The sequence below is a fragment of the Somniosus microcephalus genome, chromosome 12 (genome assembly GCF_052327205.1).
Source record: "Somniosus microcephalus isolate GS21.2 chromosome 12, FLI_Smic_1.0, whole genome shotgun sequence".
Taxonomy (NCBI): Eukaryota; Metazoa; Chordata; class Chondrichthyes; order Squaliformes; family Somniosidae; genus Somniosus; species Somniosus microcephalus.
The window spans coordinates 192,025,206-192,084,185 of record NC_140998.1 but is presented as its reverse complement, the minus strand read 5'-3'; the positions used below and the strand labels follow the sequence as shown (position 1 = coordinate 192,084,185).

The 58,980-nt window shown below is 49.2% G+C and overlaps 1 protein-coding gene across 1 annotated transcript; it reads right to left on the bottom strand.

Annotated features, from left to right (window-relative positions):
* Positions 1 to 6,139: 6,139 nt before the first annotated feature.
* On the bottom strand, positions 6,140 to 34,743 carry LOC147109807 (uncharacterized). Its single transcript, XM_086003890.1, has 6 exons — positions 34,692 to 34,743; positions 25,114 to 25,470; positions 14,848 to 15,153; positions 13,363 to 13,485; positions 9,988 to 10,004; positions 6,140 to 6,765 (listed from the first exon to the last, which is right to left on the bottom strand). The coding sequence occupies exons 1-6, from the start codon at positions 34,741 to 34,743 to the stop codon at positions 6,649 to 6,651; spliced, it is 972 nt and encodes a 323-aa protein (XP_085860016.1). The 3' UTR covers positions 6,140 to 6,648.
* Positions 34,744 to 58,980: the final 24,237 nt, after the last annotated feature.

Here is a 58,980-nt window from a genome sequence, read left to right as displayed (position 1 = left end):
TTTCCGAAACTCTTCGGACACAAACTGTGGTCCGTTATCAGAGCAAATCTGCTCTGGCAAGCCGTTCCTGGCAAATATGGTCCGTAGGACTGCAATCGTTTTCTCCGTGGTGGTGGAGGACATTTTGATCACCTCAGGCCATTTCGAGTGCGCATCCACGGCTATTAAAAACATCGAGTCCATAAAGGGACCAGCAAAATCAATGTGCACCCTTTGCCATGGAGATGAAGGCTACTCCCATGGATGTAGAGGGGCTTGTGGTGGGGCGTTTTGGACCTTCTGGCATCCTGTACAGCTCTTGGTCATCTCTTCGATTTCTCTATCGATTCCCGGCCACCACACAAATGCTCTGGCTAAGTTCTTCATTTTTACCCCTCCCAGATGACCCTCATGAAGCTCATTGAGCACTCTATCCTTCAATTTGGGTGGAATTACTACTCTGGATCCACACATCAAGGTTCCTCTGCACACTGACAGCTGTTCTCTTCTTGGCGAGAATGCTGGCAGCAGTGGTTCGCCATGTGCTGGCCATCCCTTCACCATTAAATCATAGACCCAGGAGAGTGTCGGGTCATTTTGTGTTTCCTTTTCTATGTTTGCATTCGTCACAGGGAGACATTCGACTATAGTCGAGTGGAATAACTCCACTGGATCCACTGCCAGTTCTTCTTCCACCGTCGGCAACGGTAAGCGCGACAATCCATCAGCATTCCCATGCTGTTTAGTTCCTTTGTACTCGATGTCATATTGGTGTGCCCCTAGGAAAAGGGACCACCTCTGTAGCCGTTGTGCCGTCATTATCGGTACGCCCTTCTGAGGGTTGAAAATGGAGACGAGAGGTTGATGATCAGTTAGTAGAGTAAATTTCTGACCGTGCAGGTAGTGATTGAACTTCTTCACCCCCCACACCAGGCTGAGGGCCTCTCTGTCAATCTGGGCGTAGTTACGCTCGGCTGCAGTTAACGAGCGTGACGCAAAAGCTATCGGCCTCTCTGAACTATCAAGGAATTTATGTGACAGTACCGCCCCAATGCCATAGGGAGACACATCACACGCCAGTCTTATCGGTAGTGATGGGTTGTAGTGAGCCAATACTTCTCTTGAAGTGATTAGGTCCTTACTCTTCTGAAAGGCCCGCTTACATTCATCGCTCCATTTCCATGCTACTCCCGTTCGTAGTAGGGCATTCAGTGGGTGCAGAATTGTGGACAAATTCGGCAAAAACTTATGGTAGTAATTCACCAATCCGAGGAATGACCTCAGTTGCGACACATTTTCAGGCGCTGGAGCCTTAACTACCGCTTCAATTTTGTCAGGGGACTTATGCAACCCCTCTTCATCAATCACGTGCCCACAATATGATATCTGTTTCTTAAAAAACCCGCACTTGGGGCGATTGGCTCGTAGCCCATGTTCACGTAGTCTAGTGAGCACCTGCTCTAGGTTGGCAAGGTGTTCACTGTCATCTTCAGCTGTCACTAGGATGTCGTCCAAGTAACACTGAGTCCCCGGAATCCCTTGCAGGACTTGTTCCATCGCTCTTTGCCATATTGCCGGAGCTGATGCTACTCCGAATACCAGTCGATTATACTGGTAGAGACCTTTGTGAGTGTTTATCGTGAGATACTTCCTGAAGGATTCTTCAACCTCCATCTGCAAATATGCTTGTGCTAGGTCAATTTTTGTAAAACGCTTCCCTGCAGATAGTGAGGTGAAAATATCTTCTATCTTTGGAAGAGGATATTGTACTGTGTGAAGGACTGGGTTCACTGTCACCTTGAAGGCCACACAGATGCGAACCTTCCTTGGCTCCTCAGACTTATTGTTTAATGTTTTCTTCATGACAGGAACGATGGGTGTCGCCCACTCGCTCCAGTCTACCTTAGATAACATGCCTGCATTCTCCAGATTCTCCAGCTCTGCCTCGGTGGCTGGGCGAATTGCATATGGTACCGGTCTTGCTTTGAAAAACTTGGGAATTGCATTCTCCTCTATTTTTATCGAGGCGGTTACACCTTTAAGAGTGCCCAGTTCTTGTTGAAATACCTCTTTGGCATCAGCTAAGATTGTTGACAATCATCCAGGAGTGACATCGTCATCCTTTTTACCAGCCACCGTCAGTGCCTGAATGGAGTGCCAGTCTAAACTTATCTTTCTGATCCATTCACGTCCCAATAACGGTGGTCCACCATCTTGCAGAATGTAGAGATACATTTTCCGTATTTTCTTGCCGTTGTATTCGACAGGCACCCTTATTTTTCCTCTGGGGTATACTTTTTGCCCCGTATACGTCCTCAAGACAATGGATGTCTCTCTCAAGGGTATGTGTGAGAATAGCCGCTCGTAGTCTCGTCGATTCATGATGGTTAGAGCTGATCCTGTATCCAATTCCATTTTGACTTGGGACCCTGCTATCGTGAGGGTGACCCAAATGGTTCGGTGATCCTCTTTTGCGATTATGTTGTGAAGTTTGAGACAGCTGAGTCTCTTGTTCCCGGATTCACTATCGCTCATCTGGTCTTCGGAACTACTGTCCGTCATCTTTTGTACTTTCCTGTATGGTTCCTTAGTAGCCTTTTTGTTGTCATTGGTCTTCTTCCCAGACCTGCAAACTTGTGCAATGAGTCCCATCTTTCCGCATTGCCTGCATATTTTGTCCTTGGACCAGCAGTCCTTCTGGTCATGGTTTGTTCTGCCGCAGCGATAACATTTTGCAAATCCCCGTGTCATTTCGTGGGTGCTGTATTCCTGTGGCTTTTGTTGTATTTCCGCAGCTCCCCTTGCTGCTGCTTTGTACGATACTGCCACGCTGAAAGCCTTATCTAGCATCAGCTCTTTCTCTGAGAGTAACCTCTTCTGGGTTCCTTCACTCAGGAGTCCACAGACAAATTTTGGGTCGGAGCGATCATAATATGATCGAATTCTTCATTAAGATGGAGAATGAAGTAGTTGACTCGGAGACTAGGGTCCTCAATTTAAATAAAGGAAACTATGATGGTCTGAGGAGCGAGTTGGGTAGGATTGATTGGGGAATGGCACTCAAAGGGTTGACGGTGGATAGGCAATGGCAAACATTCAAAGACCGAATGGATGAGCTACAGAATTTGTTCATCCCAGTTTGGCATAAAAATAAAACAAAAAAGGTGACCCAACCGTGGCTAACAAGGGAAATTAGGGATAGCATAAGGTCCAAGGAGAGGGCATATAAATTGGCCAGAAAAAGCAATAATCCTGAGGATTGGGAGCAGTTTAGGATTCAACAAAGGAGGACAAAGGGGTTAATTAAGAAAGGGAAAATAGAATATGAGAGTAAGCTTGCAGAGAACATAAAAACTGACTATAAAAGCTTTTATAGATATGTGAAGAGAAAAAGATTGGTGAAGTCAAGCGTAGGTCCCTTGCAGTCAGAATCGGGGGAATTTATAATGGGGAACAAAGAAATTGCTGACCAACTAAATACATATTTTGGTTCTGTCTTCACAAAGGAGGACACAAATAACTTCCCAGAGATGCCGGGGAACATAGGGTCTGATGAAAGGGTGGAACTGAAAGAAATCAGTATTTGTAGGGAAATGGTGTTAGGAAAATTGATGGGACTGAAGGCCGATAAATCCCCAGGGCCTGATAATCTACATCCCAGGGTATTTAAGGAAGTGGCCCTAGAAATAGTAGATGCATTACTGGTCATCTTCCAGAACTTGATAGACTCTGGAACGGTACCCATGGATTGGCGGGTAGCTAATGTTACCCCACTATTCAAAAAAGGTGGTAGTGGGGAAAATGCTAGAGTCCATTATAAAAGATGTAATAGCAGAGCACTTGGAAAGCAGTGACTGGATCGGACAAAGTCAACATGGATTTACAAAAGGTAAATCATGCTTGACTAATCGACTGGAATTTTTTGAGGATGTAACTGGTAAAATAGATAAGGGAGAACCAGTGGATGTGGTGTATTTGGACTTTCAGAAGGCTTTCGATAAGGTCCCGCATAAGAGATTAGCGTGCAAAATTAAGGCACATGGGATTGGGGGCAAGGTATTGACTTGGATAGAGAACTGGTTGGCGGACAGAAAGCAAAGAGTTGGAATAAATGGGTCATTTTCTGAGTGGCAGGCAGTGACTAGTGGGGTACCGCAAGGATCAGTCCTAGGATCCCAGCTGTTCACAATATATATTAATGATCTGGATGAGGGAATTGGATGTAATATCTCCAAATTTGCAGACGACACAAAGCTGGGGGGGAGGATATGCTGTGAGGAGGATGTCGTGAAACTCCAGCACGATTTGGACAGGTTGGGTGATTGGGCAGAAACATGGCAAATGCACTATAATGTGGATAAATGTGAGGTTATCCACTTTGGTGACAAAAACAGGAAGGCAGATTATTATTTGAATGGTAATACATTGGGAGAAGGGGAAGTGCAAAGAGACCTGGGTGTTCTTGTACACCAGTCGCTGAAGGTAAGCATGCAGTGCAGCAGACGGTTAAGAAGGCAAATGGTATGTTGGCCTTCGTAGCAAGAGGGTTCGAGTACAAGAACAAGGGTGTCTTGCTGCAGTTGTACAGGGCCTTGGTGAGACCACACCTTGAGTATTGTGTGCAGTTTTGGTCGCCTTACCTGAGGAAGGACATTCTTGCCATGGAAGGAGTGCAGCGAAGATTCACCAGGTTGATACCTGGGATGGCAGGAATGACGTATGAGGAGAGATTGTGTCGATTGGGCTTATACTCACTGGAGTTTAGAAGATTGAGAGGGGATCTCATCGAAACCTATAAAATTCTGTCAGGCCTGGACAGACTAGATGCAGGAAGGATGTTTCTGGTGGCCGGGGAGTCCAGAACCAGGGGTCATAGTCTAAGGATAAGGGGTAAGCCATTTAGGACTGAAATGAGGAGGAATTTCTTCACCCAGAGAGTGGTGAACCTGTGGAATTCTCTGCCACAGAGGGCGGTGGAGGCCAGTTCATTAAGTATATTCAAGAAAGAGTTGGATATATTTCTTAAGCCTAAAGGGATCAAGGGATATGGGGAGAAGGCAGGGACCGGGTACTGAATTTGGATGATCAGCCATGACCTCATTGAATGGCGGAGCAGGCTCGAAGGGCCCAATGGCCTACTCCTGCTCCTATCTTCTATGTATCTATGTAAATTTGTCCCGTAAGGTATCTGCCAGTCCTGCTCCGAACTGGCAGTGCTTTGATAGCTTGCATAGTTCCGTAAGGTAATCAGCATTGCTCTCATTTTTATGCTGATTTCTCCTGTGGAATTTAAATCTTTCTGCTGTCAGCAGCGGTGTAGGATTTAGGTGTTCCTGTAGGACAGCAACAATTTCGTTAAAACTCTTCGCCTTCGGTTTGGCTGGAGTAATCAGGTCCCACAATAGGCCGTACATTCTTGCGCCCATTAAATTTAGCAATACCGATGCCTTTTTCTCATCGGCTATTTCGTTTGCCTCACAATATACCTCGACTCTTTCCACATACGTGGTCCAGTCTTCTATTGCATTATCGAAGGCAGTGATAGCGCCAGTCTTTGGCATCTTGAAAATCTAAGATGGCGCCTCCCGCGCTTTGCCTTCGTTCCTGATGGATCAAAATGGCGCCTCCCGCGCTTTTCCTTCTTCCCCGCCGAGTTAAGATGGCGCCTCCCGCGCTTTCCCGCCACTACCGCAGCTGCCAACGCTGTTGCTGGCGATTATATTTATTTTACTATCCTGTAATGGCGACGCCCTATGGTCTTCGCGCCTCCCCGATCGCTGCTGCCAAAGCCGCTCTCCGCGGTATTTTTATTTTTCTATCGCGCTTCAATATTTGCTCCATTAATTGAAGAACCGTTCCCGTCGTGGAGCGGACCCTCTGGGACACTTCCCTCCCTCTTCTTAGGTCCGAACGCTGCCCGGCTTCAAAGCACCGGCCGCACCCTGTGTGCTCCACCCTCTCTCTCTCTCTTTGCTTCCCGACTCGCTGCCCAGCCCCGTTGCAGAGCCACCCGATCGAGCTCTAGCCCGCCGCAGCCCAGGAAGGATCAGTGCACTACCTGCCACCAGCCTGATTAGCTGGGAAATCACAGACTGGAGAATCAAGCCAGGCTCTCGACAGTCCCTCCTGCACTTTTCAATTCGATGATTTGGAGGGCGGTTGTCCACGGTCGACGCCCGTTTCTCGAGTTAATTTGGATTATTTTTTTTTTCTTTCTTCTGGCTTCGACCTTCAATAACGTCATCTGAGGTGCTGCCGAGTTGCAGGTAAGTTCGTTTCTTACTCGTCGCCAGTATTATGTCCGTGTATAATTGAGACACGGACTGCAGGAGTTGATTATAACAAGTCTTTACTGAATGGAGACAACCTGGAAACTGAAAACTACAGAAGCCTGCTAGGGCCTTTTATACAGGGGTGGTCACTGCCGGTACTGCAGTCTGAGACCAGCTATTCCCTTAAAGGTACATACACAACAGGTTGTATGTAGCAAAATCGTAATGTCTTCATTAGAAACACGTTTCTCACTTTGCAACACCCAGTGTCCACTCAGCAATGACTCTGCCCATTTTACAGTAAAGCAGCGTTAATTCTAACTGGCAATAACTCTGAGAGATTCTCAACCCGGAGCCGTGCAAACAGTGACAGGCATTAATCCATGGCAACATCTGACTAGTTTGGTTTAACCTCGGCGTAGACGGTGGCTTCTGCTGATCGGGTGGCACCTTTTCCGGGTTTGCCGAGTGCATCCAGGTTAATTGTTGCATAATTGTCCTCATTATTCTGCACCTGAAGAGCAGGAAGGTGGGTTGAATATTTGGGTCATCCGCAAATTCAAGTGAAACTTTCTCATTTAAGTGGAACTCATTTTTATTTCAAACTTTTAGCTAAATTTTTCTAAGATTACCAATGGAGCGGCAACAAAGCAATTGGAACATTTCAAGGGCCCTGATGTACTGTCAGATTATTGTGGAAGTTAAAACAGCAACTTGATATCATAGAATCATGGAATGATACTACACAGAAGGCTATTCGGCCCATCGTGCTTGTGCCGGCTTCACATTCGCCTTCAAATATTTATCCAATTCCCTTCTGAATGTTATTATTGAATCTGCTTCCACCATCCTTTCAGGTAACGCATTCCAGATCATAATAACTCAATCCAGATAATAATAACTCAATCCAGATCACAATAACGCATTTCAGATCATAATAACTCAATCCAGATAATAATAACTCAATCCAGATCATAATAACTCAATCCAGATCATAATAACTCAATCCAGATCACAATAACTCAATCCAGATAATAATAACTCAATCCAGATCATAATAACTCAATCCAGATCACAATAACTCAATCCAGATAATAATAACTCAATCCAGATCATAATAACTCAATCCAGATCACAATAACTCAATCCAGATCACAATAACTCAATCCAGATCATAATAACTCAATCCAGATCACAATAACTCAATCCAGATAATAATAACTCAATCCAGATCATAATAACTCAATCCAGATCACAATAACTCAATCCAGATAATAATAACTCAATCCAAATCATAATAACTCAATCCAGATCACAATAACTCAATCCAGATCACAATAACTCAATCCAGATAATAATAACTCAATCCAGATCATAATAACTCAATCCAGATCATAATAACTCGATCCAGATCACAATAACTCAATCCAGATCATAATAACTCAATCCAGATCACAATAACTCAATCCAGATCATAATAACTCAATCCAGATAATAATAACTCAATCCAGATCATAATAACTCAATCCAGATCACAATAACTCAATCCAGATAATAATAACTCAATCCAGATCATAATAACTCAATCCAGATCACAATAACTCAATCCAGATCATAATAACTCAATCCAGATAATAATAACTCAATCCAGATCATAATAACTCAATCCAGATCACAATAACTCAATCCAGATCATAATAACTCAATCCAGATCACAATAACTCAATCCAGATAATAATAACTCAATCCAGATCATAATAACTCAATCCAGATCACAATAACTCAATCCAGATCATAATAACTCAATCCAGATCACAATAACTCAATCCAGATCATAATAACTCAATCCAGGTCACAATAACTCAATCCAGATCACAATAACTCAATCCAGATCATAATAACTCAATCCAGATCATAATAACTCAATCCAGATCACAATAACTAAATCCAGATCACAATAACTTAATCCAGATCATAATAACTCAATCCAGATCATAATAACTCAATCCAGATCACAATAACTCAATCCAGATCACAATAACTCACTGCGTAAGAAAAGAACTATTTTCATCTTGCCTCTGGTTCTTTTAGAAATTACCTTAAAGCTGCCACTTCTGCCACTGGAAACAGTTTTTCCTTGTTTATTCTATCAAAATCCTGCATGATTTTCAACACCCCTTTAAATCTCCCCTTAGCCTTCTCTGCTCTGAGGATAACAACCCCAGCTTCTCTAGTCTCTCCACGTAACTGAAGGCCCTCATTCCTGTTACCATTCTGGTAAATATCCTCTGCACCCTCTCCAAGACACTGACAACCCCAGCTTCTCTAGTCTCTCCACGTAACTGAAGGCCCTCATTCCCGGTACCATTCTGGTAAATATCCTCTGCACCCTCTCCAAGGCACTGACACCCTTCCTGCAGTGTGGTGCCTGGAATGGGCCACAATGCTCCAGCTGAGGCCTAACCAATGTTTTACAAACGTTCAGCATAACCTCCTTGCTTTTGTATTCCTCTATTAATAAAGCCAAGGGTCCCATGTGCTTTTTTAACAGCCTTTTCAACTTGTCCTGCCACCTTCAAAGGTTTGTGTACACACAGCCCCAGGTCTCATTTGATGCACTGCGCGTCCCTTCTTAGAAAACCCGCAGCCGGTCTCAGTGAAATCCTAATCAGTTTTCTCACGACTTTGCTGAAATAGTGAAACTAGATCTTCACAACGCCATTGATCACATCCATACGCATAGTGAGGAGCGGAATTCTTAACCGACAATATCCCAGTGAAAATACTCTTCTGTCAGTCGAATGCTTTATCATGAAAATTATTGATTTAAAACTGGGCTTCGAATTGAGACAAAGGGATTGCTGGCGCAGGAACACGCCCCAAACAGGATAAACACAGCCTGACAATCATTATTACCAAATAAACCACTGGATAACCCACATCAGCACAGTTACACCGCTGGTATACACACTGATCACATTGAAATTGCGATTCTATGTACGTATGGGGGTTTGTGGAGTGGATGACAGGAGGCAGATTTGACCTAATTCAGATTTCCACACTGAAGGAGATATTAGGGTTGAAGCTGCCGAACTTGGAGTGAGAGACTTTTCTACAATTGAGTGTTAATGTGTAGCGCAGTGGCTGTTTATGGTAAGTTCTCTGAGTGTTAATATAAGTACTGTCATTAGGTAGGGGAGACTGGGGATAGCGACTGTAGAATGAGTCTGCTCTAACTCGGAGATTGGTGCCTTATTGTATATAGTTATCAGCAGTTTAGACTTTCATCTTGTTTACTACAGCTTGTTTTTCAAAAATATTACGTAATACACTTTAAACAGGGGTTAAAAGGGTCACCACCGGATATGAAATGCCCTGGATGGAAATTAGAATCTTCTTCCAAACTTTTCATAAAATATTCAGGTTGAGGGTCTGTGTGATGAGCTTTATGGTTTGTGAATGGTGAGTGGTTGCTGGGATATTATCGTGAACTCTGTAGGGTACATCCATGACCAGTTAGTGCTGGCTTAACTCAACTTTTACAGAGTTAATTCTTGCTTTAGAAGGTGGATGGGTTGACTGGATCCATCCAACACTATCTGAAATTCCTTATTTCCAAGGTCCATTCATTTCCCCTGCTTTTCTCTCTCACCCCACCCCCACTTTCACCATTGATAATCAGCAAGTTTTATTACAGTAATTATATATATATATAAATAAATGGAAAAAAACTTACCGGAGCCGAATTTTGATCTGTTGTCACAAAAAGAAGAGAGACAATAAATATTGGTCAATATATTGGAACCCAGCACAGAACAAATCTACAGTTTGATATTGCACCGTGTCTAAGTCTAAACAGATATACCACTAACAGAGCTTTGGGTTCATTGCTAGAGGAATAGAATTGAAAAGCATAGAGGCTTTGTAAAAATTGTATAGAACCTTGCTTACACCAAACTTGGAGCACTGTGCACATTTTTGGTCTCCATATTATAAAAGGCACTGGGGAACGTAAAGAACATAGATTTACAAGGGTGATCCCAGAACTGAGAGGCAATAACTATATGGAAAGACATAACAGGCTCGGGATCCTTTCTCCAGAATAGAGAAAGCTGATGGGTGACCTGATACAGGTCTTTAAAGTTATGCAAGAGCTTTGATAGGGTAGATGTAGAAAATAGGTTCTCACTTGTGGGGGAGATCAAAATCCAGGGCCATAAATATAAGATAGGCACCAAAAATTCCAATGGGGAATTGAGGGGAGGCATTTTTACCCAGAGAGTGGGGAGAATATGGAACTCCCTACCACATGGAGTAGTTGAGGCGAATAGCACAGATGTATTTCGGGGTAATGTGGATGTGTACATGAGGAAGAAAGAATTGCAAGAATGTGACGATAGGGTTCGATCAAGTAGGGTGGGATGTGGCTCGTGAGCAGCATAAAGATTGGCATAGACCTGTTAGACCAAATGGCCTGTTTGTGTGCTGGACACTCCACGTAATATCATCGTTCATTCTTAAAACTCTAACAATATTTTCAGTTTCTGTGTTCTTGTACATATTGGGATTACATTCTAATGCTATATATAATATCATTGACACAGAGGGACTGAAGGACACATAAATCTGTAAATATTGCTGTTCACCTGATTTATAATGCATGGTCCTGTTGCTTGTTAGCTGTGATTTAAATGTCTATAGTTTTAAGGAGATACAGGAATCATCCACATTGAGAGTAGACACAATCATAAATTTCTGTTTGTGTTTCAGCAAGTTAGCGCCCAACTGTGCTAATCCGCAGGTAAGATCACAGTCAAGCGCAGTTCTTGATGCGGTCAGTGTGTGAGTTCCTGTTCTCATCCTTGCTACCGTGGGAAAGTATTGATCCAGTGTTAACCACCTCAGCCAAAGAAAGTGAAAGATAGACGATGAGTCAACGCAGTGGTTATGGTCAGATCTCCCTTTCCATCAGCAAGATGAGCAAATGCCTGGAGATGTGGGTAGTATTAACTTGGGCTGATGGTCCGAAATGGGAAATAGCGAATTAGCCACCCATTATACACCACACCCGATTTTCCTGTCAGTTGAGGCCAATGGACAGGGAAATCTAGCTGGGTGTATCATTGGCGGCCAATTCCATATCGCCCATTTTACACTCTGGGCTAGAGCTGAAATACTTGCAGGCAATGCAGCTATTGGGCTGCCTTATTTAGAGGAACTAGTTCGGGTACAGTCAAGATTCTTTCCCACTAGGGTGAAAGGTAGGGTAACTAAAGTCAGAGCTCCCTGGATAATGAAAGAGATAGAGAGTAAGGTGAAGCAGAAAAAGAGTGCGTATGACAGATGTTAGAATACATCTGAGAATCAGGCTAAATATAGAAAGTTCAGAGGAGAAGTGAAAAAGAAAATAAGAGGGGCAAAGAGAGGGTATGAGAATAAAATGGCACTAACATAAAAGGTAATCCAAAAGTCTTCTATAGGCATATAAATAGTAAATGGGCAGTAAGAGGACGGGTGGGGCTGATTAGGGACCTACGCATGGAGGCAGAGGGTATGGCTGAGGTACTAAATGACTACATTCCATCTGTCTTCACCAAGGAAGAGGATGCTGCCATAGACATAGTGAAGGAGGAGGTAGAGGAGATACTGGATGGGATAAAAATTGATAAAGACGGGGTACTAGAAAGGCTGGCTGTACTTAAAGTAGATAAGTCACCAGGACCGGATGGGATGCATCCTAGGACGCTGAGTGAAGTGAAGGAAGAAATTGCGGAGGTACTGGCCATAATCTTCCAATCCTCCTTAGAAACGGGGGTGGTGCCAGAGGAAACTGGAGAACTGCAATGTTACACCATTGTTCAAAAAAGTGTGTAAAGATAAACCCAGCATCTACAGGCCCGTCAGTTTAACCTGGGTAGTGGGGATGCTTTTAGAAACAATAATCAGGGACAAAATTAACAGTGACTTGGACAAGTGTAGATTAATTAAGGAAAGCCAGCACAGATTTGTTAAAGGCAAATCGTGTTTAACCAACTTGATCGAGTTTTTTGATGAGGTAACAGAGAGTGTTGATGAGGGCAATGCGGTTGATGTCCACTGATTTTCTTGATATGTGTTAATGACTTGGACGTGGGTGTACAGGGCACAATTTCAAAATTTGCAGATGACACAAAACTTGAAGTACAGTGAACAGTGAGAAGGATAGTGATAGACTTCAAGAGGATATAGACAGGCTGGTGGAATGGGGGACACGTGGCAGATGAAATTTAATGCAGAAAAGTGTGAAGTGATACATTTTGGTAGAAAGAATGAGGCGAGTTAATATAAACTATAAGGTACAATCTTAAAGGGGTTGCATGAACAGGGAGACCTGGGGGTATATGTGCACAAATTGTTGAAGGTGGCAGGGCAGGTTGAGAAAGCAGTTAGTAAACCTTACGGGAACCTGGGCTTCATGAATAGAGGTATAGAATACAAAAGCGTGGAAATTATGATGAACCTGTATAAAACACTGGTTCGGCCCCAACTGGAGTATTGTGTCCAATTCTGGGCAACGCACTTTAGGAAGGATGTGAAGGCCTTAGAGAGGGTGCAGAAAAGATTTACAAGAATGGTTCCAGGGATGAGTGACTTCAGTTACGTGGATAGGCTGGAGAAGCTGGGATTGTTCTCCTTAGAGCAGAGAAGATTGAGAGGAGATTTAATAAAGGAGTTCAAAATCATGAGGGGTCTGGACAGAGTAGATAGAGAGAAACTCTTCCCATTGGCGGAAGGGACAAGAACCAGAAGACACAGATTTAAGGTGATTGGCAGAAGAACCAAAGGTGACATGAGGAAAACTGTTTTACACAGCGAGTGGTTAGGATCTGGAATTCACTGCCTGAAAGGGTGGTGGAGGCAGATTCAATCGTGGCTTTCAAAAGGGAGTTGGATAAATACCTGAAAGATAAAAATTTGAAGGGCTACAGGGAAAGAGCGGGGGAGTGGGACTAGCTGAAGTGCTCTTGCAAAGAGCCAGCACGGGTTCGACAGGCCGAATGGCCTTCTTCCGTGCTGTAACCGTTCTATGATTCTATGGTTGTACTTATATATTACGTTTTGCAATATTTACCTGCTGCTTTGTATGTTTTCTTAATCAGTAAACCTATGAGAATCGTGGCAAGAACAACCACCGCCACTCCGACTACCGCACCTGCGATGACTGTTACGTTACTCTTTAAATTCTGGGGTGGATCTGCGAAAACAGTATCAGTGAGAAAAATGCACAAGTCCAACTAATTATCCATATATAATATTGCATGTGTATAATATGTGTACATGCGCACTTTAATATTTAATAATACTTTAATAAGTGCATTTCATGTCTATTAGTTTTAGCAGTTTTGTCACGGTTTTTGGTCCTGATTTTCATGTCAACATTGAACATTGAAGATGTCTGTGTGACCAGTGATAATGAGAATTCCCTGCAGTAGATGTTAGTCTTGACCGTTTTTGGGTCCCGACTTGGCCCTGCCCGAGAGGCTCGTGACCAAACAGAGCGGCTTGAGGTCAGCCTGAAATTGGGCCTCCATCACGTAATTATTCCAGGCGTGCTGCGGTTAAATGTGAGCGATGGTGTAAAACGGGCACTATTGAATGATTTTCTTTACCATTGAAAGAAAAGTTTCACCTGATGTTCCTGTAGGCACATTCTCTGTAGTGAGAGAGGTTGGTGAAGTTCCTACAAAAGATAGGAAAACGAGAGTAAACCAATTTGAACAAAATAGACACCGGGGTTCAAAATTGACACAAAACTGAACAAAACTCTCTCTATGTGATGAAACCCAAATGATTGACTCATGTCCTTCAGGGAGGGTCCCGGCCTACATGTGACTGCAGTCCCAGACTATGTGGTTGAATCTTACTGCCCTTGGGGCAACTAGGAATGGAGAATGAACACGGTCTTACCAGCAGCATCTGCATCTCAAGAACAAACTAAAACAAATACACAAACATTGGTTTCTGGAGATAGGGATTGGAATCTTTGGATCTGGAGCTTTTTTAAAGCAAACTTCTAAGGTGTCCAATAGAGTTTAGAAGGTGCTCAGGCTATACTATCTCAGAGAACACTTTGACACAAAACAGCGCATGTTATATTACAGACCCGAAACTCATTAATTGATATTACTGTCAAATAATTAAACTGAGATGTTGACCAATTGAAATGGAACAAGAGAATGACCATCGCCTCCCCGTGACCTTTAACAGCACCACCATTTCCCAGCCGTCTGGTAGCATCCTGCGAGTCATCACTGACCAGAAGCTTAAACAGACCACTGTGGATCCAGGAGGAGGGCAGAGGCTGGGTATTGTGTGGTATTTTGGATCACCTCCTGACTCCTCAAAGCTGTTTCTCCCTCCTCATTGCTCAAGTGCGGAGTGCAATGGAATACTCACCAGGCGGCCGGATGTGTGCAGCCACAACACCACTCGGGCAGCTCAGCACCACCCAGGACAGAGCCGGCTGCCAACTCCACTATTCTAACCGTGGAACTGGGGAGTTATTGATACCAATCATCACGGGCAAATGGAAGTATTGTTTGAGATGCGGACTAACTTGATATCTCCAAGAGACGGCTATAAGAGCAAAACTTTCCATTCTTCAATTTTGCGGTATATGTGTAGCATCCCGCATCGGGGAGTTGAAAATCACTAATGTTTAAACTTCTGAAATCGAACTTGTGCCGCGTGTCTTCAGGAATCAGCGCGTTGTTCAGTTTCCATTGGATTTCAATCCCTTTCCCAGTTACTCGGGCATTTCCAATGCTCCAATCTATACTGTTGAAATAGGACAGCCCGGGCATCTCACAGGTCAGGTACACGGAGCTTCCATGAGGAATCGGGCCTGATGGGGTCACAGAAACTGTGGAAAGAAGATAACTGGTTGAACTGATAAAAGCCACCCTAGATTAAATCGTGGCACCACCTTAAATTCGTGCTCGAACCTCATTAAAATGATTCATGTGCAGCCAGTGCATCTCCCACTGTTCCGTGGCATTACTTCTGTTTTGTGATGGGGTGGAAAATCGGACATCTCTGATGCCCCTTAAAGGCAGTGACAAACTCTTAATGGGAAGATGCACTGCAGCTAAAGACAGCGAGAAATGATGTCAAAGAGATAACATTCATGCAAAAGATCCAGTCAGGGCACCAAGTTCCTCCAATATCACGTTAGGGGACACTGATGCAGGTGGTAGACAGGAGGAGGGACATCCTGTCCCCCTCAGGGGTAGAAGAACCTCCAGGCAGCAGCTCCACCGCCAGTGAGGAGAGGTCACTGAAGAGGTGAATACCTGAAACGTATTTTCCAGGACATGGCTGGAATGTTGAAAGAAGTTCAATGACCTCACCAGAGTTGTCAAGGTAACAATACTGATCTCGTTCTCTCTGCTGACACCTCCATCACTCAGAATACTCACAATAACCCCTCACGCGCTACCCCTCACACTACTACAATCACTGCACCAAACTTCACTCCACCTTCTTCTCTCACTCAGAGTCAACTTTATTGCAATCCTCACTTGACATCTTACACACTGCATACCAACGATTCTACCAAGATATGCACATTCGCTAGACACCTCGCAGGGCTGTCACTAACACACTCCCTTCATTTTTGGAGGAGTATTTCCTGCACAACCTGTTCCAGGAGGCTGCCATCGGAGAGCATGACCCCGGCTCCATACTTTTTGCCTGGGGAAGTAACCATGTTGGCCATCACGGGCAGGTGGGGAAGAGTCGTGGTTGTGGCGACAGGTAACACCGGAGGAAACGATGAGCTGAGTATTTTCCACATCTTATCCCCCTTTTCCCTTCTTACTTTTATCTCGCCCTATACATGCTGCATAACAAACTGCAGCAGTTTTCACCAGACATGTCTTCCTCTACTTTACCTTCACAGTAAATGTTAACTCTTGTGCTTCCCTTTCATTTTGGCTTCAGGAAAATTGGAGATACCTCTGTCACTTCAGGAAGAGGAGGGCAGCCATGAAGAGGCACCATCACTTGATCTGACCCTAGAAAGCAGCAGTTCAGATATGGACACTGTGCATACTTGAGAACAGGGCTAGAGGAGGGGTCGTCACATGGTGGATCACCGGGCACAAGTGCGCAGAGGCGAGGGCAGGAAGATAGGATGTCAGAGGTGCCAGCTCGCTAGAAGGCGAGATCAAAGGCTGGCTCTTCTGTAGAGGTCTGAAATGCTCGATTCGAGGGCCCAGGCCCCAAGGAGGGCTGATGGGAATGTTGCAGGACATGCTGGCTGCAATGGTTTGGCTACATTTGGAGCGTGGTATGCAATTGTAGGTGCCCCATTAGAGAAAGGGCCTAAAAGCCTCAAAGAGTAGACCACCTAGATTCACCAAGGAAAGTGAAAACTGTGAGGAGAGAAAAAGAAATATATTGAGATACTGGGGTTCACTTTTGTAGTGCATGTGCTTTAAGTCAGAACTACTTTTTACAGCTCCTGTATACTGTGGTACCGGCAATAACCACACCGGTATATAAGCTGTGAGCTTGCCTCTGTACTCCAGTCTAGAGATGACCCTCCTCCAGTAAAGACCTGTTGTTTGTTTATGTACAGCATCCGTGTAATTCTTTATCCACTGAACCACGGATCTAACAGTGGCGACGAGTGTTGATGCGAATCTACCTGCAACATTAAACAAAGAAAAAATAAATAAAAAAGTCAAGTCCAGGAACACGGGCGTCGACCGCGAGCAACGCCCAACAGTCAGGCAGAGATCCAACTTCGCTGGGGAGGCTGTGGAGAGCCGGGCTTGGTTCCCCAGCCACAATGAGCAGTAAGAGACCGACGACAGGTCCAGAGCAGACCCTTCCCGGGCAGCGGCGGCTGGAGCCAACCGACAGCAGAGAGAGAGAGCCGGGCAGCGTCGACGGGGTAAGAAAGAGGGTGAAGAGAGCAGGGCGCAGCCGGGGATTGATCACCGAGCGGCGTCGAGGAAAAATACTGCAAACCGGAGAGAGAGAGGGTAAGAAACAGCCGGGTTATAGACTGAGCGGCATCGACAAATATCAAGAGAAGAATGCGCAGAGAACAGCCAGGGATCACGGGCTGATCAGGGTCCGTGGGGCGAAGCAAGGGGAGACGCCATTGAGCCGCGGAGAAGCAGGGAGAGCGCGGGAGGCGCCATTGAGCCACGGAGAAGCAGGGAGAGCGCGGGAGGCGCCATTGAGCTGCGGAGAAGAAGGAAGAGCGCGGGAGACACCATTTTGCGAAGCTGCAGCGGAGAAGACGGGCGAGCGCGGGAAGGAAGGAAAGCGCGGGAGACGCCATTTTGTGCCAGCGGAGAAGAAGGGGAAGCGCGGGAAGCGCCATTGGGGATAGTTAACGCACAACCAAGGATGCCGAAGAGTGGCAGTATCTCTACGTTCGACAATGAAGTCGAAGATTGGGCGACATATGTGGAACGTATTGAGGTGTACTGCAGGGTGAATGAAGTGCCAGATGCTAATAAAGCACTGGTTCTGTTAAATTCCATGGGTGCAAAAACTTATGGGTTACTGCGAAATCTAATAACCCCAGAGAAGCCGGTAAACAAGGATTTTGGAAGCATAGTAGAAATCCTACAGGACCACTTAAGCCCCACACTGCGGCTGATAGCAGAACGATTTAAGTTCCATAAAAGGAACCAACACAAAGACGAAAGCAATGCTGAGTACCTAACGGAACTGCGCAAGCTATCGAAATACTGCCAGTTTGGAGCGGGACTAGCAGACACATTAAGGGACAAGTTTGTGTGTGGGCTACAAAGTGAAGGAACCCAGAAACGGCTTCTATCAGAAAAGGACCTTACGCTGGACAAAGCTTTCAATATGGCAGTATCACACGAAGCAGCCGCAAGGGGCGCTGCAGAGATACAACGGAGACCGCAAGAATACGGCACCAACAAAATGACCTATGGAACAGGGAAGTGCTATCGCTGTGGCAGAACAACACATGACCAGAAAGATTGTTGGTTCAAGGACCAAGTGTGCAGACAGTGTGGGAAAGCAGGACACATAGCAAGAGTCTGCAGGTCTGGGAAGAAAACCAACAGTAAGAAATCTCCACAGGAGAAGTACAAAAAGGTACACCAGGTGATGGACAGTGGTTCAGATGAACAGAAAAGTGACACAGACTCCGGAAGCAAGGAGCTGGGTTGTCTGAAACTACATAATGTAACCAAAATAGAGGATCACCAGACTATCTGGGTTACACTCAAGATAGACGGAGTCCAAGTGGAAATGGAATTGGACACAGGGTCAGCTCTAACAGTCATAAATCAAAGAGACTACAAGTGGCTATTTTCACACATACCCTTGAAAGCTACAGAGATTGTCTTGAAGACGTATACGGGGCAAAAAGTCTACCCCAAAAGAAAAATAAGGGTGAAAGTGACATATAAAGGTCAGGAAATACCTAAAATGGATATATATGTATTGCCAAATGGAGGACCACCACTGCTAGGACGTGAGTGGATCCAGAAGATACATTTAGATTGGCATTCCATACAGGCACTGAAGGTGGAGGCCAAAAAGGATGACGACGTCACACCTGGACGACTGTCAAAAATGCTAACTGACGCAAAAGAAGTGTTCCAGGAGGGACTAGGAACACCAAAAGGAATAACAGCAACAATTAAAATAGAGGATAATGCAAGCCCAAAGTTTCTGAAGGCCAGACCAGTGCCTTATGCGATCAGACCAGTGGTTGAAGCAGAGCTGGAAGGTTGGAACGTTCAGGAGTACTGTCCAAAGTGGACTGGAGCGAGTGGGCTACACCCATCGTCCCTGTAATGAAGAGGTCGTTGAGTAATACGCCTGGGGAACCAAAGAAGGTCCGCATCTGTGGGGATTTTAAGGTGACAGTGAACCCAGTCCTTCACACGGTGCAATATCCGCTTCCACGAATTGAGGATATCTTCGCCTCGCTATCTGGAGGAAAATGCTTCACCAAAATTGATCTAGCTCAGGCGTACTTGCAAATGGAGGTAGAAGAAGCTTCGAAACATTACCTTACGATCAACACTCATAAAGGTCTCTATCAATACAACCGGCTGGAGTTTGGAGTAGCCTCGGCTCCGGCTATCTGGCAAAGGGCAATGGATCAGGTCCTGCAAGGGATTCCAGGGACCCAGTGTTATTTGGACGACATCTTGGTCACGGGCGAAAATGACGGTGATCACCTCGCTAACTTGGAGAAGGTGCTCGCCAGATTAAAGGAATATGGGCTACGAGCTAATCGCCACAAGTGTGAGTTTTTCCAGAAACAGATCTCATATTGCGGCCACGTCATCGATGAAGAGGAGTTACATAAGTCCCCTGACAAGATTGAGGCAGTAGTCAAGGCTCCAGCACCAGAAAATGTGTCACAACTGAGGTCGTTCCTCGGGCTGGTAAACTATTACCACAAGTTCTTACCAAATTTGTCTACGGTACTACACCCGCTGAACACCCTACTGCAAACCGGGGTACCATGGGAGTGGGATGACGAACGTAGATGAGCTTTCCAGAAGTGTAAAGAATTGATCACATCAAAAGAGGTGTTGGCCCATTTCAACCCAGCACTACCAATTCGTTTGGCATGTGATGCATCACCCTACGGCATTGGAGCGGTGCTGTCGCACAAATTCCCAGACAGGTTGGAGAGGCCAGTGGCCTTTGCATCTCGGTCACTAACCTCAGCCGAGCGCAACTACGCCCAGATTGACAGGGAGGCCCTCAGCCTAGTATGGGGAGTAAAAAAATTCAACCATTATCTGTATGGGCAGAAGTTCACCTTGCTGACTGACCACCAACCACTTGTCTCCATCTTTAATCCTAAGAAGGGCGTTCCAGTAATGACTGCACAGCGGTTACAAAGATGGTCCCTGTTTCTAGGGGCGAATCAATATGAAATAGAATATAAAGGCATGAAACAGCATGGGAACGCTGATGGGCTATCGCACCTGCCACTGCCTACGGTGGAGGAAGCACCAGCAGTGGACCCTATCGAGATATTTTATTCGTCGATAATTGAACGATTGCCAGTCACAAACGCGGATATAGAGAAGGAGACCCGCAATGATCCGACGCTGTCACGGGTATATGAATTGACGGTGAGGGGATGGCCAACACATGGCGACTCACTGTTGCCAGCATTCTCATCCAGAAGAGAACAGCTGTCAGTGTGCCAGGGGACAGTGATGTGTGGATCCAGAGTGGTGATTCCACCCAAGTTAAGGGAGAGAGTGCTAAAGGAGCTACATGAAGGTCATCTGGGGGGAGTGAAAATGAAAAGCCTTGCTAGGGCTTATGTGTGGTGGCCGGGAATCGATCAACAAATCGAAGACCTAACTAAGAGCTGCTTAGGATGCCAGAAGGTCCAAAATGCACCTCCACATGCCCCTCTACACCCATGGGAGTGGCCCTCCTCTCCATGGCAACGGGTGCACATTGATTTCGCTGGTCCATTCATGGACTCAATGTTCTTAATAGCAGTGGATGCTCATTCAACGTGGCCTGAGGTGATAAAGATGTCTTCAACCACTACAGAGAAAACGATTGCAGACCTATGGACCATATTTGCCAGAAACGGTTTGCCAGAGCAGATCTGCTCTGATAATGGACCACAGTTTGTGTCCGACGAGTTCCAAAAATTCATTAAAAGGAATGGGGTGAGGCATTACACATCCGCCGCGTATCATCCAGCCACCAATGGATTGGCTGAGAGGTTCGTGCAAACCTTTAAGAAGGCGATAAAGGCCATGTGCGATGAGGAAATTCCACTACAGCATAAGATGGACAATTTCTTATTAGCCTACCGAAACGCGACACATGCAGTTACCAACCAGACCCCGGCCATGATGTTCTTTAATCGAAGGTTGAGATCTCGTCTGGACTTGCTCAGACCAAATGTGCGAAGAAATGTTGAGGACAAACAATTCCAGCACATCAATGAGAAGCCGACAAGGAGCTTCAATGTAGGGCAACCAGTCTTGGCCCGTGACTATCGAACAGAGAAGTGGCAACCCGGAACGATATGTACAAGGCAGGGGCCATTAATGTACACAGTGGATGTCGGGGAGAACATTGTGAGACGCCACGTCAATCAGATCTTAGCGTCACAGGAAGGCGTCAACCCCATGTCTCGAGTACCTGGGGATGAACCCGACATACCGGTAGCATCTACTTCAGACCCAGTTGCAGTGGAACCCGATGAACTACATGATGAAAAGGGGTCAGAATCGCCTCTGCACCAAGAACAAGAACCTCAGGAAAGGCGCTATCCCGAAAGGGTCAGGAAGCCGCCCCAAAGACTGAATCTATAAATGGACTTTTTGTTATTGAATGTACATGTAAAAATGTAATTGTTATTTGAATATTAAGGAGGTATTATTAATCTAAAAAGGGAGGAATTGTAGTGTATGTGCTTTAAGTCAGAACTACTTTTTACAGCCCCTGTATACTGTAGTACCGGCAGTAACCACACCGGTATATAAGATGTGCGCATGCCTCTGTACTCCAGTCTCGAGATGACCCTCCTCCAGTAAAGACCTGTTGCTTGTTTATGTACAGCATCCGTGTAATTCTTTATCCACTGAACCACGGATCTAACAACTTTTAATGCAGCAGGGAAAGTAAATATGATATTGAATAATCTTTTTAATTATGACACGTTTTATTGGGGTAAATGGGGTAAGACCACTTGTTCTGGTTGGAGAATTAGTGGCCAGGGGTCATAGGTCTAACATTGTAATTATCAGAATGTGGTGAGAGGGTACAAGAACTATCTTCAGGCAGAGAGTTGTTGGAGCAGCGAATGTTTTTCCATGGAGTGGTTGAGGCAGACATTATTGTTAAGGGAAAAGTGGATAACTATTGAAAGCCAGGGAAGATACAGGTCTACACGAAGAGAGCTGAGCAGTGGGATTAGTGTTGGATTGCAGTGGCAAAGAGCTGGCAGAAACAGAATTGGCCCAAATGGCCTCCCCGTGTGCTGGGAAGGATTCCGTTTCTTCAGCACATGGATCTGTCCCACCTAGCTTTGTATCATCAGCAAACTTGGATACATTACACTCGGTCCCTTCATCTAGGTCATTAATATAGATTGTAAATAGCTGAGGCCCCAACACTGAGCCTTGCGGCACCCCACTAGTTACAGCCTGCCAACCTGAAAAAGATCCATTTATCCCTACTCTCTGTTTTCTGTCCGTTAACCAATCCTCTATCCATGCTACTATATTACCCCAACCCCATGAGCCCTAATCTTGTGTAATAACCTTTTATGTGGCACCTTATCGAATGCGTTTTGGAAATCCAAATATACTACATCCACTGGTTCCCCTTTACCTATCCTGTTAGTTACATCCTCAAAAAACTCTAATAAATTTGTCAGACGCAATTTCCCTTTCAAAAAACCATGCTGACTCTTCCTAATCATGTTATGATTTTCTAAGTGACTGAATACCACTTCCTTAACAATGGATTCCAGCATTTTCCCCACGACTGATGTCAGGCTAACTGGCCTGTAGCTCCCTGTTTTTTCTCTCCTTTCTTGAATAACGGTATTATATTTGCGACCTTACAATCACAATCTGCTGGGATCATTCCAGACTCTAGGGAATTTTGGAAGATCAAAACCAATGCATCCACTATCTCTTCAGCCACCTCTTTTAGAACCCTAGGATGTAGGCCGTCAGGTCCAGGGGACTTGTCGGCTTTTAGTCCCATTAGTTTCTCTAGGACTTTTTCTCTACTTATATTAATTAAGTTAAGTTCCTCACCCTCATTAGACCCTTGGTTCCCCACCATTTTTGGTATACTTTTTGTGTCTTCTACTGTGAAGAGAGATACAAAATATTTGTTTAACATTTCTGCCATTTCCTTATTCCCCATAATAATTTCTCCTGTCTCAGCCTCTAAGGGACCAACGTTTACTTTTGCTACTCTTTTCCTTTTTACATACTTGTAGAAACTGTTACAATCTGCTTTTATATTTCTTGCTAGTTTTCTCTCATATTCTATTCTTTCCCTTTTTATCAATTTTTTTGGTCAACCTTTGCTGGTTTCTGAAACTCTCCCAATCCTCAGGTTTATTATTATTCTTTGTGACATTATAAAATTCTTCTTTCAATCTAATGCTATCTTTAACTTCTTCAGTTAGCCACAGTTGGATCACTTTTCCCATGGAGTTTTTGTTTCTCAATGGAATGTATTTTTGTTGAGAATTATGAAATATTTCCTTAAATGCTAGCCATTGCTTATCTACCGCCATACATTTTAATCTATTTTTCCAATCTACCTTAGCCAACTCGCCCCTCATACCTATGTAATTGGCTTTATTTAAGTTTAAGACTCTAGTTTCAGACTTGGGTAAGACACACTCAAAATTAATGTGAAATTCACTCTGCCCCAGAGGATCCTTTACTATGAGATTGCTAATTAACCCTGTCTCATTACTCAATACAAGATCTAAAATAACCTGTTCCCTGGTTGGTTCCATGACATATTATTCTAGGAAATTGTCCCGAATGCATTCCATGAACTCGTCCTCCAGACTACCTTTGCCAATTTGATTTGTCCAGTCTATAGGAAGATTAAAGTCCCCCAAGATTATTGCATTACCTTTGTTGCAAGCTCCTACTATTTCTTGATTAATATTCTGTCCAATGGTATAGCTACTGTTAGGCCTATATACTACCCCTACCAGTGTTTTCTGCCCCTTGTTATTCCTTATCTCCATCCATACTGATCCTATTTCATGATCTTCCGAGCCGAGATCCTTTCTCGCTACTGTCCTCATGTCATTCTTTATTATCAGGGCTACTCCCCTTCCTTTTCCATTCTGCCTGTCTTTTCGAAACGTCAAGTACCCTGGAACATTTAGTTCCCAACCTTGGCCACCTTGCAACCATGTCTCTGTAATGGCTATTAGATCAAACCCATTTATCTCTATTTGTGCCACTAGTTCATCTGGCTTATTAAATATACTTCGTGCATTCAGATAAAGAGCCTTTAATTTTTTTTACCATTATTCCCTGCTTTGACCTTATTCTCCGGTGCACTGCTACCATTAAACTCTCTGTCCCTTCCTGTCACACTCTGATTATTTTTATCCAAATTGCTACACTGCTCTATTGCCTTGACCTTTCTCTGTAGATTCCTAAATTTCCCCTCACCTGACCCCCTCCCCCTTTTTTTAGTTTAAAGCCAGAAGAAGGCCTCAAATTAGCAAATTCAAAGAGCCCAACGCCTGTTTCAGGCATGGGCAAGGGACTCCTCTAGTCTGTTCTTACCCAATATCTCAGGCAGCTAAATTCCAGTCGCAAATGTACACATGTTCCTTGCCCGCCATATTGGGACCTTACTAGACCGAGCCTGTGGGCTGGAAATTCATCTTAAACGACAGCGTAGAACGTGTGGTCATGTATTGTCCGCCTGTTACACCCACCGCCTGATATTCAGTTCCACTGAAGTCAGTTTCTACCCCAATGAGATTTGAGCAGAAGTGCTGAGGCACAGATCTGGAAATGGATCTGATCTTTACCGGTTGAGACTTTACTGCGGGATTTCCCATAAATTTCACAATAAAGATAAATAAATTGCTGAGAATTTACATTTACTGAACAAGAAATTGTTTGAGGCCTACAATAACCTGCCCAGCAAGAAAGCAACACTGTTTTAATGCTGCGTTTTTCCACATCACAAATTGTCAAGATGTTGGCATTTAAAGACACGGGATTTAACGGAACAGTGGCGGATATACGGAAAATGGTGAAACAGTTTGTGTGAGACTATCATACACATATAACGACAGCATAAACTGCTTCCAGTAACTCACCATTAATCACTATGAGGCGGATTAACATCTTCTTCCCCTTGTGTCCAGAATACAGCAAACAGTCATAATTTCCGGCATCTTCCATTGTCGCCGTGAAGAAAAGAGAATAATTCCCCGTCCTGAAACCCTCAGTCTCAGCCAGTGTTATATGTGGGAACCGCGGGGAGCTGCACTCAGTGTTGTTCTTATCAATTGCACAAAGTGCCATCCCATTGTCTCCTGAGGCAGGTTGAAATGTCCAGTGAATCTCATCAATTTGAGTCGGAGACCGGGAGAAACAAGGCAGCAAAACCGGGCTGGACCCGTTCGAAAGAACCAGTTCCAGAATATCTCCATCATCTCCATCCCCCGCGGTACCTGCACAGGGAGCAACGTGTGATATTAAACCAGACTGTATGAGATTGGATAAATATCCACCTTTACCCACAAACTCTGTTCCCTGGGCACCAACACCATCCCTCTCCCTGGCCACTGCCCGATAAATATCCACCTTTACCCACAAACTCTGTTCCCTGGGCACCAACACCATCCCTCTCCCAGGTCACTGCCCGATAAATATCCACCTTTACCCACAAACTCTGTTCCCTGGGCACCAACACCATCCCTCTCCCTGGCCACTGCCTGATAAATATCCACCTTTACCCACAAACTCTGTTCCCTGGGCACCAACACCATCCCTCTCCCTGGCCACTGCCCGATAAATATCCACCTTTACCCACAAACTCTGTGCCCTGGGCACCAACACCATCCCTCTCCTTGGCCACTGCCCGAGTCTGAAGCTGACTTTTCACAACCTTGGCGTCCTATTGGACCCTGAGCTGAGTTTCCTGCCCCATATTCTCACCATCGCCAAGGCCGCCAACACCAACCTCTGTAACATTACTCGACTGCGCCCTGCCTCACTGATATACCTATCAATTCATCCAATGAAAAGCGACGAGTTAAGATAGTAACTATAGGTTTTTATTGGCTAAATAACAGAGCCCACTCTCGTGGGTGATCGGATCCAACAAGGAGGAATACCAGCCAGTCGACCACCTTTATACCTGGGCAAGTAGGCGGAGCCATGGGCGGAGTCAGCAGTGGTCAGCCCAGGTATAACAGCGTGACAAGAGGCGACCTCGTGTAGTGATACAACAGTGTACACAGTGATAACCATAGTGTAACGATATAAACAGTGATAACCATAGTGTAACGATAGTGAATGATAAAAGTGGTTTACCACATTCACCCCTTGTTTAGATTTGAGTCCGGCGGGGTGAAGTGTACTACCAGTTCGGGTATGTCAGTCTGTCCGGAGGCCTCGTAAGTCTTTCTGATCGGCGCAGCAGCGGCGGCGGTGTTGCAGTATCCGGTGTTAATGCTGTTGTCTGCGTGGTCGGCGAAGGCTCATGGGGTTCCGGCATGCCGTCTACCTGGGCTGGATTTGGGGGGGTGGTGGGGGGTAACGGTGGTGTCACAGGGGTGCCCGAGGGTGCGAGGTCTCGTAAGGAGACTGTGTCCTCCCGCCCGTCTGGGTATGCCACATAGGCGTACTGGGGGTTGGCGTGCAGGAGGTCCACCCTCTCGACCAGGGGGTCCGTTTTATGGGCCCTCACGTGCTTTCGCAGCAAGACGGGCCCCGGAGAAGTCAGCCAAGTTGGTAGCGTGGTTCCCGTAGTCGACTTCCTGGGGAAAACAAACATTCGTTCATGGGGGGTGGCGTTAATGGCAGTGCAAAGCAGTGACCGGATGGAATGCAGCGCTGCAGGGAGGACTTCCTGCCAGCGAGAGGTTGGGAGGCCCTTAGACTTTAAGGCTAAGAGAACGGCCTTCCAGACAGTCGCGTTCTCTCTTTCCACCTGGCCGTTCCCTCGGGGGTTGTAGCTGGTGGTCCTGCTTGCAGCAATACCTCTCGCTAGTAGGAACTGGCAAAGTTCCTCGCTCATGAAGGAGGAGCCCCGGTCGCTATGTATATAGTTCGGGAACCCGAACAAGGTGAAGAGGTCGTTCAGGCATTTGATGACCGTGGTACTGGTCATGTCTGGGCAGGGGAAGGCAAAGGGGAAACGGGAGTACTCATCAATAATGTTGAGGAAGTACACATTACGGTCAGAGGGCGGGAGGGGCCCCTTAAAATCGATGCTCAAGCACTCGAAGGGGCGGGTGGCCTTGATCAGGCTTGCTCTGTCCGGCCTAAAGAAATGCGGTTTGCATTCGGCACAGGTTTGGCAGTTCCTGGTCATGGTCCTGACCTCCTCGATGGAGTAGGGCAGGTTGCGGGCCTTAATGAAGTGGTAAAGTCTGGTGACCCCGGGGTGGCAGAGGTCGTTGTGGAGGGTCTGCAGTCTATCAGTTTGCATGTTGGCGCATGTACTTTGTGATAGAGCATCTGGGGGTTCGTTCAGTTTACCAGGCCGGTACAAGATATCATAATCATAGGTGGAGAGCTCGATTCTCCACCTCAAGATCTTGTCGTTCTTGATTTTGCCCCTCAGCTTGTTATTAAACATAAAAGCGACCGAACGCTGGTCGGTGAGGAGGGTAAATCGTTTGCCTGCCAGGTAATGCCTCCAGTGTCGTACAGCCTCCACGATCGCCTGGGCCTCCTTCTCGACCGTAGAGTGTTGGATCTCAGGGCCCTGGAGGGTCCTTGAGAAGAAGGCCACCGGTCTCCCCTCCTGGTTGAGGGTTGCGGCTAGGGCGAAGTCGGATGCATCGCTCTCCACTTGGAAAGGGATAGACTCATCCACCGCGTGCATTGTGGCCTTAGCAATGTCTCCCTTAATGAGGGAGAAGGCTGCGCACGCTTCTGCCGTCAGGGGGAAGGAGGTGGACTTCATGAGGGGTCTGGCTTTGTCCGCATAATTGGGCACCCATTGGGCATAGTAGGCGAAGAGCCCCAGGGTTCTCTTCAGCGCCTTTGGACAGTGGGGGAGGGGAAGCTCCATGAGGGGGCGCATTCTTTCGGGGTCGGGGCCGATGACTCCGTTCTCTACTACGCAGCCGAGGATGGCAAGGCGCGAGGTGTTAAACACACATTTCTCCTTATTGTAGGTGAGGTTCAGCCGTTGGGCCGTACGGAGGAATCTTTCCAGATTAACATCATGGTCCTGCCGGTCGCGGCCGCAGATGGTGACGTTATCTAGATAGGGGAACGTGGCGTGCAGCCCGTTCTGGTCAACCATCCGGTCCATGTCCCTTTGGAAGACCGAAACCCCGTTGGTGACGCCGAAGGGAACCCTAAGGAAGTGGTAGAGGCGGCCATTCGCCTCGAAGGCGGTATACTGGCGGTCCTCAGGGCGGATAGGGAGTTGGTGGTAGGCCGACTTAAGGTCGATGGTAGAGAATACTCGGTACTGTGCGATCTGATTGATCATATCAGATATGCGGGGAAGGGGGTATGCGTCCAGCTGGGTGTACCGGTTTATGGTTTGGCTGTAGTCGATGACTAGGCGGTTTTTATCGCCGGCCTTAACGACTACGACCTGGGCACGCCAGGGGCTGTTGCTCCTCTCGATGATGCCCTCCTTCAGGAGACGCTGCACCTCAGAGCTAATAAAAGCTCTGTCCCCGGCGCTGTACCGCCTGCTCTTGGTAGCGACGGGTTTACAGTCGCGGGTGAGGTTGGCGAACAGGGAGGGGGGCGGAACCCTGAGGGTGGATAGGCCGCAGGTGGTACGCGGTGGGCGGTTTAAAGGCTGCTGGTTGTCGACTGTGAGTGGGGGGAGGGGTCCACCGTATGCCAAAGTGACACTTTGAAGGTGGGATTGGAAATCCAGCCCTAGTAGGACGGCAGCGCAGAGTTGGGGCAGGACGAGAATTTTAAAATTTTTATACTCCGTGCCCCTAACCGACAGGGTCACAACACAGTAGCCGCTGATGTCTGTAGAATGGGACCTCGACGCCATTGAGATCCGGTTGCGCGTTGGCCGGACAGTGAGGGAGTAGTGGCTCACCGTGTCTGGATGGATGAAACTCTCCGTGCTTCCGCTGTCGAGCAGGCAGGTCGTGGCGTGGCCGTTTAATTTGATGTCCATCATGGACTTGGACAGGTGATGCGGGCGAGCTTGGTCAAGTGTGACGGAGGCTAGTGTATGGTGGAGCGAGCTGCTGTAGTCTGTGGGTGAGGCGGTGGTCGGGTCTGGAGACAAGGTGGCGGTCGAGTGTGGTGAACAAAATGGCGGTGCCCACGACGTTGAATAAAATGGCGGAGAAGATGGCCGCCCCCACAACTCACATGAGGCACTGCCGGTGTCGGTTGCCTTGATCAAAGATGGCCGCCGCCACGACTCACACGAGGGGATACTGGCATCTGTGGCCTTGATGAAAGATGGCCGCCCCCGCAACTCGCATGAGGCACTGCTGGCGTCTGTGGCTTTCCCCCTGCAGGCCTTCGCGAAGTGGCCTTTCTTGTGGCAGTCGGAGCAGGTCGCGTTTCTTGCAGGGCAGCGCGCCCTCGGGTGTTTCGCCTGGCCACAGAAAAAGCAGCCGGCAGCCCGATCGCGGGGCTCCAATGTCGCAGCCGGTACCGGGGGTGGCGGTCCCGATCGGGTCCGGGACGCCGACGCTGAGGTAGGTCCCAGAGGCGGCGGTGCGAGGGGTATTGCGGTCGGGGTCGGGCCCGAGTCCCAGGGTCGCGCAGCACAGTACCTGGAGTGCGCCTCGAGGTCCCGATGGGCCACTTCCAGAGAGCGAGCGAGGGCTGCAGCTGTGTTCAGGTCGAGGTCCTTTGATTCGAGCAGTCTTTGCCGTGAGTAGTCGGACCGAAGGCCTTTCACGAAGGCATCGCGGATATTCCCTTCAGTATTTTCTGCAGCCGCTACAGCTTTAAAGTCACAGTCCCTGCCGAGTGTTTGTAGCGCCTGTAAAAATTCATCTACAGACTCTCCTGGCTGTTGCGAGCGGGATCTTAGGAGATGTCTGGCATACATAGAGTTTACCGGGCTCCGGTACTGCTCTTTCAGCAGGTTGATGGCGTCCTCGTATGTAGTGAGGTCCTGGATGAATGCAAATACTTTAGGGCTCACTTGGGCGGTCAGAACTCTTAGTTTGGATCCCGGAGGCACGCCGGATTCTCCCAGGTAGGATTCGAAACAGCTCAGCCAGTGGTTGAAGTCGAGGGCTGAGTTTGCTGCCTGTGGGTTTAGATCCAGGTACGGCGGTCGGAGGGCTCGCAGCCAGGCCGGCTGCTGTGGCTGTTGTAGCTGGCCGTCTGACTGGTCGTTTGGCTGCTCCGTTGAAGACATTTCAAAATTTAGCCAATAAAATTGATATACCTATCAATTCATCCAATGAAAAGCGACGAGTTAAGATAGTAACTATAGGTTTTTTTGGCTAAATAACAGAGCCCACCCTCGTGGGTGATCGGATCCAACAAGGAGGAATACCAGCCAGTCGACCACCTTTATACCTGGGCAAGTAGGCGGAGCCATGGGCGGAGTCAGCAGTGGTCAGCCCAGGTATAACAGCGTGACAAGAGGCGACCTGGTGTAGTGATACAACAGTGTACACAGTGATAACCATAGTGTAACGATATAAACAGTGATAACCATAGTGTAACGATAGTGAACGATAAAAGTGGTTTACCACACTCACCGCACCTGCTGCTGAAACCGTCAGCCAGGCCTTTGTTACCTCCAAACCCATTTATTCCACTTCTCCCCCGGCTGGCCTCTAACTCTCAGAAAACTGAATATGCTATAGTAGAGGCGCTCAGCTCATCGATGTGACATTACTCTGTCCAATAATTAAACCGAGCCTTTAAACCAATACAAAAACAAGGAGAAAAAGAGGTCAATGTTCAGTTAAAATAGTGGATGGATTAGCGCCAAACAAACAGGTAAACATGACGGTGTTAAATTTGATGCAATAATTTCCTGCTTTCAAATTTCCCGCTGCTTTCCCAGCCCCGGCCCTGCCTTCCAGAGGGGCCTTTGTTTTGTTGCTCTCACATATTTGGAGCAATGCGCCGCCCCGCCGGTGAAGTGCTGCCCTTTTGATGGAAGGATCCAAATTCCTGGGCAAATTTCGACTCGTTTGCACTGCCCCTATCCCGTCATCAACCCCCCTCCCACTGCCACCACACCCCCCTTCCCCCCAGCACCCCGCCCCACTACACCCCTCCCACACTCGCATCGAGCGGATCCTAGTGTCTCCTCATCCGGTTTATTTCTTTAGTCGTTGCTCATTCAACCATCTGTTACACTTTGTGCTTCACTGTGAGCCTTTCAGCTGCAGAGAGCTGTGTCCTGTGTGGTCAGAGGAGGCGGAACTAAGGGGCTGACAGTCACTTGGTGTCTGGTCCTCTCCCCCAGCCCTGGCCGCTATGTTACCCCGATGCTATTTTACAATTAATGTTGATGTGTTATCATATAATGCGATTCCACTCGCATGAGAATAGCAGGTCTCGGCTCGAACCAGGAAGCAGGACTATTGGCTGAAAATGTTACATAGAATTACATAGAATGTACAGCAGAGAAACAGGCCATTCGGCCCAACCAGACCATCCCGGCGGTTATACTTCACTTGAGCCTTCTCCCATCCTTCCTCATCTAAGTGCATCAGCATAACCCTCTATTCCGTTCTCCCTCATATTCTTATCTAGCCTCCCCTTAAATGCATCTAGACTCAATCACTCCCTGCGGTAGCGAGTTCCACATGCTCACCACTCTCTGGGTAAAGAAGTTACTTCCTTAAATCCATCTCGACGACATTTTTTCCTTTTTTCAATAAATATTGCGGAGCCTCCCGGACTCAGATCGCTTTGCACAATGTGCAGCCTTGTCCAACGTGAACTGACACATTTCAGTCATTCTATCTATGTCAATATTTAAATTATAAATTGCCCCCGCATTTCACTGAACGGAGCCCGGAACCACAGTGACCCGATACAGCGATTGCACACTGAAGACAGCAGTATCACAGGAGCTCTGAAACTGTGTCTTAACATAAGAACATAAGAAATAGGAGCAGGAGTCGGCCATTTGGCCCCTAAAGCCTGCTCCGCAACTTAATGAGATCATGGCTGATCTGATCTTGGGCTCAGCTCCACTTCCCTGCCCGCTCCCCATAACCCTTCACTCCCTTATTGTTCAAAAATCTGTCTCTCTCCACCTTAAATATATTCAATGACCCAGCCTCCACAGCTCTCTGGGGCAGAGAATTCCACAGATTCACGACCCTCTGAGAGAAGAAATACCTCCTCACCTCAGTTTTAAATGGGTGACCCCTTATTCTGAAACTATGCCCCCTAGTTCTAGATTCCCCCATGAGGGGAAACATCTTCTCTGCATCTACCTTGTCGAGCCCCCTCAGTATTTTATATGTTTCAATATGATCACCTCTCATTCTTCTAAACTCCAATGAGTATAGGCTCAACCTAACTGGTCTACAGTTTCCTGCTTTCTGTCTCCCACCCTTCTTAAATAGGGACGTCACATTTGCGGTTTTCCAATCTGCTGGGACCTCTCCAGAATCCAGGGAATTTTGGTAGATTGCAACCAAAGCATCCACTTTCTCTGCAGCCACTTCTTTTAAGACCCCAGGATGTAGGCCGTCAGGTCCAGGGGACTTGTCCACCTTTAGTCCCATTATTTTACCGAGTACTTTTTCTTTAGTGATAATGATTGTTTTAAGTTCCCCCTCTCTATAGCCCCTTGATTATGTGTTATTGGGATGGTTTTAGTGTCTTCTACCGTGAAGACTGATACAAAATATTTCTTCAAAGTCTCTGCCATTTCCCTGTTCCCCATTATTAATTCCCCAGTCTCATCCTCTAAGGGACCAACATTTACTTTAGCTACTCTCTTCCTTTTTATATACCTGTAGAAGCTCTTACTATCTGTTTTTACATTTCTAGCTAGTTTACTCTCATAATCCATCTTCTCTCTCTTTATTACTTTTTTAGTTGTCCTTTGCTGCTTTTTTTTTAAATGTCCCAATCCTCTGGCCTTCATGGCAACATTGTATGCCTTTGTTTTCAATTTGATACCATCCTTTACTTCCTTAGTTAGCCACGGGCGGTTCTCCCTCTCTTAAAGTCATTCCTTCTCACTGGAATATATTTTTGTTGAGAGTTATGAAATATCTCCTTAAATGTCTACCATTGCTTATCAACCATCTTACCCTTTAATCTATTTTCCCAGTCAACTTTAGCCAACTCTGCCTTCATACCTTTGTAATTGCCTTTATTTAAGATCAGGACACTGATTTGAGACCCAACTTTCTCACGCTCCAATTGAATTTGAAATTCAACCATGCTATGATCACTCTTTCCTAAAGGATCCTTTACTATGAGATAATTTATTAATCCTGTCTCATTACACAGTACCAGATCTAAGATAGGCTGCTCCCTGGTTGGTTCCACAATGTATTGTTCCAGGAAACCATCCAGGATACACTCTATGAACCCTTCCTTGAGGCTGCCTTGGACAATTTGATTTGTCCAATCAATAGGAAGATTAAAATCACCCATGATTGTTGCTGAACCTTTCTTACAAGCCTCCATTATTTCTTGATTTATACTCTGTCCAACAGTGTAGCTGCTGTTAGGGGGCCTATAGATTAGGCCCACCAGTGACTTCTTTCCCTTATTATTTCTTATCTCCACCCAAACTGATTCTACATCTTGCTCTTCTGAGCCACTTTCATTTCTCACTACTGCACTGATCTCATCCTTTATTAACAGAGCTACCCACCTCCTTTTCCCTTCTGTCTATCCATCCAAAATGTCAAATACCCCTGAATATTCAGTTCCCAGCCTTGGTCACCTTGCAACCACGTCTCTGTAATGGCAATCAGGTCATACCCATGTATATCTATTTGTGCCGTCAACTCATCTATCTTGTTATGAATGCTGTGCATTCAGATAAAGAGCTTTTAATTTTGTCTTTTTACTATTTTTCTGTGCTTTGACCCCACTTTCTGATGCACTCTTATGTTTATACGTTCTGTCCCTTCCTGTCACACTCTGGCCACCATTACCCCATCAATACCCGGCTCTATTGCCTTCTCCTTTCTCTTTGAATTGTTAAATTCCCGCTCACCTGATCCCCCCCCCAGTATTTAATTTCAAGCCCTCTCTACAGTCTTGTCTTTTGTCGAATACTGTTGCTCATTCTCGTGTTTCAACAGCAGACGATCACCCAGCGGGAGCAAGTGAATCTAACATGGAGACTGATGGCCATTTCTGTGCATAATTTACGGTAGTTTGAATTGCTGATCCATTATTAACGATGGTGTTGTTTTAGTAAACTTAGCGAATAAGGGAAATGGCGGGGTCATGAACTGATTGTGCCTCGCGCTGTTTCAAAAGCTGCTTCGACACAGATCCTCAGTCTTATCAAACAAGTGATGTCGCCGGTCATTGTTACATTCAAAATAACTTTGCGATTAATTTGGTAATTCTTGCTACGCGTTTGCCAATACCGAACGGAATATAAGCAAAGTCCACTTTGAAATGCAGCTACTGTTTTGAGACCCCAACACGGAGGCATTAGATTGATGGGGACAAATATATCCACACAAGCAACAGTGTTAGAGACTATGATTGTCAATACTCAACTGAAAATAAAATTGAATGTGATTTTAGATCATACCTGGATTTAGAACGGCCAGTAGAAGGGAGACCTCGAGAATGGAACACCTCATACTTGCTGCTGTAGAGTCTGAACTGAACAGAGAGAAATGACCGAGTGTGTTAGTTAGCAAAGCAAGAGGAAGTTCTCGTTTCCTTCTGTTAAAAATATTTATCAGGCTCGGTCACGTGATTATTGGTTAGAATTTCCTCGGGCACTAACTTCAATAGTTAGATTCAACATCAAGACTTGGCTTCACCATCAATAGGGGTAGACAACATTCACGGTGCTTAATTCCTAGATTATCACCGTCTCGAAAAAGGATAAGCCCAGCGACCATCCCAGGCCCTCAACAGCACCAACATTGGCGAATGACCCAACAGCATCTTGAAAGACAACATTGCGGAGAAGCTTAACTGTATCAAGTGTAACAACACAGTGACTAAAGAGCACAGCAGAGGCTGGGTACTCTGCGAGGATTGACTCACCACTTTCCCCCTCAATAAGAACATAAGAAATAGGAGCAGGAGTAGGCCATACGGCCCCTCGGGCCTGCTCCGCCATTCAATAGGATCATGGCTGATCTGAACCTAGACTCACGTCCACTTCCCTGCCCTCTCCCCGTAACCCCTAATTCCCTTATCTGCTAGGAAAATGTCTTTTTCAATTTAAATTTATTTAATGTTGCAGCTTCCACAGCTCTCTGGGATAGCAAATTCCATAGATTTACTACCCTCTGAGTGAAGAAGTTTCTCCTCATCTCAGTTTTGAAAGGGCAGCCCCTTATTCTAAGATTATGCCCCCTAGTTCTAGTCTCACTCATCAGTGGAAACATCCTCACCGCATCCACCCGATCAAGCCCCCTCGCAATCTTATATGTTTCGATAAGATCGCCTCTCATTCTTCTGAACTCCAATGAGTAGAGTCCCAACCTACTCAACCTTTCCTCATACGTCAACCCCCTCATCTCTGGAATCAACCGAGTGAACCTTCTCTGAACCGCCTTGAGAGCAAGTATATCTTTTCTTAAATATGGAAACCAAAACTGCATGCAGTATTCCAGGTGTGGCCTCACCAATACCCTCTATAACTGCAGCAAGACTTCCCTGTTTTTATACTCCATCCCCCTTGCAATAAAAGCCAAGATTCCATTGGCCTTCCTGATCACCTGCTGCACCTGCATACTAACTTTTTGTGTTTCATGTACCAGGACCCCCAGATCCCTTTGTACTGTAGCACTTTGCAGTTTCTCTCCATTTAGATAATAACTTGCTCTTTGATTTTTTCTGCCAAAGTGCATAACCTCACACTTTCCAACATTATATTGCATCTGCCAAATCTCTGCCCACTCACTTAGCCTGTCTATGTCCTTTTGCAGGTTTTTTATGTCCTCCTCACTCACTGCTTTCCCTCCCATCTTTGTATCGTCGGCAAACTTGGATATGTTGCACTCGGTCCCTTCCTCCAAATTGTTAATATAGATTGTAAAGAGCTCACTTTAGGAGCATGATGATGTATAGTTCCCACTCACTTGAATAGGTGCAGCCCCGACGGCCCACACAATGCTAAAAACAATGAAGCACCAAGAGCTTTATTTTGGTCTGCAACCATGCCACTGGACTCAGTACCCACTGCCCCACCACATGCACACTGCACCTTGAAAGGGAAAGGTAAAGAATAAAGTTAGTGTAGGGTAGTGTTGCATGGCGGGGGTTTGGTTCTATAAAGACAATGGTCAAGGAGAGCAGGGTGCAACTGTCGGAGTGGCTGTACTGAGGGAACGCCGCACTGTCGGAGGGGCAGTACTGAGGGAGCGCCGCACTGTCGGAGGGGCAGTACTGAGGGAGCGCCGCACTGTCGGAGAGGCAGTACTGAGGGAGCGCCTCACTGTTGGAGGGGCAGTACTGAGGGAGCGTCGCACAGTCAGAGGGGCAGTACTGAGGGAGCGCCGCACTGTCGGAGGGGCAGTACTGAGGGAGCGCCGCACTGTCGGACAGGCAGTACTGAGGGAGCGCCGCACTGTCGGAGGGGCAGTACTGAGGGTGCGCCACACTGTCGGAGGGGCAGTACTGAGGGAGCGCCGCACTGTCGGAGGGGCAGTATTGAGGGAGCGTCGCACTGTTGGAGGGGCAGTACTGAGGGTGTGTTGCACTGTTGGAGGAGCAGTACTGAGGGAGCATCGCACTGTCGGGGGGTCAGTACTGAGGGAGCACCGCACTGTCGGAGGGGCAGTACTGCGGGAGCATCGCACTGTCGGAGGGTCAGTACTGAGGGAGCGCTGCACTGTCGGAGGGGCAGTATTGAGGGAGTGCAGCACTGTCGGAGGGGCAGTACTGAGGGAGCGCCGCCCTGTCAGAGAGGCAGTACTGAGGGAGCGCCGCACTGTCGGAGGGGCAGTACTGAGGGAGTGCCGCACTGTCGGAGGGGCAGTACTGAGGGAGCGCCGCACTGTCGGAGGGGCAGTACTGAGGGAGCGGCGCACTGTCGGAGAGGCAGTACTGAGGGAGCGCCTCACTGTCGGAGGGGCAGTACTGAGGGCGCGCCGCACTGTTGGAGAGGCAGTACTGAGGGAGCGCCGCACTGTCGGAGGGGCAGTATTGAGGGAGCGTCGCACTGTCGGAGTGGCAGTACTGAGGGAGCGCCGCACTGTCGGAGGAGCAGTACTGAGGGAGCATCGCACTGTCGGAGGGTCAGTGTTGTGTTTGTACCTTTAAGAGAATAACTGGTCTCAGACTGCAGTACCGGCAGTCACCACCCCTGTATAAAAGGTGCTAGAGAGCCTCTCTTTGTTAGTTTTCACTATTGACTTCCACCAGTAAAGACTTGTTTGTTTTTACTCCTGCTGGTCCGTGTCTCAATCATTCACGGACTTAACACTGGCGACGAGTAAGAAACAAACTTACCTGCAACTCGGCAGCACCTCAGACGACGTTGTTGAAGGTCGGAGCCAGAAGAAAGAAAAAAAAAAGAAAAAAATTGAGTCCAAAGAAACTCGAGAAACGGGCGTCGACCGTCAATCATCGGTTTGAAAACTTGCAGGAGAGACTGTCAAGAGCCAGGTTCGGTTCACCAGTCTGTGGTTTCCCAACTAGTCGGGCTGGTGGCAGGTAGTGCTCTGATCCTTCCTGGGCTGTGGCGGGCTGAAGCTCGATCGGGTGGCTTTTCAACGGGGCCGGGCGGCGAGTCGGGAGGCAAAGAGAGAGAGAGAGGGTGGAGCACACAGGGCGCGGCCGTTGCTTCGAAGCCGGGCAGCGTTCGGACCTAAGAAGAGGGAGGGAAGTGTCTCAGAGGGTTCGCTCCATGACGGGAAAATAATAAAAGAAAAAGAATCAATATTTAACGCGCAAGAAACCGTGGAAAGCAGCGCTAACAACAGCGGGGAAGAAGGCAAAGCGCGGGAGGTGCCATTTTGTTAAATCGGGGAAGAAGGCAAAGCGCGGGAGGCGCCATTTTAGATTTGCAAGATGCCAAAGACTGGCTGTATCACTGCTTTTGATAATACATTAGAGGACTGGACCACGTATGTGGAAAGAGTCGAGGTATATTTCGAGGCAAACGAAATAGCGGAGGGGAAAAAGGCATCGATATTGCTAAACTTAATGGGCGCTAGAACGTACGGCCTATTGCGGGACCTGATTACTCCAGCCAAACCGAAGGCGAAGAGTTTTAACGAAATTGTTGCTGTCCTACAGGAACACTTAAACCCTGCACCGCTGTTGATAGCAGAAAGATTTAAATTCCACAGGAGAACTCAGCACAAAGATGAGAGCAATGCTGAGTATCTTACGGAACTACGCAAGCTATCAAAGCACTGCCAGTTCGGAGCAGGACTGGCAGATACCCTACGGGACAAATTTGTCTGTGGACTCCTGAGTGAAGGAACACAGAAGAAGTTACTCTCAGAAAAACAGCTGACGCTAGATAAGGCTTTCAGCGTGGCAGTATCGTATGAAGTAGCAGCCAGGGGAGCTGCAGAAATTCAACAAAAACCACAGGAATACGGCACCCACGAAATGACACGGGGATTTGCAAAATGTTATCGCTGCGGCAGAACTAACCATGACCAGAAGGACTGCTGGTCCAAAGACAAAATATGCAGACAATGCGGGAAGATTGGACACATTGCACAAGTTTGGAGGTCTGGGAAGAAGACCAGCGACAACAAAAAGGCTATGAAGGAACCGTACAAGAAAGTACAAAAGATGACGGACAGTAGTTCCAAAGACCAGATGAGCGATAGTGAATCCGAGAACAGGAGACTAAGCTGTCTCAAACTTCACAATGTAATTGCAAAAGAGGATCACCGAACCATTTGGGTCACCCTCACGATAGCAGGGTCCCAAGTTAAAATGGAATTGGATACAGGATCAGCGTTAACCATCATGAATCGACGAGACTACGAGCGGCTATTTTCACACATACCCTTGAGAGAGACATCCATCGTCTTGACGACGTATACGGGGCAAAAAGTATACCCCAGAGGAAAAATAAGGGTGCCTGTCGAATACAATGGCAAGAAAATACGGAAATTGTATCTCTACATACTGCCAAATGGTGGACCACCGTTATTGGGACGGGAATGGATCAGGAAGATAAACTTGGATTGGCATTCCATTCATGCAATGACGGTGGACGGTAAAAAAGATGAAGACGTCACTCCTGGACGATTGTCAACAATCTTAGCTAACGCCAAAGAGGTATTTCAACAAGAACTGGGCACGCTTAAAGGTGTAACCGCCTCGATAAAAATAGAAGAGAATGCAGTTCCCAAGTTTTTCAAAGCAAGACCGGTACCATATGCAATTCGCCCAGCCGTCGAGGCAGAGCTGGAGAATCTGGAGAAGGCGGGCGTGTTGTCTAAGGTCGACTGGAGCGAGTGGGCGACACCCATCGTTCCTGTCATGAAGAAAACGTTAAGCAATAAGTCCGGAGAGCCAAGGAAGATTTGCATCCGTGGGGATTTCAAGGTGACGGTGAACCCTGTCCTTCACACAGTACAATATCCTCTTCCAAGGATCGAAGACATCTTCGCCTCACTGTCTGGAGGGAAGCGTTTTACAAAAATTGATCTAGCACAAGCATATTTGCAGATGGAGGTTGAAGAGTCCTCTAGGAAGTATCTCACGATAAACACTCACAAAGGTCTTTACCAGTATCATCGATTGGTATTCGGAGTAGCATCGGCTCCGGCGATATGGCAAAGAGCGATGGAACAAGTCCTGCAAGGGATTCCGGGGACTCAGTGTTACTTGGACGACATCCTTGTAACAGGTGAAGATGACAGTGAACACCTTAACAACCTAGAACAGGTGCTCACTAGACTACGGGAACATGGGCTGCGAGCCAACCGCCCCAAGTGCGAATTTTTTAAGAAACAGATATCGTATTGTGGCCACGTGATTGATGAAGAGGGGTTACATAAGTCCCCTGACAAAATTGAAGCGGTTGTTAAGGCCCCAGCGCCTGAAAATGTGTCGCAACTGAGGTCATTCCTCGGGTTGGTGAATTACGATCATAAGTTTTTGCCAAATTTGTCGACAATTCTGCACCCACTGAACGCCCTGCTACGAACGGGGGTAGCATGGAAATGGAGCGATGATTGTAAGCGTGCTTTTCAGAAGAGTAAGGACTTAATCACTTCAAGGGAAGTATTGGCTCACTACAACCCAGCACTGCCGATCAGACTGGCGTGTGGTGCGTCTCCCTACGGCATTGGGGCGGTACTGTCATATAAGTTCCTTGATGGGTTAGAGAGGCCGATAGCTTTTGCGTCACGCTCGTTAACTTCTGCCGAGCGTAACTACGCTCAGATTGACAGAGAGGCCCTCAGCCTGGTGTGGGGGGTGAAGAAGTTCAATCACTACCTGCACGGTCAAAAATTTACTCTACTAACCGATCATCAACCTCTTGTCTCCATTTTCAACCCTCAGAAGGGCGTACCGATAATGACGGCACAACGGCTGCAGAGATGGTCCCTTTTCCTAGGGGCACACCAATATGACATCGAGTACAAAGGAACTAAACAGCATGGAAATGCTGATGGATTGTCACGTCTACCGTTGCCGAAGGTGGAAGAAGAAGACCTTGCAGTGGATCCAATGGAGTTATTCCACTCGACCATAGTCGAATGTCTCCCTGTGACGAATGCAAACATAGAAAAGGAAACACGGAATGACCCGACACTATCACGGGTCTATGATTTAACGGTGAAGGGATGGCCAGCACATGGCGAACCACTGCTGCCAGCATTCTCGCTGAGAAGAGAACAGCTGTCCGTGTGCAGAGGAACCTTGATGTGTGGATCCAGAGTAGTAATTCCACCTAAGTTGACGGATAGATTGCTCAATGAGCTTCATGAGGGTCATCTGGGTGGGGTAAAAATGAAGAACTTAGCCAGAGCGTTTGTGTGGTGGCCGGGAATCGATAGAGAAATCGAAGAGATGACCAAGGGCTGTGCAGGATGCCAGAAGGTCCAAAACGCCCCACCACAAGCTCCTCTGCATCCATGGGAGTGGCCCTCATCTCCATGGCAAAGGGTGCACATTGATTTTGCTGGTCCCTTCATGGACTCGATGTTTTTAATTGCGGTGGATGCACATTCAAAGTGGCCAGAGGTAATAAAAATGTCCTCAACCACCACGGAAAAAACTATCACAGTCTTACGAACCATATTCACCAGGAATGGGCTGCCTGAACAGATTTGCTCTGACAATGGACCACAGTTGGTGTCTGAAGAGTTCCGGAGGTTCTTAAAGAACAATGGTATTAAGCATTACACATCTGCCCCATATCATCCAGCCACTAATGGATTGGCTGAGAGGTTTGTCCAAACATTCAAGAAGGCTATCAAGGCAATGTGTAATGAAGATATACCCCTACAACACAAGGTGGACAACTTCTTGTTTGCCTACCGGAATGCAACACATGCGGTTACCAACCAAACTCCAGCCATGATGTTCTTCAATCGAAGACTACGATGCCGCTTGGATTTGGTTAAGCCAAACGTCCGAAGAGATGTGGAGAACAGACAGTTTCAGAATATGAATGAAAGGCCGACCAGGAGTTTTAAGATAGGTCAACCAGTTTTGGCCCGGGACTACCGCACTGAGAAATGGCAGCCAGGAACGATTTGTACACGACAAGGACCTCTCATGTATACCGTGGACGTTGGGGAGAGCATTGTAAGACGCCATGCTGACCAGATTCTAGAGTCACTGGAAAACGTCAACTCCACACCACGATCTGATACACCTGGTAATGAAATCGACGTTCCAATTGCAGCTACCGCAGAACCGGTAATATTGGAAGCAGATGAACCAAACAACGACATTGATCCCGACTCAACATTGCCAGAAGAACCTGATACCCCAAAGAGGCGTTATCCAGACAAAATCAGGAAGCCTCCTCAAAGACTGAACTTATAATTGCTTAAACTTAACCAATGTATCTAGCAACAGCAATTGTGATTGTAATTCGTTATCATTTAGTTGTTAAATGAATGTTATGTACTGTTTATCTAAAAGGGGAGGAATTGTTGTGTATGTACCTTTAAGAGAATAACTGGTCTCAGACTGCAGTACCGGCAGTGACCACCCCTGTATAAAAGGCGCTAGAGAGCCTCTGTTTGTTAGTTTTCACTATTGACTTCCACCAGTAAAGACTTGTTTGTTTTCACTCCTGCTGGTCCGTGTCTCAATCATTCACGGACTTAACAGTCAGTACTGAGGGAGCACCGCACTGTCGGAGGGGCAGTACCGCGGGAGCATCGCACTGTCGGAGGGTCAGTACTGAGGGAGCACTGCACTGTCGGAGGGGCAGTATTGAGGGAGCGCAGCACTGTCGGAGGGGCAGTACTGAGGGAGTGCCGCACTGTCAGAGGGGCAGTACTGAGGGAGCACTGCACTGTCGGAGGAGCAGTACTGAGGGAGCGCCGCACTGTCGGAAGGGCAGTCCTGAGGGAGCGCCGCACTGGCGGAGGGGCAGTACTGAGGGAGCGCTGCACTGTCGGAGGGGCAGTGCTGAGGGAGCGCCACACTGTCGGAGGGGCAGTACTGAGGGAGCGCCGCACTGTCAGAGGGGCAGTACTGAGGGAGCGCCGCACTGTCGGAGGGGCAGTACTGAGGGAGCGCCGCACTGTCGGAGGGGCAGTACTGAGGGAGCGCTGCACTGTCGGAGGGGCAGTACTGAGGGAGCGCTGCACTGTCGGAGGGGCAGTACTGAGGGAGTGCTGCACTGTCAGAGGTGTCATCTTTCAGATGAGAGGTTAAACCCGAGGCCCCATCTGCCCTCTCAGGTGGATATGGAAGATCCTGTGCCAATATTTCAAAGAGGAGCAGGGCAGTTCTCCCCGCTGTCCTAAGGCCAATATTTATCCCTCAACCAACATCTGGTCATCATCACATTTCTGTTTGTGGGAGCTTGCTGTGCACAAATTGGCTGCCGGGTTTCCTACAGTACAACAGTGACTACACTTCAAAAAAAAGTACTTCATTGGCTGTAAGGTGCTGTGGGACGTCCTGAGGTAGTGAAAGGCGCTATAGAAATGCAAGTCTTTCTTTCTTCAATCAAAGACTCACTCGGGGCGAGTTGGATCAGTGACTTGCTGTGCAGTGGATTGAAAGTTCCCGGTCTGTGCGGAGCCGCCTGATTGGTCAGTAGTCTGGGCCCAGGATTGCAGGACTGGTGGGGTGGGGGGTCGGGGAGTGAGCTCTGTACAAAAACCACTCACAACCGGGTATTTAGGACAAGAGTGGGAAGAGAAGAGCCAGAAGGGCGTTTGTAAATCTGATGCCAAGGTGCCCATTTCATCCAGCGGGCTGTTCCACCATGTGAGCTATCGCAACTGGTGCAGCATGTGTGTCCATTCACACACGGGCGCAGCCTTTCAAACCACATTGGGAGGGAGGTGGAAAGGGGTGAGGGGAGGACGAAGGAGGTCACTGGATCGCAGTCGGGATCAGGAAGACCGCTCGAAGCTCCCGTCTCCCACAGCCCAGGGAGGGCCCCAGTCAAACTGCAGCGTCGCCAAGGTGCTTTGCGATGGCCAACGCGGCGAGATCACGGGCGTGGCAGAGTGACGCTCACGACACAGGCCGACCTCGAAGAACCCGCGGGCCCCCTACCCACAGCCCCACGCCAGAGATACTGACCGTCAGCCAGAAGTCGGCCATCTTCATGGCTTTCTCGTCCGTGTCCCCTCGCTTGGCGTAATCCACCAGCTGGAAAGCAAGGGCAGATCAGTCAAACCTGCAGGCTCCTTCCCAGCACAGACAGAGGCCAGTCGGCCCCTCCAGCCTGCCCTCCTTCTGTACGCGAGCAATCCCCAAACCCATCCCACTGCCCCGCTCTCTCCATCGACAAATATTGATCCCAAATTCCCCCTTTCACAGAGGCCATGGTCTCGGCCTCAACCTCCTCCCCATGGCTTCAGTGACGTGGAGGATTGGAGAAGCTGGGATTGTTCTTCGAGCAGAGAAGGTTTAGGGCAGATTTAACAGAATCATAGAATGATACAGCGCAGGAGGAGGCCATTCGGCCCATCGTGCCTGTGCTGGCTCTTTGGGCCCACTCCCCTGCTCTTTCCCCAGGGCCCGGAAAATGTTTCCTTTTCAAGTATTTATCCAATTCCCTTTTGAAAGTTATTATTGAATCTGCTTCCACCGGCCTTTCGGGCAGCGCATTCCAGATCACAACAACTCGCTGTGTAAAAAAAATAATCTCCTCACCTCCCCTCTGGTTCTTTAACCAATCACCTTCAATCTGTGTCCTCTGGTTACCGACCCTTCTACCACTGGAAACAGTTTCTCCTCATTTACTCTCAAAACCATTTATGATTTTGAATACAATCTTCCCCTTAACCTTCTCTGCTCTAAGGAGAACAATCCCAGCTCCTCCAGTCTCTCCACATAACTGAAGTCCCTCATCCCTGGAACCATTCTCGTAAAGAGCGGCGTTCAAAATCATGAGGGGTTTTGATCGAGTAAATGAGGAGAAACTGTTCCCACTGGCAGGAGGGTCGGTAACCAGAGGACACAGAGTTAAGAAAATTGGCAAAAGAACCAGAGGGGAGATGAGGAGATTATTTTTTTTACGCAGCGAGTTGTTGTGGTCTGGAATACGCTGCCTGAAAGGCCGCTGGAAGCAGATTCAATAGTAACTTTCAAAAGAGAATTGGATAAATACTTGAAAAGGAGATATTTGCAGGGCTCTGGGGAAAGAGCAGGGGGAGTGGGAACTAATTGGAGAGCTCTTCAAAGAGCCGGCACAGGCACGAGGGGCCGAATGGCCTCCTTCTGTGCTGTGAGATTCTTTGGGAGCATTCCGTGCTTCAACACCTCTGTGTACAGAAATTTCTACTAATCCCTCTCAGAACACTCGTTAAATTGATGGGCTCACGTCACTGACTCCCCGAGCACAGGAAATTTATTGTCCCCATTCACTCCATCAAAACTCATTATCATTTTTAAAAACCCTATTAAATCTCCTCTTAGCCTTCTCCGTTCCAGTGCAAATAGTCACAGGATCTCAAGTCACCTCTCTGGCTCAGTGGGTAGCACTCGCTCTCGCCTCTGAGTCAGAAGGTGGTCGGTTCGAGTCTTACTCCAGAAACTTTAGCACATAATCCAGGCCGACACTCCCAGCGCAGTAATGAGGGAGCGCCGCACTGTCGGAGGGGCAGTACTGAGGGAGCGCTGCACTGTCGGAAGAGCAGTGCTGAGGGAGCGCCGCACTGTTGGAGGGGCACTGTAGGAGGAGCAGTGCTGAGGGAGCGCTGCACTGTTGAAGGAGCACTGTCGGAGTGGCAGTACTGAGGGAGGGCCGTACTGTCGGAGGGACAGTACTGAGTGAGCGCGGCACTGCCGGAGAGTCAGTACTGAGGGAGTGTCGCAGGGTCAGTACTGAGGCAGCGCTGCACTGTCGGAGGGTCAGTGCTGAGGGAGCGCTGCACTGTCGGAGGGGCAGTACTGAGGGAGCGCTGCACTGTCGGAGGGTCAGTACTGAGGGAGCATCACACTGTCGGAGGGGCAGTACTGAGGGAGCATCGCACTGTCGGAGGGGCAGCACTGAGGGAGTGCCGCACTGTCAGAGTGAATCACTGTCAGAGGTGTCACCTTTCAGATGAGAGGTTAAACATGAGGCTCTGTCTGCCCTCTCAAGTGAATGCAAAAGATCCCACAGCCACTATATTGAAGAGGAGCAGGGGAGTTCGCCCCGCTGTCCTGTGACCAATATTTATCCATCAACCAACATCTGGTGATGATCACATTTCTGTTTGTGGGAGCTTGCTGTGCACAAATTGGATGCCGGGTTTCCTACATTACAACAGTGACTACACTTCAAAAAAAAAACCTTCATTGGCTGTAAGGTGCTGTGGGACGTCCTGAGGTAGTGAAAGGCGCTATAGAAATGCAAGTAGCCAAGGCTCTTTGCGATGGCCAGCACGGCGAGATCGCGGGCGAGGCAGAGTGATGCTCGCGACACAGGCCGACCCCGAAGACCCCGCGGCCCCCCCTACCCCCAGCCCCGTGCCAGAGATACTGACCGTCAGCCAGAAGTCGGCCATCTTCATGGCTTTCTCGTCCGTGTCCCCTCGCTTGGCGTAATCCACCAGCTGGAAAGCAAGGGCAGATCAGTCAAACCCGCAGGCTCCTTCCCAGCACAGACAGAGGCCAGTCGGCCCCTCCAGCCTGCCCTCCTTCTGTACGCGAGCAATCCCCAAACCCATCCCACTGCCCCGCTCTCTCCATCGTGCCTGTGCTGGCTCTTTGGACCCATTCCCCTGCTCTTTCCCCCGAGCCCGGAAAATGTTTCCTTTTCAAGTATTTATCCAATTCCCTTTTGAAAGTTATTATTGAATCTGCTTCCACCGGCCTTTCAGGCAGCGCGTTCCAGATCACAACAACTCGCTATGTAAAAAAAATAATCTCCTTGTTGTGTATGTACCTTTAAGGGAAGAACTGGTTTTAGACTGCAGTACCGGCAGTGACCACCCCTGTATAAAAGGCCCTAGCAAGCTTTTGTATTTCAGTATGACATTGCCCTCCTGTTAAGTAAAGTACCTGTTAAACTGTTCTCCCGAAGTCTGTGTATTATTGAGGCGCGGACTTTACATTGGCGACGAGTAAGTTCGAACTCACCTGCAGTGTGGCATCATCTCACGGGGATCTCGCCCTGAGAGGAGGTTTCTTGGAGGTCGTAGTCTGAGCAACGGGCGTCGACCGCGGGCAACCGCCCAAAGAATTCATCGGTGTTCGGAGAATTGCGGGAGAGACTGTCGGGAGCTGTGCTTGGCTCCCCAGTTAAGGTGTTCCAGCAAATCATGCTGGTAGCAGGTGGTGCGCTGACCCTTCTGGACTGCGGCGGGCTCAAGCTCGATCGAGCGGTTCTACAAAATGGGCCGCGTAGCGTCGCCGGGAAAAGAAAACAAGAGAGAGAGAGGGTGGAGCGCACAGGGCGCGGTCGGTGCTCAAGAACCGGGCAGCGGAGAGAAAATAAACGGGGGGAAGGAAAGCGTGACGCGCCGAAGCCGCGGGTCGCCGCCATTACCCCGTAGAACGCTCGGAGCAGCGCGGCAGCAAGGGGAAGAAGGAAAAGCGCGGGAGGCGCCATTTTATCCCGTTGGGGAAGAAGGAAAAGCGCGGGAGGTGCCATTTTAAATCACCCAAGATGCCGAAAAGTGGCAGTATCACTGCTTTCGACAACGAGGTAGAAGACTGGACCACGTATGTGGAAAGAATTGAAGTGTACTGCAAGGCAAATGAGGTGGCCGATGGAAAGAGGGCGTCGGTATTATTGAATTTGATGGGCGCGAGTACGTACGGCCTATTGCAGAATTTAATTACCCCAGCTAACCCAATGGAGAAAAGTTTTGAGGAGATTGTTAATACCTTACAGGAACACCTAAACCCTACACCGCTGCTGGTAGCAGAAAGATTCAAGTTCCATAAAAGAAACCAGCACAAAGATGAGAGCAATGCTGACTATCTTACGGAACTACGCAAGTTATTGAAGCACTGCCAGTTCGGAGCAGGACTGGCAGACACCTTGCGGGATAAGTTTGTCTGCGGGCTCCAGAGTGAAGGAACCCAGAAACGACTACTTTCAAAAAAGGACCTGACGCTAGAACAGGCTTTCAGCGTGGCAGTATCCTACGAAGCAGCAGCACGGGGAGCTGCGGAAATACAACAGAAACCACAAGAATACAGCACTAACGAAATGGCGTATGGAGCAGAAAAGTGCTATCGCTGCGGCAGAACAACCCATGAGCAGAAGGACTGCTGGTTTAAGGACAAAGTATGCAGGCAATGCGGAAAAATGGGACATATAGCAAGAGTCTGCAGGTTGGGAAAGAAAACCAACACGACAAGAACTACTAAGGAACAGTACAGGAAAGTAAAGAAACGGACAGACAGTAGTTCGGAAGATCAGGGGAGTGATAAGGACTCCGGGAGCAGGAGACTAAGTTGTCTAAAGTTACACAACGTGATCGCAAAGGAAGATCACCGAACCATTTGGGTCACCCTCATGATAGCAGGGTCCCCAGTAAAGATGGAATTGGACACAGGATCAGCCCTAACTGTCATGAATCGACGAGACTATGAGCGGCTATTCTCACACATACACTTAAATGACACGTCCATTGTATTGAAGACATACACGGGGCAAAAGGTCTACCCCAGAGGAAAAATAAGGGTGCCAGTTAAATATAACGGCAAGGAAACACAGAAACTATATATGTATATACTACAAGATGGAGGACCACCATTATTGGGACGTGAATGGATCCGAAAAATACAATTGGATTGGCATTCCATTCTGGCGCTAACTGTGACTGACAAAAAGGATGATGACGTCACATCTGGACGTCTGTCACAAATTCTATCTGACGCGGAAGAGGTGTTCCAACAAGGACTTGGGACTCTAAAAGGAGTAAAGGCAACCATAAAGATTGAGGATAACGCAAACCCAAAATTTTTCAAGGCCAGACCGGTGCCATATGCAATCCGCCCAGCTATTGAAGCTGAACTGGAGAGTCTGGAGTGTTCGGGTGTGCTGTCCAAGGTGGACTGGAGCGAGTGGGCCACACCCATCGTTCCTGTAATGAAGAAAGCATTGAGCAGCATGCCTGGGGAGCCAAAGAAGGTTCGCATCTGTGGGGACTTCAAGGTGACTGTGAACGCAGTCCTGCACACAGTACAGTATCCACTTCCGCAGATAGAAGATATTTTTGCCTCACTATCTGGAGGGAAACGTTTTACAAAGATTGATCTGGCCCAAGCGTATCTACAAATGGAGGTGGAAGAAGCATCTAGAAAATACCTCACGATAAACACTCACAAAGGCCTTTACCAGTACAATCGACTGGTATTCGGGGTAGCATCGGCCCCGGCTATTTGGCAGAGGGCAATGGAACAAGTCCTGCAAGGGATCCCGGGGACCCAGTGTTATTTGGACAACATCCTGGTTACGGGTGAAAATGACAATGTACACCTTGCCAACCTGGAGCAGGTGCTCACGAGATTACAGGAATATGGGCTATGAGCCAACCGCCCCAAATGTGAGTTCTTCAGGAGACAAATCTCGTATTGTGGCCACATGATTGATGAGGAAGGGTTGCATAAGTCGCCGGACAAGATTGAGGCTGTAGTCAAGGCTCCAGCACCGGAAAATGTGTCGCAACTGAGGTCGTTCCTCGGGTTGTTGAACTACTACCATAAGTTCTTGCCGAATTTACCTACAATTCTGCACCCACTGAACGCCCTGCTGCAAACTGGAGTGACATGGAAATGGAGTGATGAGTGTAAGCGTGCCTTTCAGGAATGTAAATGCCTAATCACTTCAAAAGAAGTATTGGCCCACTACAACCCAACACTACTGATTCAGTTGGCATGTGATGCGTCACCCTACGGCATTGGAGCGGTACTGTCACACAAATTCCGTGACGGTTCAGAGAGGCCAATAGCCTTTGCGTCGCACTCGCTAACGTCAGCCGAGCGTAACTACGCCCAGATTGACAGGGAGGCCCTCAGCCTTCTGTGGGGGGTGAAGAAGTTCAATCACTATCTGCACGGGCAGAAATTCACCCTACTGACTGATCATCAGCCCCTGGTCTCCATTTTTAACCCAAAGAAGGGCGTTCCGGTGATGACGGCGCAATGGCTGCAAAGATGGTCACTTTTTCTAGGGGCACATCAGTACGACATAGAGTACAAGGGTACGAAACAGCATGGAAATGCTGATGGGCTGTCGCGCCTACCGTTGCCTACGGTAGAAGAAACACCGGCAGTGGACCCTGTTGAGATATTCCATGCGACCATAGTCGAATGTTTGCCTGTTACAAACTCGAGTATAGAGAAGGAAACCCGAAATGACCCGACACTCTCTCGGGTCTACAATTTGACGGTGAAGGGATGGCCAGCATATGGCAGCTCACTGTTGCCAGCATTCTCGTCAAGGAGAGAACAGCTGTCAGTGTGCCGGGGAACCTAGATGTGTGGATCCCGAGTGGTAATTCCACCCAAGTTGAGAGATAGAGTGCTCAATGAGCTTCATGAGGGTCATCTGGGAGGGGTAAAAATGAAGAGCCTAGCCAGGGCGTTTGTGTGGTGGCCGGGAATCGATAAAGAAATCGAGGATATGACCAAGAGATGCACAGGATGCCAGAAGCTCCAAAACGCTCCACCACAGGCCCCGCTACATCCATGGGAGTGGCCCTCATCTCCATGGCAACGGGTACACATTGATTTTGCTGGTCCATTTATGGACTCAATGTTTCTAATCGCTGTGGACGCCCATTCGAAATGGCCAGAGGTCATTAAAATGTCCTCCACCACCACGGAGAAAACTATTGCAGTCCTAAAGGACCATCTTCGCCAGGAATGGGTTGCCAGAACAGATTTGCTCCGACAATGGGCCACAGTTTGTGTCTGAGGATTTCCGGAGGTTCCTGAAGAATAATGGGGTGAAACATTACACATCTGCCCCATATCATCCAGCCACAAATGGATTGGCTGAGAGGTTTGTTCAGACCTTTAAAAAGGCCATAAAGGCAATGTATAATGACGACATACCACTACAACACAAGGTGGATAATTTCTTGTTTGCTTACCGGAATGCGACACATGCAGTAACCAACCAAGCTCCAGCCGTACTGTTCTTCAACCGAAGGCTAAGATGTCGTCTGGATTTGCTCAAACCAAACATAAGACGAGATGTTGCGGATAAGCAATTCCAGCACATAAATGAGAAGCCAACCCGGAGCTTCAAGGTAGGGCAACCAGTCTTGGCCTGCGACTACCGAACAGAAAAATGGCAGCCAGGAACGATATGCACACAGCAGGGACCATTAATGTACACAGTGGACGTTGGAGAGAGCATTGTGAGGCGCCATGCTGACCAGATTCTAGAGTCACAGGAACAAGCCAAACCGGTGGCACGAGAAGGTGCACCTGGTAATCAACCTGAAGTACAGATTGCGTCTACCTCAGAAGCAGTGGTATTGGAAGCTGACGAACCAACCAGTGACCATGAACCAGAATCAGCTTCGCCGCAAGAACAGGATACTCGAGAAAGGCGCTATCCAGTCAGGATCAGGAAGCCTCCTCAAAGACTGAACTTATAAATGATTATTTCAGTTGATGTATATAATATCCAGAAAGTTGTAATTAGTTATTATTTAGTTGTTAAATGAATGTTATGTACTGTTTATCTAAAAGGGGAGGAATTGTTGTGTATGTACCTTTAAGGGAAGAACTGGTTTTAGACTGCAGTACCGGCAGTGACCACCCTGTATAAAAGGCCCTAGCAGGCTTCTGTATTTCAGTCTGACGTTGCCCTCCTGTTAGAGCTGCCTCAGTCAGCAGGAGGAGAAGGAGCAGCCAAACCAGGAGAGTGGAGAGTGAAAAGTGGTGGTCTCCTGACCAGGAAGAGGAGGAGAATGAAAGGTCACCACCTCCACCTCCACCATCATCATAACAACTGAGGTGCCTGGAGAGAGGGGACAGAGGAGGAGAAGGAGAAAGGAGGCCAGCAACAACACCAACCAGGGGAGAGGCCTTTCCATTACTGCCTCCCCAAATTGGCCTCCACTTCAGGAGAAAGGGGAGAGAAACAACCAACAACCACCAACTGTTTGGAAGGAGGGAAGAACAACATCGTCTTTCAGGTGGGTGTTATTTGGTGCACTCTCCCAAAGACTTTGTATTTTAGGTGGGGGGAGAAAAGAAGAAAAAAGGGCCGGATCATCAAGGTGTGTGTGTGTGTGTGTGTGGCTCTTGTAAAACACTAGGCCACACACACCACTAATTAAGCACCCCTTCCTATTGCCTGACCTGGGATAGCTGGAGCTGCCTAGGTGACCAGCCCAACTAATACATCGTTAAGACCTGGTGTGGGACTGAGCCTGGGGCATCTCCAGCTTTCCCAGGTGAAGACATCTTCTCCCCCTGCTAGAAGACCACCTTCAAAGACTTTAATTTTTCATCGGAGTGTGCACCCCTGCCAACACCCACCCACCCACCATCCTGAGTGGCAACCCTGCCCTTGCGGCCTCTCTCCTTCCCAACCCCCCCTCTCTCTCTCTCGTTGTCTCTCTCTCTCTGCCTTTCTCTCAAAAGGCACCTCATCTATCTATATTTTAATTACTTATTGAGCAGAGGGTAGAAGGCCCCTCCCCCAATTCTAATCAATAAGGGGAGAGGTATGCCTTCAATTTAAACAGCTCCCTCTGCTCCATAGAGGACCAAAAAATACCTGAGGCCACAATTAACACCTTCAGGCCTGTGACTTGGGGTGAGTGTAGCCCTCTTTAGAAAACACCCCAGAATGGCGACTGCATCTTCGCCGGTGGTGGGGCTAGCCAGGACTTATGCGGGAGTGGCAACCACAGCCACAGCTGCTCCCGCTGCTTCTGCTGCCCCGTCACCATTTAGATTGATAACAAAAAAGCTTGGGGTGAAAAGCTACACTCACCCCACTATGACCATAGAGGCCTGCGTTAAAGCCATGGCTGGGGTTGTCGGCCCCTCAGCCATCGTCGCGGCCTCAAAAATGTATGGGAAGGCTGTGTTCTTCCTGGGGTCGGAGCGGGCGGTGTCCCTGGCCGTCGCCAAGGGGCTCACCATGGCCGGGACCTTCCTGCCGGTGGATCCTCTCGAGGCCACCGCGCAGAGAATTGTCATCTCAAACATCCCGCCCTATGTCCCTGGTGAGCTCCTCCTCCCACATATTGCGCCAACTTGGGGAGGTGAGGTCGGGGATCATGCCCATCCCGCTCGGCTTCTGGGAAGCCAGCCTTCGCCACGTCTTCTTCCGGCGCCAGCTGTTCGTGCAGCTGGCGCGGGAGGAGGACACCGATGGGGCGTTCATCGTCCACCACGAGGGGACCGCCTATCACATCTTCTGGACGTCGGACGGTGTGCGGTGCCACGCCTGCAAGGAGGTGGGGCACATCTGGAAAAACTGCCCCGCCTCCAAGGCCGCCGGATCATCTCGTGCGGCCGAGGCTGGCGCCGCCGCCGCTCCTCCCCCCGGATCTGCCCGCGCGTCGGGAACGTCTGATGCACGGTCGATGTCGGGGGCCGATGCCACCAAGTCCTCCGGCGGGGGGGAGGGAGCGCGTCCAGCCGGAAAGAAGGCGCGGCGAAAAAATAAACACCTTAGAGCGGGTCCCCCGGTGGATGGCCAGCCCTTGCCCCTTGCACCCCTTACACCCGCGCTGCTCGCGGAGTTAATCGGGGCAGACACGAGTGGGAGGGGCCTCGTGCCCGAGCCTGTGGCCGCAATCACCGCAGCGGTAACGCCAATACCTGCAGCCGGGCTCGGGCCTGAGGAACCCGACAAACCTGCTCTGCCGGAGGGAGCAGAGGAGGAGGCCTCTGCAGACATGGAGGTCTCCCTCGCTCCCTCCGTGCTAAAAAGAAGGTGCGACCCCCTGGAAGAGGAGGAGGACCAGGAGGAGGAAGGTCCCTCTGAGCAGGGGGAGTCGTTGCCCGCCGCGGGTACTGTGCCCCCACCCCCCCCCGCTGTCGTCATCACCAGTGATCGGCAGGGGTCGCCTGTCCCTCGGGAGGCTGAGGCAGATGTGTCTGTCCGGCACGTGCCTCCCGGGGATGGGGACGAGACCCTGCCCGTGGGGGGGGTCGCGGAACAACCCGCGGCTATTGACATTTTATCGGTGCCGTTACCCCTCGCCGGGTCGGGCGGCCTGGGGTCTGGGTTGGGCGAGCTCGAGGAAAATGAGCTCGCCCAATGCGACCCGGACATCTCCCAGGGGCTGCTCGACCTGGTAGAGCATTTAATTCAAAACACCCCATCCGCTGGGTCGGAGTTGGTGGTGGGGAGGAGGATGGCCCCCTGGCTACGTCACTGGTGCCGGACGTACTGGAGGAGCTGGGAATTGTTCTCTCCCCGGTTTCTCCGGTCGTTCCAGCATCTGGGGCGGAGGGGAGCTCTGAACCGCCGCCGTCTTCTGGCCCAGCGCCCCTAGGGGAGCCCAGGGAGGAATCCTCTGCCGCCGATCCTGGGGGTGGGAGCTGGGCGGAGGCGGGGCTGGCTGGTGCGGCCGAGCTGTTCGCTGCGCACTGCGCGATGGATGGGTCGGCCACTGGTGACGACCCCCTGGAGGAGGATGGGGACTCGGTGATGGGCACGGAGGACGATTCGGACTCCAGCGCCGACGAGGCGATGGATGACCTCGTGCCCCTTGCCGAGTCTCCCCTCATTCCCGCAAGGGAACTCCGGGATTTTATGGCCACGTGCCTGGGTTGGCGCAATAAGGTCCGGCTGGCCCTCGACAGGTGGTCGGACCTGGCGCTGCTCATCGTGTCCGTCCGCGCCGCAGTTAAAATCATGGGCGCGGACGAGGGTGTGAACCCGCTCGAGCTGCGTCGGTTCAGATTGTTCCTCACTGGGCTGCTGAGGAGGTGGCGGCTGACCAGCGGCTGTGCTTCCTCCCCCGGTTAGGTGTAGGTCGAGGTTGCACTATGCTTCTGACATGAAGATAACCATAGCCAGCCTCATCATCAACGGCAGCAGGGAGGCGCGCCGCAGATTCAATAACTTCTCGGTCCTTCGGGACGGGAAGTATGCGGTGTGCTTCCTGCAAGAAACCCACACCGTTCCGCGAGACGAAGCCACATGGCTCCTGGAGTGGCAAGGAGGGGTCAGCATGAGTCACCTCTCCAACAATTCCAGCGGAGTGGCTATCTTGCTGGCCCCGCATTTTCAGCCGGAGATCTTGGGGGTCAAGGAGCACGTGCCGGGCCGCTTGCTCCAGGTCACTGTTTGCCTGGGGGGCGTGCCGCTCCATCTAGTGAACGTGTACGCCCCTCAGACCGGTGCGCAGCAAGTGCGCTTCTTCGAAGAAGTGTCCGCTCTTTTGGGCTCCGTCGACGCGGGCGAGTGCGTCATCCTCGGGGGGGATTTTAACTGCACCCTCGAGGCGAGGGACCATTCGGGTCCCCCGCGAAGCCCGGCAGCGAAGGAGAAGTTGAGGGACCTGGTCGGGTCCTTCGACTTGGTGGACGTCTGGTGAAATCTCCACCCAACTCCAGCGCCTTCACTAGCGCGAGGTCTGGGGGAGGAAGGTCCAGAATCGACCGCCTCTACATTTCCCGGGCGTACGTCTCCATCGTTCCGGCAGCTTCCATGCGGCCGGTGCCGTGCACGGACCACCACCTGCTGTGGGTGGAGCTTGCTCCGCTGTGCGCGCGGGGTGGTCCTCTTACTGGCATTTTAACAACCTGCTGCTGGAGGACGCGCGGTTCCGGGATTCGTTTTGTCGGTTCTGGGCTGACTGGAGATGGAAGCAGGGGGGCTTCCCCTCCTTGAGGCTATGGTGGGATGTGGACAAGGCTCACATCCATCTCTTCTGTCAGGAGTACGCGAAGGGGTCGACCAAGAGGCGGGAGGCCCGGGTCGGGCGGTTGGAGAAGGAGGTGCTCGACCTGGAGTCCCGTCTCGGTCAGGTCGTCGATGACCCGGCCCTGCGGAAGGTGTACGAAGAGAAGAAGGGCGCACTGAAGGACCTGCAGCTCATCGGGTCCCAAGGCGTGTATGTGAGGTCGCGGATCCAGCTCCTGCGGGACCTAGACTGTGGCTCCCCCTTCTTCTACTCGCTGGAAAAAAGACGGGGGCTCCGTAAGCAGCTCTTAGGGCTGCTGGCCGACGACGGATCTCTGGTCTCAGATCCGGAGCGAATCAGCGTGGAGACCCACGCCCACTACGGGGCTCTGTTCTCTCTGGATCCGTCCAGCGAGGATGCGCGCAGAGTCTTGTGGGAGGGCCTGCCGAAGGTCAGCCCGGAGGGCGCTGAAAAATTGGACGCTCCGCTAAGCCTGGCGGAGCTGACCGGCGCCCTCCGCCAGCTCTCTAGGGGAAAGTCCCCGGGGCTGGACGGGCTGACCGTAGAGTTCCACAGGACATTCTGGGATGTCTTGGGGGGCGACTACGCGCGGGTCCTGGGGGAAAGTTTGGCGACCGGGGAGATGCCCCTCTCTTGGCGCAGGGCGGTCATTGTCCTGCTGCCTAAGAAGGGCGATCTCCGCCTCCTTAAGAACAGCCGCCCGGTCTCCCTCCTCAGCACGGACTATAAAATCTTTGCCAGGGCCATGTCTGTTCGCCTTGGCACCGTGCTGGCCCACATGATCCACCCCGACCAGTCCTACACGGTCCCGGGCCGGACCAGCCACAATAACATCCATCTGGTCCGGGACCTGGTCCACCACTCCCAGAGGGCTGGTCTGTTGGTCGCCTTCCTTTCCCTGGATCAGGAGAAGGCGTTCGACAGGGTGGATCACGAGTATCTCTTCGGGACTCTGCGCGCATTCGGGTTCGGGACGCATTTCGTCACCCGGATCCGACTTGTGTACGCCGTCGCGGAGTGTCTGATTAAAGTTAATGGGTCCTTGATGGCGCCCCTTCGCTTCGGGAGGTGGGTGCCTCAGGGATGCCCCATGTCCGGTCAGTTATACGCCGTTTGCGTGGAGCCATTCCTGCGCCTCTTGCGGAAGAGGTTGACGGGACTGGCTCTGCAGGGGCCGGGCGTGGAGGTGTTCCTCTCGGCTTACGCCGATGACGTGCTCCTCACGGTCATGGATCCCGCTGACTTGCGGAGGATGCGGGAATGTCAGCAGATTTACTCGGACGCATCCTCCGCCAAGATCAACTGGGAGAAATGTTCCGGACTCCTGGTGGGTCAGTGGCGGGTGGACTCCCTGCCGGAGGAGTTCAGGCCTTTTGCCTGGAGCACCATGCACCTCCTCTATTTGGGAGTCTACCTTAGCCCTGCTGAGGATGCCTGGCCGGCGAACTGGCAAGAGCTGGAGGCCAAAGTCACCGCTCGCGTAGGACGCTGGACAAGACTGCTCCGAGTGTTGTCCTACAGGGGTCGAGTGCTGGTCATAAACCAGCTGGTGGCCGCCATGTTGTGGTACCGGTTGGCCACTTTGATCCCTCTCCCTGCATTTGTCGCCAAGATACAGTAGAAGCTCATCGACTTCTTCTGGGACAAAAGGAAGCACTGGGTCTCTGCTGCGGTTCTGTGTCTTCCGCTTAGGGAGGGCGGTCAGACGCTGGTGTGCCTTCGCACCCAGGCTGCGACTTTCCGTCTTCAGACGCTGCAGAGATACCTGTACGCCGAGAATCCTCCGAGATGGTGTGCGCTGGTGACATAGTTCTTCCGCCAGCTGCACGGCCTCAATTACAACACGCAGCTCCTGTTTGTGAAAGTAGGCTGCAGGCGTGCCAGCCTGCGGGAGCTGCCTGTCTTCTACCAGGAACTACTGTGGGTTTGGAACTACGTTGCTTCCAGGCGGAGCTCTCCCCCGTCAGGAGTGGCGGCTCTCCTTCGGGAGCCGCTGCTCAGGAATCCGCACCTCCACGACTGCGGGTTCGGGCGGCTGGCGGAGGGCAGGGCTGTGCCTGGCAAAGTGACCAGAGTTGGGGACCTGCTCGATGGCGGAGGAGTGGGCTGGATGGCGCCGGAGGAGCTGGCGCGGTGCCTGTCCTGGGCCAACGTCCGGCTCGCGGTCAAAGCCATCGAATCGGTGAAAGCGGCACTGGGCCCCGACTCCACTAGGTGTATCGAGGCGGCTCAAGCACGTGGGGCGATCCCGTCTGAGCTTATCCCCGTTCGGACGGAATTCCTCATCGGCGCCCGGCCCCAAAACTCTCCTCGGGAACCGGCGCCTCACAACTTGAGCCGTCTCGAGGAAATACTCTCCGTGCCTTTTCATTCTGTGCGGAGGGGTTTCCTGTACGGGCTGCTCCTGCACACTCTCCACTTTGCCATCTTCGTCTACCGTCTGGACCCGCCTTGGCGTGGCGTCTTGCCGACTGGCGGTGGCGGAGGTCCCCAATGGAGGGCTCTCTATGCGGGAGTCCTCCCTTGTTCCATCGGGGACTTGGCCTGGAGGGTGTTGCATGGAGCGGTCCCGTGCAATAAGGTTTTAAGTAGGTTCACGGACTCCCAGGCCGCCTGCATTTTTTGCGGCCTGGAGGAGTCCGTGTTTCACGTTTATATGGAGTGTGAGAGGTTGCAGCCTCTCTTTCACTACTTGAAGGGGCTGCTCCTCGATTTTTGGTTGCACTTCAGTCCCACGCTCTTGATCTACGGTCACCCGGTGCGGAGGGGAGTGGACAGGTTGGAGGACCTCCTTGTGGGCCTGCTCCTGGGCCTGGCTAAAAGAGCCATCAATTGGTCCAGGCAGTGGGCGGTCGAGGGGGTCGTCCAACTGGATTGCCTGCCTCTCTTCCGCGGCCATGTTCGCGCCCGGGTGGTCCTGGAGATGGAGCACGCGGTGTCCGCCGGCGCGCTTGAGTATTTCCGCAACCGGTGGGCGCCGCGGGGACTGGAGTGCATTATCAACCCGGAAAACCAAATTTTAATTTGATTTGTTAAGTTTTAGTTGAACTTTTGTTTATTTACAGTCCAATTGGGTTTTTTTTTTTGGGTCGAAATAAAAAGAGTGCCCTCCTGTTAGAGCTGCCTCAGTCAGCAGGAGGAGAAGGAGCAGCCAAACCAGGAGAGTGGAAAGTGGTGGTCTCCTGACCAGGGAGAGGAGGAGAAGGAGAAACCACAGACCACCACTACCACAACAACAACTACAACAACAACTACTGAGGTGCCTGGAGAGAGAGGACAGAGGAGAAGAGAGGGAAAAAGGAGGCCAACACCGACCAGAGGAGAGGCCTTTCCACCACTGCCTCCCCAAATTGGCCTCTGTTCCAGGAGAGGGAGAGAGGGGAGAGAAGCAACAACCAACACCCACCATCAACTGCTTGGAAGGAGGGAAGGATAACATCTTCACTG

What these genes read in the sequence shown, in the direction of transcription:
- LOC147109807 (XM_086003890.1), bottom strand. Translation starts at nt 34,743, where the DNA reads ATGAGGTGTTCCATTCTCGAGGTCTCCCTTCTACTGGCCGTTCTAAAT. An exon ending in ACTGGCCGTTCTAAATCCAG is followed by an intron (nt 25,471 to 34,691) that starts GTATGATCTAAA and finishes CTCCCTGTGCAG; the next exon opens with GTACCGCGGGGGATGGAGAT. An exon ending in CCGTCTCTTGGAGATATCAA is followed by an intron (nt 13,486 to 14,847) that starts GTTAGTCCGCAT and finishes CTGTTTTCGCAG; the next exon opens with ATCCACCCCAGAATTTAAAG.